The sequence below is a fragment of the Rhodamnia argentea genome, chromosome 3 (genome assembly GCF_020921035.1).
Source record: "Rhodamnia argentea isolate NSW1041297 chromosome 3, ASM2092103v1, whole genome shotgun sequence".
NCBI classification, from domain to species: Eukaryota; Viridiplantae; Streptophyta; class Magnoliopsida; order Myrtales; family Myrtaceae; genus Rhodamnia; species Rhodamnia argentea.
Genome location: NC_063152.1, coordinates 22,117,389 through 22,178,336, shown reverse-complemented (window position 1 = coordinate 22,178,336; position 60,948 = coordinate 22,117,389). Strand labels below are relative to the sequence as shown.

General features: G+C 40.7%; 3 protein-coding genes and 1 long non-coding RNA gene across 4 annotated transcripts; 3 read left to right on the top strand and 1 right to left on the bottom strand.

The window, feature by feature from the left end:
• Positions 1 to 8,324: 8,324 nt before the first annotated feature.
• On the top strand, positions 8,325 to 9,878 carry LOC115756702 (phenylacetaldehyde synthase-like). Its single transcript, XM_030696565.1, has one exon. It carries the CDS (start codon positions 8,325 to 8,327, stop codon positions 9,876 to 9,878), a length of 1,554 nt encoding a protein of 517 aa, XP_030552425.1.
• Positions 9,879 to 13,030: 3,152 nt separating this feature from the next.
• Positions 13,031 to 13,834, top strand: LOC115756696. Its single transcript, XR_004017249.2, has 2 exons — positions 13,031 to 13,067; positions 13,165 to 13,834. It is a non-coding gene; the product is annotated as an uncharacterized LOC115756696 (long non-coding RNA).
• Positions 13,835 to 20,687: 6,853 nt separating this feature from the next.
• On the top strand, positions 20,688 to 23,206 carry LOC115729722 (phenylacetaldehyde synthase-like). The gene is made up of 2 exons (XM_030660352.2): positions 20,688 to 22,301; positions 23,175 to 23,206. Exon 1 carries the CDS (start codon positions 20,688 to 20,690, stop codon positions 22,239 to 22,241), a length of 1,554 nt encoding a protein of 517 aa, XP_030516212.2. The 3' UTR covers positions 22,242 to 22,301; positions 23,175 to 23,206.
• A 1,150-nt stretch (positions 23,207 to 24,356) lies between these two features.
• LOC115729723 (pentatricopeptide repeat-containing protein At4g21065) lies at positions 24,357 to 26,479 on the bottom strand. The gene has a single exon (XM_030660353.2). It carries the CDS (start codon positions 26,286 to 26,288, stop codon positions 24,414 to 24,416), a length of 1,875 nt encoding a protein of 624 aa, XP_030516213.1. The 5' UTR covers positions 26,289 to 26,479; the 3' UTR covers positions 24,357 to 24,413.
• Between the last annotated feature and the right edge of the window lie 34,469 nt (positions 26,480 to 60,948).

Here is a 60,948-nt window from a genome sequence, read left to right as displayed (position 1 = left end):
GGGTTCATGGACTGGCCCAATATTGCTAAAATGTGTGTACTGTGAAGTCCTAAATCGAGATTGTGTATACGAAGTTCATGAAATCTTTGTATTTTGAGCGATTTGCTACATCTTTTGATCGTTCGAATTCGTTACGTTGCATGTGGTTTTGCTTCGTGAAAAGCAACAAAGTCAATGTTGTGTTAACTGTGGCGGCGGTGATGTGACTGTTTTTGGTAAATACAATCATATCAACATGTGGCTCGCTTATGCTTGAGTTTTATCGAACAATTTAGTTTTCAAGATCACTTTAATAAATCTCTATTACTATCAAATCTCTAATTCTGCATTTGTAATTATGCATATTCTGGAAATAAATGCACTAATTGATATTGAAATGATTGTTTAAAAGTAAAAGAAAAAGTTTCAGAATGATTGTTTATTTTCGGGAGCTTATAAATAAATGACTTATAAATGAGCTTTATCTGCTATTTATGTACATATGGTCACTGGTCTCCCTTCACCTAGTGGCACACGGAATTTGACAATGGGGGTGGACACACACGCGCGCGCGTAAAAATGGCACTTGGCTTTGGTACCAAGTTAGAATGTTCAGCCCAAAAGCTTAAGCAGTAGAAGGAGACACCATATGTATATGAAGAACATATAAATTCATTATCAAACTATGTGGGATATTTCAACACCCCGAGGTGTTCCACGTGAAAGTTGATTAAAGTAGTGAGATACCAATGCCAAAGGGGTAGGACCTAACTCTGATACTATTTTAGAAAGTTCAATAAAAAATTTAAATTAATAAGTGGAAATAAACTATATATTCTTTTTTTTTTGTCAATACGATTCGCAAATCCTACAAAAGTTGCAGGTGCTCAAGGGTTTTCCATTAGCACAACGAGATTTTGTTCTATGTGCTCAGGGCTTTGCTTTTCTCTTTGTCTCTAGGGTTATTCCTTTTCCTTATAAACTTCGATGGCTTTTCGGATGATAAGTTTAGCGAAGAAATTCTTTGATACAAACTCTTGAAAAACTATATGGACATTATACAAATTCACAGGTATAGTTGCTAGAATGGCAGCTACTACAAACCTTTTTTTACCCGAGCATTTAAAATCTGTTTTTTTCTTTATTTTTAAGAAAGTGAGAAATCACATAATTCTCTTCCTTAAAGCATATGCTACAATAGCCAAAATCCCATCTCCGGTAGGCTTTTGGTCTAATTTATCCCTTGCATCTGTTTGACATAATAAGAATACCCAAAAACTTTTGAGCATTACCTATAAGAGTAGCTTCACATAGGTGTGTTTGGTCGGCATTTGCAAGGAGCTTTACGCTTCCAAAGCCCCTTGAAGAGGCATTTGGATGATATCCTCATAATTTTACTGTCTTACGAATTAATGTGACCCCTTCAACTATCCTTTCACATGTAGTTGTTCACACTCGAGATTCACAATTGAACCAAGACTAACTGTAGCCTTAATAGATTATTCTTTTGGAGCCGATTCTGATTTTTCTTCTACTTGGATAGTCCAGCTTCTATAAAGTCTTTTCACTTTTTAAAAGCTCATTCAAGTGTTCTATCATCAATATGTACTGAAGCTTCTTCAGCAAGTCCTACGGATAGCCTACGATCTAGGGCTAATTTTCTAGTATCACTGCCGCTAAGGTTAGCCACTCTTTTTACGAGGATTTGAAATGAATGGTGCAACCTTTTCTATCCACATTTTTTGAACTTCAAATACTTGATTTGAAAGCATGTCTCTCATGCTTCTTTAAATTCTTCTCATTCTCAAATAACATCAAAGCCTTTCATTGGCCAGTTTTGGTTTGCGATCAACCATTTCTATTTGTTAGAATTGTCTAGTTTATTTTTTATAAGAAGGAAGAATGAATTAGGCTTTTCAAAGAAGCTACAACCATGATGGCATTCCTGTAAATACTTGAAGCTGTGAAGGGTAAAAAGGTCACAAAAAGAGTTTCCAGCGCAAGCCAACCGTTGGCCACATTTGTCCTCGGGAGTTTCTGATGAGGATAAAAGTACTTAGGGCTCATATTCCATTCGAGGCCCAGCTTCAAAGTAAGCCTAATTCATGAATTATTGTTACATCTTAGGAATATTGTGCAACTACACAGAGCCCACAAGGTATAAGGCCTGAAGGAGGATGGCCCAAATGAAGAGTTTAGCCCATTTATCCACACTATCAAATTATCAATGCAGGGTACAAACAAACTCCTTACCCATGTTTAGTCTAACAACCCTAGTCACGTCACCATTCTCTGTGTTGCGTCGACCCAAATGCTGTCGTCGGAGCTCGCTGTCGTCGGAGATCAAGTGAACATTTTGCACATCATCACTAACGTTGCCATACCAACTTCGCCATCCACTACGTGCACACTGTTCGGGTCGAATTTAGTATATTCATATTTGGTAGTCGTCTTTGATGGTGTTTGCCGGCAATGAGTTGGCATTGGAGTGCCGGTCGAGCCATAGACGGAAGGGAAAGCCATGGCTGAGGTCGAAGACGAGGTCAAACTATTTGTGTTTTGGGAATAACGCTATTTGAAATTAAAGGCACTGCGTAGACCACTTATCAGATTAGAAGACGAGTACCTCTCTTGAAGGCAAATATATATGAAGAACTCAATGAATGCTGAAATTGTCCATGGACATCAGTATTTTCCTTTAGGTATGTGGACCTCGAAAACATAAAGAAATAGAAGTCAGGGTTATACTCGATGTATTAAACTAGGGCTATGCTAATAATATAACGGTGACGGTGCATTCCTAGAAAATAATGGTGCATTCCGGACCACAAACACTTTTTCTCGAATGATGTGCAACCATTGTAATTAGCTTTCGATCATATATTGACTTTCATTTCCAAACATCTTTCACTAGTTTCACACGTACTACGAATGACATATTTGATCATTGCCTGAACTGAGGAATTTTTACTAGTGAGTCAAAAGAAAAATATAGAGTTCTTGCAATATGAAGAAAATTACATCCATGGTTATACCATAGTAAATTTTGTTTAATTGTGGAAAAAAAAAGGGAAAAAGCCACCAAAAATCCTAAACTATGCCCGTTGTGATACATTTACCTCAAACTTTTCTTTATGGCACAAAAAAACCCTAAACTTGTGCCCATGTGACACATTTATCCCAAATTTGTGCCCATGAGACATATTTACCCCAAACTTTTTATTGTGACACAAAAAATTCCAAACTTGTAGGCATATGACATATTTATCCCAAATTTTGAGGTAAATGTGTAACACAGATACAAGTTTAGGATTTTTGATATCCAAACATCTTTTACTAGTTTCACACATACTACCAATGACATATTTGATCCCTACCTGAACTTAGGACTTTTTACTAGTGAGTCAAAAGAAAAATATAGAGTTCTTGCGATATGAAGAAAATTACATCCACAGTAAAATTTGTTTAATTGTGTAAAAAAAAAATTGTGAAGTTTGGAAATTGATATTTTAGTCCCTGAATCTTTTTGTGCTTGTACGATTTTCTTTTATACGAACAACTTGTTTTCATCAAGCAAGGAACACTATCTTGCATATGATCAAACTAAGTAACTCTTGTCACATGATCAAAAAATTTGTTTGGGAACCCCAAAAGTAAAAAAAAATCACACCCGCGTCGCATGTCCGAAACTAATTCACCTCTGTGTATTTGCAATTTAAATGGCACAGACAATTGAAAAAATTAATAAAAGAAAGTCACAACATGATTTAAATAAACCACGACATGCTTGTATAACACAGGCAATCATCTTTGGAATTTGGTTGTGATGACTGTATTCAGTAACTTAGGCTTAATGAGTTCTATTAAAAATCAGAATTATTGTTCAAATAGTTCAATGCAGTCGAAAAAACACAGATTACTAGGTGGACTTAGATGATCAATGGTCAACTTTCATTTTCCTTTAAACTATCATTTTTCAGAAGTACAAACAGACCAAATGATGACACACCCATGCATATAGATGTTTCAAAAAAGAAATACAGAGTTTGACATAAGCATTAGACTCGTAAGCACGATGGGAACGTGGTTCTATATTCTATTCCAATGCTGTTTTTGTGGGCGTTATAGAGGTAATTAGGACCACATTTTTGCATGGCTCCTCACTTTTCATATCTCTCTCCTCTACTGTCATAAAATTTTTCTGGGGAAATTTACTGCTTGCCCCTTTGGGTCTTTTGAGATTCATGACACGCGATTTCACATAATGTGCCAGATTCAACTTGTCGAGGGCAACATCGTGCACCAACTTATTTTTTCACCCTCTCCGAAAGGGATCCTATCAATTGAATTGAAATTGAGCCAAAAAACAGCTCTAACCCTGAAATTGCAACATATCTCAACTGAATTGAAATTGAGCTAAGAACAGCTCTAACCCTAAAATCGCAACAAATTTGAACCAGATCACTCTTTCTACAAGGATTTGAATTGAATGGTGCTACCTTTTCTATCCACATTTTCTGAACTTCATCGATTTGAAGCTTGTCTCTCATACTTCTTTAAATTCTTCAAGCCTTTCATTGGCCAGTAAAAAATCATCACTCTTGCAATAACATCTTTCCCTTCTTTTGTGTCCACATTACCACCACGAGAGTGCATTTACTTCATTACATAACCCATCACAGGTATGAGAAGATATATCTGGTTTCCTATCAATCATTTATATTTACTAGAATTGTCTATTTTATTTTTTACTAAGAAGGAAGAATGAACTAGGCTTTTGAAAGAAGATGCTAAGCCGATGGTTAGGGGTGTCAATGGTTCAACTCGGTTTAATTTTTTGAAAAATCGAAATGAACTGAAGTACTAGGGTATAAGCTTGAACTGCACCACATCTCCTGCATGTTGCCCTGAATTGAAGATGAACTAAACCAAAAATCCAGTTTAGTTCGGTTCGTTTTAGTTCAATTTTCGATTTTTCTTATTTGCTTTTTTGGGGGGGATTGAGGGCCGTCGAACCGGTTAACTGAATCGAACTGACCCGAAATAACTAAATTGAAAAAAAAAGAATAGTTATTTTCAATTATTAGAATCGAAAATCGGATCGAGTTGAAATGAACGAAATTTTCAGTTCAGTTCGATTTGGTTTTGACACCCTTATTGATAGGGATAGCATTCCTGTAAACACTTGAGGCTCTGAAGGGTAAAAAGGTAATAGGTTTTTAACGCAAGCCAACGGTTGGCCACATTTGTCCCATTCGGCAAAAGTTGGTGTGTTTAGATTCAAAGTAAGTCTATTTCATAAAATTATTTGACCTTATGAAATTTGCGCATGGTGTAAGGCCTAAAGGAGGATGGCCCAAATGGAGAGTTAGCCCATTCGGCCACATTTAATGGTGACTCGCAAGTTTGATGATGACACGGTTAGCAACAATAATAAAGGGTAGCAAAGGTAGAAAAAAGTTTTGGACATTTAATGGTGACTCGCAATTTGAAGCAGTTGGCTAAAGACTCGAGAAAGTATAATTTTTTTTAACATATTGCATTGGTATCAATTCAATCCTAAATCTTTCAATTAAATCAATTAAATCTTAAATCTTTTTACGTTTTACCGATTGAGTCCATCGGGTCAATTTAGGTTGGTAATTGCTAACGTGGATGCTGATTATACTACATGGTAATAGCTGACGTTGACTTGAACTTTTTTTTTTAATGATATTTTAGCTTTTTTTGAAATTTTGATGATCTATTAGTTTTTTCTTCCTTTTTTGTTATTTTTCTTCCATTTTCTATCTTTTCTTTGTTTCCCATTGAGGTCCACTGAGCTCGCCGGTCACTAACAAGGGTCATGGCCCTCGCCCAAATGTGGGTGAGGTGCATGTGGCTGCAGGTAAAGGTAGCCTCATTTGTGACCGGCAAGGCTGCCTTAGCCCGTGGCCACCTGGTGAAGGTCCGGTCAAACCAAAGTGTCCTCTAAATCAAAAAGTTGCGCAAAATGTTTGAAAAAAAAAATGAATTGTGCAAAGCCTACACTCTGTGTAAGCAAATCGAAGGTTCCTCTAACTCTAAAAGCTGTGTCTATTAGCCAAGCATTGCAACTTCTACACATAGATCTATGCATATTTGAGTAAGCAGAAGCCAAGAGCCATTATGGTAAGAAATTTTGCTTGGTTATTGTAGGTACGATCGGTGACACCTAAATTTTCCATCCGAAGACCTCTCATACATTTCATGAAATTTAGGGATTCAATTTGCCGACAATGGAATTCGACTCTCAGACAAAAATATGGATATTGCATAATTTAGCATTCGCATTATTTATTGTTCTGTCGTGCATTTACAAATTAGCGACATTTTTCTGTTTCAAATTAGCATGTCCTTATCGAACAAAATATAGGTCAGGTTATGAATTCTATTTGAATTGGCCCTGATGATGACCCGGCTATAAATATAGGAGAAAGGAGCCTAAACTCATTAGAAATTTCAAGATTAAACCCTAAACTTCTTCTAATAAGTTCAGCCACACTCCCTTGGCCTAGAAGGAGTCCAAATGTGATTAGCATGTGCCATCCAACGTCGGCCAGCTGCCAAATAGGGCAAGAAAGGGTATCAGTCGAGAAAGGAAAGAAGTTTGATCCGACACCGTTTTAGGAAAGTGGCTTTCGGCTGGCACATGGAAATAGAAAGAAGATAAACGAAAAATCAGCAATGCGAGAGGAAAATATTTGGCCTGTGAGTTAAGAGGGAAATAAGCGTATTCATTTCTATTTATAGTAAAAAACTATGGGCTGGATCCTCAGTTGAAGCAAGTGGATGGTGTTGGGTTACACCTAACATGCATAGGCAAAAATAAATAAATAAATAACTGCAGCGAAAATAAAATCCATACATGTATCTGCAAAGCGACCATGTGTTTCAATCAAAAATCAAATTGAACAAAAGGGTTACACGAATTATCTCGTAACGTGCTTAAAACGATTTGGTTCCGATGTTCTTTAGTTATAGAATCCTACAAATGTTAGACCTCGAGTTTAGACACACCATCGGCACCAATTACGCACCAATCGCTCACCGAACCGAAGAAAGAACTCCAGTTAATTACCACTTTAATTATGCTAGCAATCTCATTGACCCGATACTTCGTGCTCTTGATATTTCGGTCACGGCACCAATAAAAGAGAGAGAAACCATTTTGTCTCTCATTCACACACAATGCTCGCGCGCACGTACACACACACACTCTCTATTTCAGCAACCGTTGTTGATCCCACTATTATTGCGTGATCAGCAACACTTGCTACTCACAAGTCATGCACATTGTGCCAATTGTGCGCACGATCAGCAAGCAGCTGATGCATAACCACCATATGGGCATTTAGGGCACATTAACATGCATAATATGCATGCGGCTCATCAACTTTTAATTTATTTGATATGGTCCCTAAATTTTTTATTTATTCAATATAGACCCTAGACTTTTGGTGCATGTTCAATTTACTTCCTAAACTATGTTAAAATGTTCAATTTTGTTCTTCTAGTAATTCCAATTCGGGAACAACACTGAATATTTTCATTTCATACAAAGACTAAATTGAATATGAATCAAAAGTTTAGGGACCACATTAAACAAATTAAAACTTCAGAGACCACATTGCACATTGGGCTAGTTCATGGACCGCACCGAATAGATAAAAGAATCCAGGGACCACACAGCAAATCTGGCCAAAGTTCGGGGACCATTGGCGTCATTTTTCAAAAACCAGAAAAGGAAGGCAATCAGAATGGGTTGCAGAAGCGAGGGAAGGAAACGCTCTCATACCATGACAAGAAATAAAGAAGAAATAGAGGAATTTGGAAATCTGTAAATGTATTGTATGTATAAGGCTTTATGTATAATACAATGTATGGACACAATAAAGAAAAAGATAAACATAAGATGCTTTCCTAATTGTACATGATTTAATTCACAACTAAATTGATTTACGCAATTCACTTCAGGAAAAGGAACCGTATTTCCAACAAAACATTTCTCTAACAGTAAGACTTGATTAAACCAATTGAATTGATTAAGACTAAAGACCCAATTTGCATTCTGTATTCTGTCCATAAGATTTAAACGACTTCACGTTTTGAAGAGTATTCCTGAACAATAATCATGTGAAAGAAAAAGTCAAGTGTTAATTCTGTTGTACAATTTAATGGTGGCCCCCATCAAGAAGATAGTAAGAGTGACCCACAAGGAACATAAGCAAATGTATCAACTACTCTTGACTCGTAATGGCTTCGGCAACCGGTACCACCCCTCTTGTTGCTCCATCCATATATAGGAAGCATCCAATCCGAATGTGATGAGCATCTCCTCAAAAAACAGAAGCAAGATCATGAATCTACTTGATCCTGATGAATTCAGGCGTCAGGGACACATGATCATAGACTTCCTAGCCGACTACTATGAAAATATTGAAAAGTACCCGGTCGTTAGCCGAGTTGAGCCAGGATATCTTTCCAAATGCCTCCCAGATTCCGCTCCATCCGATCAAGAATCTGTAGAAACCATACTTCATGATATAGATCAGTACATTGTGCCAGGTCTGACTCATTGGCAAAGTCCCAACTTCTTCGCCTACTTCCCAAGCAGTTTTAGCATCCCGGGAATGCTTGGCGAGATTCTTTGCAGTGGGTTTAATGTGGCAGGATTCAACTGGTTCTCGTCCCCCGCCGCGACCGAGCTGGAGAGCCTAGTCATGGAATGGCTAGGGAAATTGCTCGATTTGCCGACGTCATTCCTTTTCTCGGGACACGGTGGGGGGGTCATTCAAGGAAATACTTGCGAGGCCATTATTTGCACCCTGACTTCTGCAAGAGATAAGATCCTGAGAAGATTAGGACATGATTCTATCACAAAGCTCGTTGTCTATGGTTCGGACCAAACACATTGTTCGTTCCAGAAAGCAGCGCGGATCGTGGGAATCGACCCGCAGAACTTCCGAACCATAAAGACGACCTGGTCGACATCGTTTGGCCTGTCACCAGACTCGCTAAGGAACGTAATCTATTCAGATATTGACAGGGGACTAATTCCATTATACTTGTGCGCCACCGTCGGGACAACTGCGATCACAGCAGTGGATCCACTGACACCTCTATGCAAGATCGCTAACGAATTTGGCATGTGGGTTCATGTAGATGCTGCCTACGCAGGGGCATCTTGCATATGCCCAGAGTACAGGAAACTCATCAATGGGGTTGAGCTTGCTGACTCATTTAGCTTCAATGCGCACAAGTGGTTATTGACCCCTCTTGATTGTTGCTGTCTCTGGCTAAAAGATCCAAGTGCCCTAGTAAAGTCCCTATCAACAGACCCAGAGTACCTCAAGAATGAGGCAACCGATTCAAAACAAGTGGTGGACTACAAAGATTGGCAACTTTCTCTCAGCCGGAGGTTCAGGGCATTGAAGTTGTGGCTTGTACTAAGAAGCTATGGAGAACACAACCTGAGAAATCACATCAGGAACCACTGTGGATTGGCAAAGTTTTTCGGGGAGCTCGTGGAGGAAGATGGCCGATTCGAAATTGCTTTCCCAAGACATTTCGCAATGATCTGCTTCAGGATTCATCCTTCTGCAGTAATCGATAACATGGCAATTGGCCATGCGCTCGAAAAGGGACACGGTGAAGCGTGGAAGGCAGAAGAGGTGAACAGGCTTAATGCACAGTTGCTTGAAGCTGTTAATGCTTCAGGCCGGGCCTTCATGACTCATGCATTGGTCGGAGGCATCTATGCCATACGGTTCTGCGTCGGTGGCGCGCTGGTGACAGAGAGGCACGTAGCCATGGCGTGGAAGGTGGTGCAAGAACATGCGAACTCTGTGCTAGCTCTGGCGAGGCATGCGAAGGAATGAGATATATTGCCCAAACCCCATCCTTCCATTTTGCCTGTGATGTTTGCGTCTCGATTTAGCATTCTACGGTTTTTTTTTTTTTTTTGGGTAAGGATTTAGCATTCTATGTTGAAGTTTGTTTGAAAAGACAAACATAAGTGCTTTTTATTGTGTCACGTAGGAGAGATGGAAGATTGCAAGTCAGTTTATAAATTAGAATGCTATTGTAATATTTTTAAAAAAAGAGAAATGAGCAAGTGGGCTAGACCCCATCATACCTACCTGATTATTAGGTGCACTTATCAATTTATTTTTATTTTTTGAGATTATAATTAAAATAAATTGTCGATTCCTAATAAAAGAGTGTACGTAGGATTTGCAGTTATTTTATTAAATTTATTTTTCGAATTTTAATTATTGATTCCTAACAAAAGAGTGTAAGTAGGATTTGTAGTTATTTTATTAAATTTATTTTTTGAATTTTAATTAATTATTTATGTCCAAGAGTTGCAATCTTTTAGACGAGGCAATTTTCGAACAATGAAGAGTTGTGTCTGAATAAAGTGTTTTTTGGACAACGAAGAGTTGTGTCCGAATTAACTTCTTTTTAGACACGAAGTAGTGTGTCCGAAATTAACCGTTGTTTAGATACATATAGTTGCGATCAAATGACACTTTTCGGACATGAAAAGTTGTCTTCTTTCAACTATTATATATTGAGCGACTCTGTTCATTTTTAGAATCTTAACTTCTACTTTCGTTTTTCTTTTTTAAAAATACACAATTATTGTTTCTATTTGTTTCCCTTGAGAGATCTTGGAAAAATATCAAAATTGCTATATGCTATTCTCATTTAGAATTTGTTGTATCATGGAGAATATTTGCCAATAATCATTAGCAATGTCGTGGGGCAAATAAATCTTTAAATAGAGTGTTATTATACCTCAAAGTTTGATTCTAATATTCATCCCGTTCGATCATATTTTCTAGCGTTGTAACCAAGTCAATTGTACTTGGCAAGGGAAATACTTATCCACTATCTATGCTATTTTAGAAAAGTTGAGGCTTTCTTATGAAAACCAAGAAGATTTTTGAAGACTTACAATAACATTTCGGTTCCAAATTTAAGCCGTTAAATTTACGACCAAAGCAACGACCATGCGCAAAAGCTCCAATATCAAACAAGAAATAGAAACAAAATAAACCACTCTAGTTCCACTAAACATAAGTCACAAGTCATATGAATAAGATGTGCCAAATGAATGGGTCGGGGTTGGGTTGGGTTGGGTTGGGTTCATGCCTGGTCGAATATAGTTCGATTCGTATTGAACCATTCAACTTGTTTTGACCAATTTTCATATAATACAAATCGAATGACTCATACTGGACACAATCCAACTCATACCCGACCCAATCCATATTACTTAAATGCTTCTATATTTAACTAAACTATGAAATATTTATTTCTTATAATTTATTAAAAAATGTTATTGCTAAAACACTTTCATACAATGGATTTTTTTTAATTTTTTAATTTTAAATAAATTATTTTTTTAAAAATAATTTTTATCTATTTTTAAAAATAATTTCTTATTATTAAACAATTATTTTTTTAAAATAATTTTTTACTTTTAATTTTTTTCTATTTTCTCGGGTGACGCCGACCACTATTTCAGAACAGTTTTTCTTTTTTTCTTTCTTTGTTTTATTTATAAAAAAAAAATAAAAAAGCATATAAACTAATGTACTTGAATTGAGGCCCATTTACAAGTGGGTGCTCGAGAAGTTGCAGGCCACGGGCCGAAAATGAGTTGTGTTAAGACCAATTTTTTAACAAACTTTATAAGCCTAAACTAAATCCATATATGATTTTAGTGAATAAAAGCGAGTTAAAAAGTGGGTGAAAGATCCATATTAACACCTCTATGAGTAACCAACAAAATAAAACAATGAAAGGAACTCTGAGAAAGTTCAAGCCAAATATGACAAGTATCAATTGGACTAGGACGAAAAAGAGCTTGAATGTTTTAGTTGCACATTAACCGATCAAAAACTCAATCATGGAACGTATGCTGCTGGGTCAAGCGTCAATATATCAATTTAACATTGCTGGTACTACGGAAGCTATGTACCATCGTTTTTCTTTCAGATTTGCTGCTGTGTTTCATTACCACCACTTGTTAGAAGAGTAAAAAGGGAGAAAAGATAAAGCTAACTGCAACTTGCTTTTTGTCCATCACATTTATTTCATCAAGTGTTGGGCAAATAACTTTTGTTGTATATGTAAGACATATCCAAATAATGATTCCGAATATTACCAATACTCCTTACAAGAACAAGCGCCACACCTAAAATGATGAAATCGACTACGATCCCTCACAACAATCTCCCTATCGTAAATCTTCGAAATCAGTTAGATTGCCAAATGACAATCTGCACATATCCTCAAATTCTTCGTGACCCTAAGAGGAGTACCTGGTCCAGTGTTGATAAGCATGAATGCCACCGCAATCTTCTCACTGTGATAAGACAAAGCATTCTCCTTTTCCTCCTCCTCTATATCCACAAAGACGTTTAAGGTTTGAGGGACGTAACCTTCCAATTTTAGCAACCGTGTGATCTCCACTAGCTTCAAATATATTGCCTCACTCTGAGGATGAGATTTATCGCCCATAGTAAATTCATGAACCTTATTTCCCAACTCAACAAGGCTATGCCCGGGAGCTTTCCTGACTCCTTCGCTTGCCATTTCCTTCCTCACTTTTTGCACATCAGACCAACGACCCTCGAAAGCATAGAGATTTGAGAGCAGCACATAGTCCCCACTGTGTTTAGGCTCTAACTGCAAGATTTCACTTTTTTCCTCACTAGATGTTATCGCCTTGAAGCTTGAATAGAAGACATTTTACAGATGCACACACGAATGTACACATATTTTCTGCATGCCCTGTTGATGATTAAGTTCAGTTTCATTATAATGGACCTTTTGCTATGCATCTTGCTGAACAATTTGAAGAGTACAGTGAATTTGTAGTGGATTGCTGCATTTTTTGTATGACTTGATAATTCTCTCAAAGTGATGATTATTGTCCAACATGACAGGAATGGTCAGAAGAAATATACCCTCCATATGCGAACGGACCAGGATATGTCATTTCAAGTGATGCTGCCAGGTTTGTCGTTTCTCAACATAGAGTCCGAAGCCTCAGGGTGATTTTCCTGTGTGGTTTTCGTAAGAATATATATATCCTCCAAGCTTTTTTTTTTTTTTAATGGCTGAACTGTTATATGTTTTGCCTGTGGGTAGCTCTTCAAGATGGAGGATGTAAGCATGGGGATATGGGTGGAGCAATGCAACAGTTCTGTGCCGGTACAGTACTCACACAGCTGGAAATTTTGCCAATATGGTTGCATGGAAGACTATTACACTGCACATTACCAGTCTCCTAGGCAGATGATCTGCTTGTGGGACAAATTGGCTAGGGGTCAAGCCCAATGTTGCAACTTTAGATGACAGATTAAGAGACAAATCTCGTCTTTAAGATTCAGCCGTACATAGTCCTCTTCGGCTTCTTGTAATTAAGCCCGCATCTGGTTAGTTCCGCTATATCATGAAGTAGGTCAGGCTGGCAATCCCAGTAGAGAAAGTGATAAAGAAATTTTGACTGGGATATATTGTGCCATTGCACTGGCTATTTTGATCGAGCTGAGTAATTTCGGTTCGGTCATCTTGAATGGAACCCGTTTTGCGCTACCGGGAAAATGTCTCTGTGACAAAGGAGTAGGCTATTCATCGAAGCATCAACTGAATCGAACCAATGTTGATGAAATGGAAAAGATGGGTTCAGGTTGATGCCTTGAGTTTTGATCTCGTTTCTGTGTGACGTCTTAGCCTGCAAGCTGAATTTGTCTGAACTGGACCAAATGATGTTGTCTCCATGTTTTTCAATTTCGATGGCCAGATTGCTGTTCCGATCCAAACATCCAGCGCGTTCGATTAATGGAAATTTGCACTTTTACAAAACGGGCATCCTATCAAGCCCCACTCACCTCTGGGTTCATGGACTGGCCCAATATTGCTAAAATGTGTGTACTGTGACGTCCTAAATTGAGATTGTGTATATGAAGTTCCTGAAATCTTTGTATTTTGAGCGATTTGCTACATCTTTTGATCGTTCGAGTTCGTTACGTTGCATGTGGTTTTGCTTCGTGAAAAGCAACAAAGTCATTGTTGTGTTAACTGTGGTGGTGCTGCGGATGGTGGTAAGTGGTAACAATGTGCATCGATGGCAGCGGCGATATGACTGTTTTTGGTAAATACAATCATATCAACATGTGGCTCGCTTATGCTCGAGTTTTATCGAACAATTTAGTTTTCAAGATTACTTTAGTAAATCTCTATTACTATTAAATCGCTAATTCTGCATTTGTAATTATGCATATTCTGGAAATAAACGCACTAATTGATATTGTAATGATTGTTTAAAAGTAAAAGAAAAAGTTTCAGAATGATTGTTTATTTTCGAGAGTATATAAATAAATGAGTTATAAATGAGCTTTATATGCTATTTATGTACTTATGGTCAGCGGTCTCCCTTCACCTAGTGCACGCGGAATTTGACAATGGGGGTGGACACACATACACGTAAAAATGGCACTTGGCTTTGGTACCAAGTTAGAATGTTCAACCTAAAAGCTTAAGCAGTAGAAGGAGACACACATGTATGTGAAGAATATATAAATTCATTATCAAACTATGTGGGATATTTCAACATCCCGAGGTGTTGCACGTGAAAGTTGACTAAAGTGGTGAGATACTCACGCCAAAGGGGTAGGACCTAACTCTGATACAATTTTAGAAAGTTCAATAAAAAATTTAAATTAATAAGGGGAAATAAACTATATATTCTTTGTTTTTTTTGCCAAACGATGTGAAATGTTTCAATACGATTTGCAAATCCTATAAAAGTAGCAGGTGCTCTAGGGTTTTTCATTAGCACAACGAGCTTTTGTTCTATGTGCTCAGGGCTTTGATTTTCTCTTTGTCTCTAGGGTTAATCCTTTTCCTTATAAACTTCGATGGCTTCTCAGATGATAAGTTTAGCGAAGAAATTCTTTGATACAAACTCTTGAACAACTATATGGACATTATACAAATTCACAAGTATAGTTGCTAGAATGGCAGCTACCACAAACCTTTTTTCACCCGAGCATTTAAAAACTGTTTTTTTCTTTATTTTTAAGAAAGTGAGAAATCACATAATTCTCTTCCTAAAGCATATGCTACAATAGCCAAAATCCCATCTCCGGTAGGCTTTTGGTCTAATTTATCCCTTGCATCTGTTTGACATAATAAGAATACCCAAAAACTTTTGAGCATTACCTATAAGAGTAGCTTCACATAGGTGTGTTTGGTCGGCATTTGCAAGGAGCTTTACACATCCAAAGCACCTTGAAGAGGCATTTGGATGATATCCTCATAATTTTACTGTCTTACGAATTAATGTGACCCATTCAACTATCCTTCCACATGTAGTTGGCACTCGAGATTCACAATTGAACCAAGACTAACTGTAGCCTTAATAGATTATCCTTTTGGAACAGATTCTGATATTTCTTCTACTTGGGTAGTCCAGCTTCTATAAAGTCGTTTCACTTTTTAAAAGCTCGTTCAAGTGTTCCATCATCAATATGTACTGGAGCTTCTTCAGCAAGTCCTACGGATAGCCTACGATCTAGGGCTAATTTTCTAGTATCACTGCCACCAAGGTTAGCCACTCTTTTTACGAAGATTTAAAATGAATGGTGCAACCATTTTTTGAACTTCAAATGCTTGATTTGAAAGCATGTCTCTCATGCTTCTTTAAATTCTTCTCATTCTCAAATAACATCAAAGCCTTTCATTGGCCAATTTTGGTTTGCGATCAACCATTTCTATTCATTAGAATTGTCTAGTTTATTTTTTATAAGAAGGAAGAATGAATTAGGCTTTTCAAAGAAGCTACAACCCTGATGGCATTCCTGTAAATACTTGAAGCTGCGAAGGGTAAAAAGGTAACAAAAAGAGTTTCCAGTGCAAGCCAACCGTTGGCCACATTTGTCCTCGGAGTTTCTGATGAGGATAAAAGTACTTGGGGCTCATATTCCATTCGAGGCCCAGCTTCAAAGTAAGCCTAATTCATGAATTATTGTTATATCTTAGGAATATTGTGCAACTACACAGCGCCCACAAGGTATAAGGCCTAAAGGAGGATGGCCCAAATGAAGAGTTTAGCCCATTTATCCACACTATCAAATTATCAATGCAGGGTACAAACAAACTCCTTACCCATGTCTAGTCTAACAACCCTAGTCACGTCACCATTCTCTTTGTGTTGCGTCGACCCAAATGCTATCGTCGGAGCTCGCTGTCGTCGGAGATCAAGTGAACATTTTACGCATCATCACTAACGTTGCCATACCAACTTCGCCATCCACTACGTGCATATTGTTCGAGTCAAACTTAGTATATTCATATTTGATAGTCATCTCTGATGGTGTTTGCTGGCAATGAGATGGCATTGGAACGCTGGTCGAGCCATAGACGGAAGGGAAAGCCATGGCTGAGGTCGAAGACAAGGTCAAACTATTTGTGTTTTGGGAATAATGCTATTTGAAATTAAAGGCACTGCGTAGACCACTTATCAAATTAGAAGACGAGTACCTCTCTTGAAGGCAAATATATATGAAAAACTCAATGAATGCGGAAATTGTCCACGGACATCAGTATTTTCCTTTAGGTATGTGGACCTAGAAAAGATAAAGAAATAGAAGTCGGGGTTATACTCGATGTATTAAACTAGGGCTATGCTAATGTAACGGTAACGGTGCATTCCTAGAAAATAACGGTGCATTCCGGGCCACAAACACTTTTTTCCGAATGATGGGCAACCATTGTAATTAGCTTTCGATGATATATTGACTTTCATTTCCAAACATCTTTCACTAGTTTCACACATACTACGAATGACATATTTGATCACTACCTGTACTTAGGACTTTTTGATAGTGAGTCAAAAGAAAAATATAGAGTTCTTGCAATATGAAGAAAATTACATCCACGGTTATACCATAGTAAATTTTGGTCAATTGTGTAAAAAAAAATTGTGACATTTGGAAATTGATATTTTAGTCCCTGACTCTTTTTGTGCTTATATGATTTTCTTTTCTACGAACAACTTGTTTTCATCAAGCAAGGAACACTATCTTGCATATGATCAAACTAAGTAACTCTTGTCGCATGATCAAAAAATTTGTTTGGCACCCCCAAAAGTAAAAAAAAAATCGCACCCACGTCGCATGTCCGAAACTAATTCACCTCCGCGTATTTGCAATTTAAATGACATAGACAATTGAAAAAATTAATAAAAGAAAGCCACAACATGATTTAAATAAACCACGACATGCTTGTATAACACAGGCAATCATCTTTGGAATTTGGTTCTGATGACTGTATTCAGCAACTCGGGCTTAATAAGTTCTATTAAAAATCAGAATTATTGTTCAAATAGTTCAATGCGGTCGAAAAAAACTCAGATTACTAAGTGGACTTAGATGATCAATGGTCAACTTCTCATTTTCCTTTAAACTATCATTTTTCAGAAGTACAAACAGACCAAATGATGACACACCCATGCATATAGATGTTTCAAAAGGGAAATACAGAGTTCGACATAAGCATTAGACTCGCAAGCACGATGGGAACGTGGTTCTATATTCTATTCCAATGCTGTTTTTGTGGGCGTCGTAGAGGTAATTAGGACCACATTTTTGCATGGCTCCTCACTTTTCACCTCTCTCTCCTCAACTGTCATAAAATTTTTCTGGGGAAATTTACTGCTTGCCCCTTTGGATCTTTTGAGATTCACGGCACGCGATTTCACGTAACGTGCCGGATTCAACTTGTCGAGGGCAACATCGTGCACCAACTTATTTTTTCACCCTCTCCGAAAGGGATCCTATCAATTGAATTGAAATTGAGCCAAAAAACAGCTCTAACCCTGAAATTGCAACATATCTCAACTGAATTGAAATTGAGCTAAGAACAGCTCTAACCCTAAAATCGCAACAAATCTGAACCAGATCACTCTTTCTACAAGGATTTGAATTGAATGGTGCAACCCTTTCTATCCACATTTTCTGAACTTCAAAGAGTCGATTTGAAGCTTGTCTCTCATACTTCTTTAAATTCTTCAAGCCTTTCATTGGCCAGTAAAAAATCATCACTCTTGCAATAACATCTTTCCCTTCTTTTGTATCCACATTATCACCACGCGAGAGCATTTACTTCATTACATAATCCATCATAGGTGTGAGAAGATATATCTGGTTTCCTATCAATCATTTATATTTACTAGAATTGTCTATTTTATTTTTTACTAAGAAGGAAGAATGAACTAGGCTTTTCAAAGAAGATACTAAGTTGATGGTTAGGGGTGTCAATGGTTCAGCTCGATTTGATATTTTAAAAAATCGAAATGAACTCAAGTACTAGGGTATAAGCTTGAACTGCACCACATCTCCCACGTCTCGCCCTGAATTGAAGATGAGCTAAACCAAACATCCAGTTTGGTTCGGTTCGTTTCAATTCAATTTTTGGTTTTTCTTATTCGCTTTTTTTTGGGGAGGGGGAGGGGCTGAGGGCCGTCGAGCTGGTTAACCAAATCGAGCTGAACTGAAATAACCGAACTGAAAAAAAAAAAAGAATAGTTATTTTCAATTATCGGAACCGAAAATCAGATCAAACTGAAATGAATGAAATTTTCAGTTAAGTCTGATTTGGTTTTGACACCCTTATTGATAGAGATAGCATTCCTGTAAACACTTGAGGCTCTGAAGGGTAAAAAGGTAATAGGATTTTGACGCAAGCCAACAGTTGGCCACATTTGTCCCATTCAGCAAACGCACCAAGGGAGCCTAAACTCATAGAAATTTCAAGATTAAGCCCTAAACTTCTTCTAATAAGTTCAGCCACACTCCCTTGGCCTAGAAGGAGTCCAAATGTGATTAGCATGTGCCATTCTAAAGTAGGAAACAATACCAAAAAGGAAAGTGACCAAGAGAGCAACGTTGGCCGGCTGCCAAACAGGGCAAGAAAGGGGGTCAATCGAGAAAGGAAAGAAGTTTGATCCGACACCGTTTTAGGAAAGTGGCTTTCAGCTGGCACATGAAAATAGAAAGAAGATAAAAGAAAAATCAGCAGTGCGAGAGGAAAGTATTTGGCCTGTGAGTTAAGAGGGAAATAAGCGTATTCATTTCCATTTATAGGAAAAAACTATGGGCCGGATCCTTAGTTGAAGCAAGTGGATGGTGTTGGGTTATACCTAACATGCATAGGAAAAAAATAAATAAATAAAATAAAAAAAATAAAAAAATAACTGCAGCGAAAATAAAATTTATACATGTATCTGTAGAGGCGTCCATGTGTTTCAATAAAAAATCAAATTGAACAAAGGGTTACAAGAATTACCTCATAACATGCTTAAAACAATTTGGTTCCGATATTCCTTAATTCGAGTCCTACAAATGTTAGACCTCTAGTTTAGACATACCATCGGCACCAATTGCGCACCAATCGCATGCCAAACGGAAGAAAGAACTCCAGTTAATTACCACTTTAATTGTGCTAGCAATCTCGTAGACCCGTTACTCCGTGCTCTTGATATTTCGGTCATGGCACCAATAAAGAGAGAGAAACCATTTTGTCTCTCACTCACACACAATGCACGCACACACTCTCCATTTCGGCAATCGTTGCTGATCCCACTATTACTACGTGATCAGCAACAGTTGCTACTCACAAGTCATGCACGTTGCGCCCATTGTGCGCACGATCGGCAAGCAACTGATGCATAACCACCATGTGGGCATTTAGGGTACATTAATATGCATCATATGCATGCAAGCTCATGAACTTTTAATTTATTCGATATGATCCCTAAATTTTTATTTTATTCAATGTAGATCCCGAACTTTTGATGCATATTCAATTTACTCCCTAAACTATGTTAAAATGTTCAATTTTGTTCTTCTAGTAATTCCAATTCAGGAACGATACTAAACATTTTCATTTCATACAAAGGCTAAATTGAACATGAATCAAAAGTTTGGGGACCACATTGAACAAGTTAAGACTTTATAAACCACATTGCACATTGGGCTAGTTCGGGGACCGCACCGAACAGATAAAAAAATCCAGAGACCACACAGCAAATCTGGCCAAAGTTCGGGGACCATTGGTGTCATTTTTCAAAAACCAGAAAAGGAAGGCAATCAGAATGGGTTGCGGAAGCGAGGGAAGGAAACGCTCTCATACCATGACACGAAATAAAGAAGAAACAGAGGAATTCAGAAATCTGTAAGTGTATTGTATGTATAAGGCTTTATGTATAATACAATGTATGGACACAATAAAGAAAAAGATATACAGAAGATGCTTTCCTAATTGTACATGATTTAATTCACAACTAAATTGATTTACCAATTCACTTCAGGAAAAGGAACCGTATTTCCAACAAAACACATCTCCAACAGCAAGACTTGATTAAACCAATTGAATTGGTTAAGACTTAAGACCCAATTTGCTCTGAATAATAATCATGTGAAAGAAAAAGTCAAGTGTTAATTCTGTCGTACAATTTAACGGTGGCCCCCATCAAGAAGATAGTAAGAGTTACCCACAAGGAACATAAGCAAATTTATCAACTACTCTCGACTCATAATGGCTTCGGCAACCGGTACCACCCCTCTTGTTGCTCCATCCATATATAGGAAGCATCCAATCCGAATGTGATGAGCATCTCCTCAAAAAACAGAAGCAAGATCATGAATCTACTTGATCCTGATGAATTCAGGCGTCAGGGACACATGATCATAGACTTCCTAGCCGACTACTATGAAAATATTGAAAAGTACCCGGTCGTCAGCCGAGTTGAGCCAGGATATCTTTCCAAATGCCTCCCAGATTCCGCTCCATCCGATCAAGAATCTATAGAAACCATACTTCATGATATAGATCAGTACATTGTGCCAGGTCTGACTCATTGGCAAAGTCCCAACTTCTTCGCCTACTTCCAAACCGGTTTTAGCATCCCGGGGATGCTTGGCGAGATGCTTTGCAGTGGGTTTAATGTGGCAGGATTCAACTGGTTCTCGTCCCCCGCCGCGACCGAGCTGGAGAGCCTAGTCATGGACTGGCTAGGGAAATTGCTCGATTTGCCGACGTCATTCCTTTTCTCAGGACACGGTGGGGGGGTCATCCAAGGAAATACTTGCGAGGCCATTATTTGCACCCTGACTTCTGCAAGAGATAAGATCCTGAGAAGATTAGGACAGGATTCTATCACAAAGCTCGTCGTCTATGGTTCGGACCAAACACATTGTTCGTTCCAGAAAGCAGCTCGGATCGTGGGAATCGACCCGCAGAACTTCCGAACCATAAAGACGACCTGGTCGACATCGTTTGGCCTGTCACCAGACTCGCTAAGGAACGTAATCTATTCGGATATTGACAGGGGACTAATTCCATTATACTTGTGCGCCACCGTCGGGACGACAGCGATCACAGCGGTGGATCCACTGACACCTCTATGCAAGATCGCTAACGAATTTGGCATGTGGGTTCATGTAGATGCTGCCTACGCAGGGGCATCTTGCATATGCCCAGAGTACAGGAAACTCATCAATGGGGTTGAGCTTGCTGACTCATTTAGCTTCAATGCGCACAAGTGGTTATTGACCCCTCTTGATTGTTGCTGTCTCTGGCTAAAAGATCCAAGTGCCCTAGTAAAGTCCCTATCAACAGACCCAGAGTACCTCAAGAATGAGGCAACCGATTCAAAACAAGTGGTGGACTACAAAGATTGGCAACTTTCTCTCAGCCGGAGGTTCAGGGCATTGAAGTTGTGGCTTGTACTAAGAAGCTATGGAGAACACAACCTGAGAAATCACATCAGGAACCACTGTGGATTGGCAAAGTTTTTCGGGGAGCTCGTGGTGGAAGATGGCCGATTCGAAATTGCTTTCCCTAGACATTTCGCAATGATCTGCTTCAGGATTCATCCTTCTGCAGTAATCGATAACATGACAATTGGTCATGTGCTTGAAAACAGACACGGTGAAGCGTGGAAGGCAGAAGAGGTGAACAGGCTTAATGCACGGTTGCTTGAAGCTGTTAATGCTTCAGGCCGGGCCTTCATGACTCATGCATTGGTCGGAGGCATCTATGCCATACGGTTCTGTGTCGGTGGCGCGCTGGTGACAGAGAGGCACGTAGCCATGGCGTGGAAGGTGGTGCAAGAACATGCGAACTCTGTGCTAGCTTCGGCGAGGCATGCGAAGGAATGAGAAATATTGCCCAAACCCCATCCTTCCATTTTGCCTGTGATGTTTGCGTCTCGATTTAGCATTCTATGTTGAAGTTTGTTTGAAAAGGCAAACATAAGTGCTTTTTATTGTGTCCCATGTAGAAGAGATGGAAGATTGCAAGTCCGTTTATAAATTAGAATGCTATTGTAATACTTCAATAAAAAGAGAAATAGGTAAGTGGGCTAGACCCCACCATACCTACCTGATTATTAGGTGCACTTATCAATTTATTTTTATTTTTTTGAGATTATAATTAAAATAAATTGTTGATTCCTAACAAAAGAGTGTACGTAGGATTTGCAGTTATTTTATTAAATTTATTTTTTGAATTTTAATTATTGATTCCTAACAAAAGAGTGTATGTAGGATTTGCAGTTATTTTATTAAATTTATTTTTTGAATTTTAATTAATTATTTATGTCCAAGAGTTGCAATCTTTCAGACGAGGCGGTTTTCAAACAATGAAGAATTGTGTCCGAATAAAGTGTTTTTCGGACAACGAAGAGTTGTGTCCAAATTAACTTCTCTTTAGACACGAAATAGTGAGTCTTAAATTAACTGTTGTTTGGATACATGTAGTTGCGATCGAATGACACTTTTCGGACATGAAAAGTTGTCTTCTTTCAACTATTATATATTGAGCGACTCTGTTCATTTTCGGAATCTCAACTTCTACTTTCGTTTTTCTTTTTTAAAAATACACCGTCATTTTTTTTAATTATTTCCCTTGAGAGATCTTGGAAAAATATCAAAATTGCTATATGCTATTCTCCTTTAGAATTTGTTGTATCATGGAGAATATTTGCCAATAACCATTAGCAATGTCGTGGGGCAAATAAATCTTTAAATAGAGTGTTGTTATGCCTCAAAGTTGGATTCTGATATTCATCCCATTCGATCATATTTTCTAACATTGTAACCGAGTCAATTGTACTTGGCAAGGGAAATACCTATCCACTATCTATGCTATTTCAGAAAAGTCGAGGCTTTCCTATGAAAAACCAAGAAGATTTTTGAAGACTTACAATAACATTTCGGTTCTAAATTTAAGCTGTTAAATTTAAGACCAAAGCAACGACCATGCGCAAAAGCTCCAATATCAAACAAGAAATAGAAACAAAATAAACCACTCTAGTTCCACTAAACATAAGTCACAAGTCGTATGAATAAGAAGTGCCAAATGAATGGGTCGGGTCGGGTTGGGTTCAAACTTGGTCGAATATAGTTCGATTCGTATTGAACCATTCAACTCGTTTTGACCCATTTTCATATAATATAAATCGAACGACTCATACCGGACACAATCCAACCCATACCCGACCCAATCCATATTTCTTAAATGCTTCTATATTTAACTAAACTATGAAATATTTATTTTTTATAATTTATTAAAAAAATGTTATTGCTAAAACGCTTTCATACAATGGATTTTTTTTTTAAATTTTTTAATAAATTATTTTTAAAAAATAGATAAAAATAATTTTTTACTTTTAATTTTTCCGACCACTATTCTAGAACAATTTTTCTTTTTTTCTTTCTTTGTTTTATTTATAAAAAAAAATAAAGAAAGCGTATAAATTAATGTACTTGAATTGAAGCCCATTTACAAGTGGGTGCTCGAGAAGCTGCAGGCCACGGGCTGAAAATGAGTTGTGTTGAGACCAGTTTTTTAACAAACTTTATAAGCCTAAACTGAATCCATGTATAACCTAAGTGAATAAAAGCGAGTTAAAAAGTGGGTCAAAGACCCATATTAACACCTCTATGAAACCAACAAAATGAACCAATGAAAGGAACTCTGAGAAAGTTCAAGCCAAATATGACAAGTATCAATTGCACTAGGACGGAAAAGAGCTTGAATGTTTTAGTTGCACATTAACCAATCAAAAACTCAATCATGGAACGTATGCTGCTGGGTCAAGCGTCAATATATCAATTTAACATTGCTGGTACTACAGAAGCTATGTACCATCGTTTTTCTTTCAGATTTGCTGCTGTGTTTCATTACCACCACTAGTTAGACGAGTAAAAAGGGAGATAAGATAGAGCTAACTGCAACTTGCTTTTTGTCCGTCACATTTATTTCATCAAGTGTTGGGCAAATAACTTTTGTTGTATAGGTAAGACATATCCAAATAATGATTCCGAATATTACCAATACTCCTTACAAGAACAAGCGCCACCCCTAAAATGATGAAATCGACTACGATCCCTCACAACAATCTCCCTATCGTAAATCTTCGAAATCAGTTTGATTGCCAAATGACAATCTGCACATATCCTCAAATTCTTCATGACCGTAATAGGAGTACCTGGTCCAGTGTTGATGAGCATGAATGCCACCGCAATCTTCTCGCTGTGATAAGACAAAGCATTCTCCTTTTCCTCCTCCTCTATATCCACGAAGACGTTTAAGGTTTGAGGGACGTAACCTTCCAATTTTAGCAACTGTGTGATCTCCGCTAGCTTCAAATATATTGCCTCACTCTGAGGATGAGATTTATCGCCCATAGTAAATTCATGAACCTTATTTCCCAACTCAACAAGGCTATGCCCGGGAGCTTTCCTGACTCCTTCGCTTGCCATTTCCTTCCTCACTTTTTGCACATCAGACCAACGACGCTCCAAAGCATAGAGATTTGAGAGCAGCACATAGTCCCCACTGTGCTTAGGCTCTAACTGCAAGATTTCAGCTCTTGCAGCCTCTGCCAAAGCCAAATGCCCATGTATTGTGCATGCCGCCAATAAGATCCTCCAAATTACGGCATTGGGTTGCAACTCCATATCCTGTATGAATGTGCGTGCTCGCTCAACCAAACCTGCTCGACCCAATAAATCAACCATGCAACCATAGTGTTCAATCCTAGGCACAACATGGAATTCCTCTTTCATCCGCTTGAAGTATTCAAAACCCTTGTCAACCAACCCACAGTGGCTACAAGCATACAAGACTCCGACGAAAGTGATCTCCGTTGGCACCAATCCTTCTCTTTCCAATTCGCTGAAAAGCTCAAGTGCTTCTTTACCAAATCCATTAACTGCCAACCCAGCAATTAAACACGTCCATGATACCACATTCTTCTCATGCATCTCGTTGAACAATCTTTGCGCCTCCCTTATGCTGCCACATTTTGCATAGAGGTCCAAAAGGGTGTTATTAACATGCAAATTCTTAGTCAGACCCACCTTTGTCATATACACATGTATCCTCCGGCCCAATGCCAAAGCCCCAAGTTCAGCACAAGCAGTGATCAAGCTGACCATGGTAAACCCATCCGGCTCAATGAACTCCAACTCCATATCTCTGTAAAGTGTCAAAGCCTCATTAGGTCTCCCATTTAGAGCAAACCCTTTAATGACAGTATTCCAAGCCACAAGATCTCTTTCAGGCATTAATACAAACATCTTGTGCGCGCTCTCCGAATCACCACTCGAAGCATACATATGAACCAAAGCGTTCTGGACGTAGATCAACGACTCGAACCCATTTTTTATACAACCAGAATGTACCTGCTCACCTTCCTTCACGTCCGTTGACTTAGCAATGGCTTTCAGAAGAAACGGGTAAGTGTGCGTGTCTGGTTCGACACCAGACGCACGCATACTGCGGTACAACTGGGTCGCCGGCCTCGGATACTCGCTCTCAGCGAAGCCTCTGATCATGGTGTTCCAAGCGAAAATACTGGGGCATCGAATTTGATCAAACACCTGGTGGGCATAGCCCATGGGCCCAGAGAGACGCACGATCTTGAGGACGAGGTGCTTCCCGAGGTCTGGGTCGGCGAGCGGAGCACCGTGTCGAATGCAGAACGCGTGTATCTGCTTCACCTCGCATATGGAGGAGGCGCAGGATTGAAAGAGCGTGATGCATTGGTCGGTAATGGAAGGTTTGGGAGTCTCCGAACATGGCGGCGAGGTGGCAGTCAAGGAACAGTAAGACCTGGTTGTTGGGTGAGAACGTGAGGTTGGTGGTGAAGACAATGCAGAATAAAGGAGGCTCAGAGACGAGGGACGCTTAGAGCGCATGAGATCATGCTCGTCGCATCGGCTATAACTGAGCGATTTGCCACTGTACGCTCTCAGTTTCGGTTTGTTCTCGATCTTCCGTTTTGTTACAACTCCTTGACACGGGAAATTCTTGCCGGAATGCACGACCGCTCAAGCGATGCATCCTAACCGTTGATTATGTGAGAGTTCATATGAGCTTTCACGGCCGTGATCAATGATTATGATAAACATCATTCGCTCCACTCAAATCCAAATATATTGTTCAGGGTTGTTCTTCTTTCTATTATTCCAAAGTTTGCACGTAATCTCGAGTCCATTTCTAGTTAAAATATATTTTGTAGAGCATAAGATTTTATGTGTAATTTTAAATGAATATACTATTTTTATGTGTGCATACATACATACATACATACATACATACATTATAGGTGGGGAATAGTATTTGGGTGATGTGGCGCGCATGGCAACACTTCGGTTTTGGAAATCAACTTCTCGCCAAAAATTGATTTTTCTACTTCTGCTTTTAAGTAAAAGTTGATTCTTCTATTTTTGGAGAGAAGTATTTTTTTTTTTCTTACTTTTTCAAGTGGTTCCAAAACTACTTCTGAAGTACAAAAATGCTACAAAAGTAGAAAAATGAAGTTGTGTAATCAAATAGATTTATGTTCCAAAAATTACGTTATCAAACAGATTTATGTTCCAAAAGCACTTTTGGAGCAGAAATTCTGCTCTAGAAGTGTCATCATGTGCGTCCTTCCCAAATTTTTTTTCATGCTTTTCTCTTCTTCTTCTTTTCATTTTGGTGTAGAGCTAGTAGGTGAATTCTTTTTTTTAAATTTTTTTTTTATACTAGAGATGGTGAATGATTTTTCAAGATTGTGTTTTGTCAATTTTGGTCAAAAGATTTATCAAATAATTGATCGTGATTGGTTATGCAAAAGAACTTAAAAATTATTATTGTGTGGCACTATTGTGTGGCACTCTTAATTCTTAGTTGGATATCTATAAATATCACAACTTAGGGTGTATTTAATTTAACCAAAAATGACGCTATATGCATGGTAGGTGATTATAACACAAAAAAAAAAAAATCCTTCTTTTTAATCAACTTCGATTTTTCAAATTCAAAAAGAAAAGAAAAGCAATATACGCGAAAATCAATTTTGTAGTTGGAGAGACATTATAATTAATTCTTTAATTTCTCGTTTGTTGCCATGTCGCGTACATTGCCCCAGCTCTGTAACATCCTCATATTCGACCCTATTCAGGATGTAATGAAATGACGATTTTAATATATGCACTGTTGTTGACATCCGATTTTTAATCAATTTTTGCTTAATTTTATTTTCTAAAATTCACCAAAAATTCATAAAAAATCAAAAAATCAAAAAATCAAGTTTGGTAGCCTTGGCCAAGCATAAGGAACCAATTTTGAACAAAAAATAATTTTTGATATTTTTCACATTTTTTAATATTTTCGGAAAATAGAAAAATACTAGAAAATTTATAAAAAATACTTCTCGAGGTCACAAAAATACAGAAAAATGTCCAATATTTTTATTTTAATTCCCTCTCCTTATTGGCCTCAATAAAAATCAAAAATTGAATTCAATTTTAGGTGTTCCTTCATAACACTAAAGATTGAATTTGCATAGAAAATACAAATTGAGTCTTTTCATTTGCAATTTTTGCACATTTTAAGTCTAGACATTCAATTGCAGTCCTTTCAAGCTTTAATTTGATCAATTGCACCTTCGATTGCGCGAATTGCACGAATTGGGCAAGAACTTCCAAAATTTTTGCAATTTAGTCCCTCAACTTGCCAATTTTTGAAATTACTTTTAATTGAGGGACTTTTGTGGCAAAATTGGACTGTCACCCTAGGTTTTCATACATTCCAAATTGATTGGCAGGGGTGTCTTGGTCCAATTTAATCAATTAGGCGTCCAATTGAAGTTTTCCCCAAATTGGGAATTTAGAAAAATTTGGGGTTTTTGCAGAAATTGGTGAGAACTCTTGGGAAAAACCACATTTCTAAATAATATTGAGGCCCTTAAGTGCAATTTTGAAGTTTAATTGTGAAAATTCCCTACCAATTTTGATTAATTTTGAAAATACACTGCCTGAACCGGTTCAGCCGGGTCGGATCGGTCAAATCGGTCCAAATAGTGTCGTCTTCCCCAATTTATGCACACGAGTTGCAGGTTTGATAGGCGGATTTCATTGAACAAATTGAAGGCCAATTCAACCCTAATTGGATCAATTGACGTGGGGCTTTTGTTCCTCGGGTCAAGAGGAGTCGATTGCCACCGGTGGCACGGCCAATGGCCGGCGGAGCACGGCGAACGAAGCGGTCAAAGTCCCGGCGCTTGAAAAAGTCAACATTCACCAGATCGTGTCAAATTCGCGCTCGTTTGTGATTGATTGAGGGTCTAACGAACGTAGACGGAATCACAATCGATTCTGTCACCGTCCGGCGACCATTCAGCACATGCTAAGGCACGAGGAAGGCTCGGACAGCTCGGACCCGTGCGCGCGTAATTTCAAAATTGGGTATAAAAGGATAGGAAGATTCGAGAGCTAAAAGGAGAGGCTCATTGTGCTCGCTCAAGCAAATGAATAGAGAGAGAAAGAGAGAGAAAGCTAGAGAGAGAGAGATTCGCGCGACGCCCTAGCTCAAGTTTCGGACGAAGGTTACGCAACTTCGGTCCGGCCAATCTAAGCCAAATCAGGCCATCGGACCACCACCAGAAGCTTGCCCGCACTTCCGTAAGACGATCACAACAGCTCATTTGGCTTGAGACCTCCCGAAGCGGTGAGTCGAGTCTTCAATTTCTCTCTTGTGCTACCATGGCATCCTCATGTTCTGAGCATGATTATTGAAATTATCATGTGCCTTTTGATGCTTGAACTTCACCGACCACGATTGCATTCTATCCTTGCATCGATTTTCCCTAAATCGCTCGAGTCGAACCTCCAACATCGTTCGGTCCGGTCGAACATTGGTCGAGCTATTCAAGCCACTGTGAGCTCAATCAGAGCTTGAGGTAAGTCTCCTAAACCTCCTATTATGCTCGTGTATGTGTTAATTACTCCGATTTGCTCTGAATCTGCATGTTCAAACTCCAAGTTGATGCTCTGTGCGTAGTTCATAACTCACGATCTGCTCGGTGAAGTTGCTTGATTTTTGGATATGTTGGTCTAGAGGTCCGTGCAAGTCGATTGGCGCCGGTTTGAGGTCATTTCGGCGAGATCTCACCGTTAGATCTCGCCGGAGAAGCCTCGGCCGTCCATTGCATCGTCGCGAGGTTGAAGACGATGAGCCGAGGTGGCGGTCAATAAGTAAAAAATGCTTAGGTGTCGCGAGTTCATTGGTCCAGGGTGTCGCCCGGTCGGCTCGCCCGTTGGCGCGAGCGAGCCGATTCGGCCTTGATCCAACGGCTGAGGAAATTAGATAGGTTTGATTCTCAGCCGTTGGATCGTCTTTTTGTATTTTCAAAAATTAGTTTTATTATATAGAAAATATAATAATGCGAAAGTGACACCATTTCACTTAGTAGGCGTGTGTCGTCGTTTAGGGCAAACAGGGAATGAACGGCTCAGAACGAGTCTAGATTAGATCGTGGCCGTTCAAGGTTTTAATTGATGCGGCGCCGTTTTATGTAGTGAGGTCGAAGCACTGTCGTTTTAGTCTTAGGAGGAACGGATAGTCCAGATTAAGTCCAGAATCAATCGTGGCTGTTCGAAGTATTGGTTGATGCGGCGTCGTTTTAGTCATAGGCGAGCCAACGGTTGAGATTAGATTTAGGATTGAATCGTGACGTTTGTTCAAAGGCTTGATGCGGCGTCGTTTTGAATAGTTGGAACAGATGCGGCGTCGTTTTGGTTTAATGAGCACGGACGGCCGAGATTAATCCCAAAGTTGATCTCACTCGTCCATTCTTTTTGTATATATTCGAATATTAGGAAAATGAATTCTAAAATTCAAAAAAATCTAATAAATAGAAACGGTACCGTTTAATGCTCGAGCGACTTGCGAGTGGTCTGAACCAGGTTGACCGGTCGTTGACCGGTTTGACCTGGTCCAGAATATTAATAAAAAAATTAATAAAATTTCTAAAAAATAAAAATAAAAATTGCCAAAATTCATAGAAAATTCATAAAAATTCCCAGATTTTCCCAAAAAAATTTCTAAAAAATGTTTAGGTCGATTCGGGACTCTCATAGTCTGGATCGAGAATTTTCGAGGCTTCGAGGGTTGATTCATATCTATCCGGAAAATTCCCATTTTTTTAGAAAATAAATAAAAAATCCAAAAAAATTAGAAAAATTAGAAAAATTCTAAAAAATCACAAAAAATCACAAAAAATGGGAAATGGCCACATTCAACTGGTCAGACCCCAATTTTGTGATTTTCGGGTCCCAACCCCCAAAAAATGACCTTTCTACCCATCTAGGCCTTCCGCCTCAAATTTTCCCCAAACCATCCAGACACCCGAATAAGTCTTTCCATGGGCCGATAAGGCCATATTAGACATGATGTGCATATTTTGATGGATTGATTGATTTGTTTACTTTGATTGCGCATTAAATTTCATGATTGTGACCATTAGGGTAGAAAATTCCCTTTTGCATGATACCTTAGATCGTTAGAACCTACCTCACCCAAAAATTTCGTTTGCATGAATTATTAGGTTAGAAAATCACTCAACCTCGGTAACCGAAAGGGTGTCGATGTAAATCTTGGCGTAACTAAGTCCCCGGACCCAAATCTCCGGTTCTCGTAGAATCGAACGGTTTCTCCCGACCGCTTGGTAGGGTTCTCGATCATACCCTCCAATAATTGATCGGTGGCGACTCCATATGCATGTACACTATACACATGCCACCCGACCACACAAAGGTCGACCCCAATATTTGATAAAAATTTCCTCGACATCGTGATTCGAGTAATGGGTCTTGGGAGAGACCCGCGTTCCTAAAGATTCGCCGTCAACTGGATCTAAAAGGATCGGCTCGTTAACCCTCGCCCGAAGAAGGGTCGCGACAGACCGGCGACTCCGCTGGGGACGAATGGTTACCAAACCATTAAGAGGACTTAAGCCGATAAAAATGTTGAGTATTTTCTAACCTCGTTTTCTGCAGATGCTCTTGAAGGTGAGGTACGTCCACTAACGAAAAGTGTTAAATGTTGATGCGGATGGGAATTATAAGGGGTGACGTCTTTGTTAACCCTTTTAATGCAGATATGGTGTTTCGGGTTGTGTGTTTATTTATGCTCATATTGAAGCGGTGTTTGAATATAAACTGTTGTGCATATCTTGCATATTTTGAGGATCACGACACTGCATACACAAGCGCCTAAACCCGAGCTGCGAAATCACCCTTTAGGTCGCCTTAAATAGGGATTGGTATGCGAAGCTCTTGTGTTTGATTGCACTGGGGTTGACCATATTTAATCCCGCTCGCTATGCGAAATTGATGATCCTACCCACTTGTTGTTTGATTGCGTTTGTGGGCGGCTCATCGATTCGTATAGTGGGAACCTTTTTAGGTCTACACCCGAGCCTTTTTGATTTCTTTAGAGTTGAACCTCACTTGTCTCATGCGCATGTGAATGGAAGGTTGGTATACCTAAAACCAAAAATAAAAAAAAAGAGTAACATCGGTTGGTAAGGCTTTTTATCCTCTTTATTTTGAACTTGTAAATTTAATCCACGTATAACATGCATTCTCACGAGCATATCATGAAAATTGTAAGATCGTTTAAGTGATTGGGGTTGAAGGTCAATTTTCCCTTTTTTGGATATATGATGCCCCAAGGTTGTACTGGTGTCCCCGATGTGTTTACATGGGAGCGGAGATTGGCTATCCTCTATGAAGGGACTCACCATCTAAAACGCAGATCGGTTTTCATCTAGGAAGCAACTCACCGTCCGAAAGGGAGGTTCACCCTTGTAACAAAGCGGTTTCACCTATTTAAAAGAGATTGGCTATCCTCTATGAAGGGACTCACCATCTAAAACGCAGATCGGTTTTCATCTAGGAAGCTACTCACCGTCTGAAAGGGAGGTTCACCCTTGTACCAAAGGGGTTTCACCTATTTAAAAGAGATTGGCTATCCTCTATGCATGGACTCACCATCTAAAACGCAGATCGGTTTTCATCTAGGAAGCTACTCACCGTTCGAAAGGGAGGTTCACCCTTGTAACAAAGGGGTTTCACCTATTTAAAAGAAATTGGCTATCCTCTATGACGGGACTCACCATCTAAAACGCAGATCGGTTTTCATCTAGGAAGCTACTCACCGTTCGAAAGGGAGGTTCACCCTTGTAACAAAGGGGTTTCACCTATTTAAAAGAGATTGGCTATCTTCTATGAAGGGACTCACCATCTAAAACGCAGATCGGTTTTCATCTAGGAAGCTACTCACCGTCCGAAAGGGAGGTTCACCCTTGTAACAAAGGGGTTTCACCTATTTAAAAGAGATTGGCTATCCTCTATGCAGGGACTCACCATCTAAAACGCAGATCGGTTTTCATCTAGGAAGCTACTCACCGTCTGAAAGGGAGGTTCACCCTTGTAACAAAGAGGTTTCACCTATTTAAAAGAAATTGGCTATCCTCTATGAAGGAACTCACCATCTAAAACGCAGATCGGTTTTCATCTAGGAAGCTACTCACCGTCTGAAAGGGAGGTTCACCCTTGTAACAAAGGGGTTTCACCTATTTAAAAGAGATTGGCTATCCTCTATGAAGGGACTCACCATCTAAAACGCAGATCGGTTTTCATCTAGGAAGCTACTCATCGTTCGAAAGGGAGGTTCACCCTTGTAACAAAGGGGTTTCACCTATTTAAAAGAAATTGGCTATCCTCTATAAGGGACTCACCATCTAAAACGCAGATCGGTTTTCATCTAGGAAGCTACTCACCGTCTGAAAGGGAGGTTCACCCTTGTAACAAAGGGGTTTCACCTATTTAAAAGAGATTGGCTATCCTCTATGTAGGGATTCACCATCTAAAACGCAGATCGGTTTTCATCTAGGAAGCTACTCACCGTCTAAAAGGGAGGTTCACCCTTGTAACAAAGGGGTTTCACCTATTTAAAAGAAATTGGCTATCCTCTATGTAGGGACTCACCATCTAAAACGCAGATCGGTTTTCATCTAGGAAGCTACTCACCGTCTAAAAGGGAAGTTCACCCTTATAACAAAGGGGTTTCACCTATTTAAAAGAGATTGGCTATCCTCTATGAAGGGACTCACCATCTAAAACGCAGATCGATTTTCATCTAGGAAGCTACTCATCGTTCGAAAGGGAGGTTCACCCTTGTAACAAAGGGGTTTCACCTATTTAAAAGAGATTGGCTATCCTCTATGAAGGGACTCACCATCTAAAACGCAGATCGGTTTTCATCTAGGAAGCTACTCACCGTCTGAAAGGGAGGTTCACCCTTGTAAAAAAGGGGTTTCACCTATTTAAAAGAAATTGGCTATCCTCTATGAAGGGACTCACCATCTAAAACGCAGATCGGTTTTCATCTAGGAAGCTACTCACCGTCTGAAAGGGAGGTTCACCCTTGTAACAAAGGGGTTTCACCTATTTAAAAGAGATTGGCTATCCTCTATGTAGGGATTCACCATCTAAAACGCAGATCGGTTTTCATCTAGGAAGCTACTCACCGTCTAAAAGGGAGGTTCACCCTTGTGACAAAGGGGTTTCACCTATTTAAAAGAGAATGGCTATCCTCTATGTAGGGACTCATATCTAAAACGCAGATCGGTTTTCATCTAGGAAGCTACTCACCGTCCGAAAGGGAGGTTCACCCTTATAACAAAGGGGTTTCACCTATTTAAAAGAGATTGGCTATCCTCTATGAAGGGACTCACCATCTAAAACGCAGATCGGTTTTCATCTAGGAAACTACTCACCGTCTGAAAAGGAGGTTCACCCTTGTAACAAAGGGGTTTCACCTATTTAAAAGAGAATGGCTATCCTCTATGCATGGACTCACCATCTAAAACGCAGATCGGTTTTCATCTAGGAAGCTACTCACCGTCTGAAAGGGAGGTTCACCCTTGTAACAAAGGGGTTTCACCTATTTAAAAGAGATTGGCTATCCTCTATGAAGGGACTCACCATCTAAAATACAGATCGGTTTTCATCTAGGAAGCTACTCACCGTCTGAAAGGGAGGTTCACCCTTGTAACAAAAGGGTTTCACCTATGAGAGGGTGCCATCCGAGGACCTAGATTTACTAGTGTACCTACGTAAGCTCAAACCCTATTTTCAAATTTTCAAAGGAGAGGGTGCCATCCGAGGACCTAGGTTTACTAGTGTACCTACAGAAGCTCATACCCGATTTCAAATTTTCAAAGGAGAGGGGTGCCATCCGAGGACCTAGGTTTACTAGTGTGCCTACGTAAGCTCAAACCCAATTTCAAATTTTCAAAGGAGAGGGTGCTATCCGAGGACCTAGGTTTACTAGTGTCCCTACAGTAGCTCAAACCCTATTTCAAATTTTCAAGAAGAGGGTGCCATCTGAGGATCTAGGTTTACTAGTGTACCTACAGAAGCTCAAACCCTATTTCAAATTTTCAAAGAGGAGGGTGCCATTGTTGACACCTGATTTTTTAATCAATTTTCCTTTAGTTTTTATTTTCCAAAAATTCCCAAAAATTCACAAAAATCAAAAAATTAAAAAATCAACATTGGAAGGCTTGGCCAAGCATAAGGAACCAATTTGGAACCAAAAAATAATTTTTCGTATTTTTTACATTTTTTAATATTTTCGAAAGATAGGAAAATATTAGAAAATTCATAAAAAATACTTTTCGAGATCGCAAAAATACACACAAATGCCCAATATTTTTCTTTTAATTCCCTTTTAATATTGACCTCAAGAAAAATCAAAAATTGAGTTCAATTTTAGGTGTTTCTTCACAACGCCCAAGGTTGAATTTTCATAAAAAATACCAATTGAGTCTTTTTATTTGCAATTTTTGCACATTTAGAGTTTAGACATTCAATTGCAGTCCCTTTGAACTTCAATTTGATCAATTGCACCCTCAATTGCACGAATTGCACGAATTAGACAAGAATCCCCAAATTATTTGCAATTTAGTCCCTCAATTGGCCGCTTTTTGAAATTACTTTTAATTGAGGGACTATCTTGATAAAATTGGACTGTCCCCCTATGTTTTCATGCATTATAAATCGATTGGAATGGGTTTCGTGGTCCAATTTGATCGAATTGGTCTTCAATTGAACTTTTCCCCAAATTGGGAATTTTGAAAAATTTGGGGGTTTTGTATAAATTGATGGGAAATTTTGGGCAAAACCACTTTTTTAGATAATATTCAGGGTCCTAAGTCCAATTTTGAGGTTTAATTGCAAAAATTCCCGGTCAATTTGGATTAATTTTGAAAATTGTGCAAGAATTACTTTTGAACCGGTTCGGACCGGTTTGATCACCGGTCGGACCGGTCGAACCGGTCCGGAACGATGCTTCATCTTCTTCGCGAGGCCCGCGTATGTGAACAGTACGAGGGTGGTTTTTGATGAGCAAATTGATCGGGCAATCGGCGGTAATCGAACCGTTTAATCCGTGCGTTTTGTTCCTCGTGTGATTATGCGTCGATTGGATCCAATTTTGAAGAAAATGGCCGCCGGAGGAGCTCCGGCGAGCAGCTCAAAATCTCGGTGGCGCAAAAGTCAATGTTTCCAATTCGGTATGCAAATTGTGCTCGTTTAAGGCTCAATGGAGACTTGACGGCTTTGGACGGATTGTCAACCAACTCCGTCACCGTCCGGCGAGCCAAAAGCCACGTGACGGCACGTGAACAGGCTCGGCGAACTCCTCCCCGACGCGCGCATTTTCAAAATTGGTATAAAAGGGAGGAAGCTTCGCGAATTAAGGGAGAAGAGGTTCATTCGTGCTCGTCCGATGAATGAATAGAGAGAGAAAGCGAGAGAGTTAGAGAGAGACGCTCTCGGGCGACGTCTTCGCCGGAGTTCGGCTCAGAATCATGCGACTTCGGCCCGGCGAATCCAGGCCAAATAGACGCGGCGGATCATCACCGGAAGTCCACCCGAGCGAGGGAGAATCGATCGCATCAGCTTAATCGTCTTCAAGCTCCCTAGATTGGTGAGTCGAGCTTCCAACTTCTCCACTGTGCATCAATGGTATCGCACCGATTCACGCACGATTCTTGCAATTTTTGTGTGCGTTTTTGTCCTTGTGCATTGCTGACCACTATCGCACCTTCGTTTTGCATCGATTCCTCTCAAAACCCTCGAGTCGAACCTCCTACTCATCGCGGTCTGGTCGGACTTCGGCCGGACAAATCTGCAACGGCGGGTTCGATCCCGAACCCGAGGTAAGTGTTCTGAACTCACCTTGAATGATTCCGAAGCTTAGATTTAATTGTTATGCTCTGTGTGATGTGATTGAGTGCTGAGAAATCGATACTGTGAAAGCTTGATTAGTCGTGATTTAGTGGATGAAATGCTCTGATTCTTGGATATGCGAATCTAGGGTTTGAAACGAGTCGAATAGCGTTGGTTTCATGACATTCCGGCGAGATCTCGCCGGTGGAACGTCGGCCGTTCGTGTAGTCGTCATCGTGAGGAAGAAGATGATGACGTGGCTGGTCAGCGCGGTCAAAGGTCCGACGTGTCGAAGTCCGATTGGGCCGGCTCACGTCCTAGTCGGCTCGGCCGTTGGCGCGAGCGAGCCGACTCGGACTCGATCGGACGGCCGAGATAAATCAAGAAGTTTGATTCTCGGCCGTTGGATCATTGTTTTGTATTTTCGTTTATTAGCTTATATTAGATAGAAAATAGAATAATTCAAAAGCGGCGTCGTTTTAGGCTTTATATAGAATGAACGGCTCGGATTTAGTTTTAGGTTTAATCCCGGCCGTTCAGAGTACTAAGTGGAGCGGCGTCGTTTCACGCGTTAAATCCGAAGTGTCGTCGTTTCGTGCATTAGAGTAGTGAACGGCTCGGATCGAGCCCTAGTGTTTAATCTTGGCCGTCCGTTCAATGTCGGATGCGGCGTCGTTTTTGCAGGCGGAGCAGATGCGGCGTCGTTTAGGTTTTAATGATCTTGAACGGCCGAGATCAATCTCGAAGTTGATCTCACCCGTCCGTTCCTTTTTTGATATATTCGAATATTAGAATTTAGTTTAGGAATTCAAAAAAAATATAGAAAAATAGGGACGGCGTCGTTTTAGTGTTGAGCGAGTGGTTCGTGGGCGGTCGGACCGGGTTGACCCGGTCCGGTTTAATAATAAAAAAATAATAAAAAATAAAAAGAAATTTCCAAAAATCCAAAAAATTGCGAAAATAGTTAGAAAATTCATAAAAATTCCCAGATTTTCACAAAATTTTTTTTAAAAATTCCTCGATCGATTCGGGACTCATAAAGTCTGGATCGAAAATTTCGAGACTTCAAGGGTCGATTAATTTCGATTCGGAAAATTCCTAATATTTTTAGAAAAATAAATAAAATTCCAGAAAATAAAAAAAATTAGAAAAATTCCATAAAATCATAAAAAATAGGAAATGGCCACATTCAACTGGCCAACCCGAAATTTTGTGATTTTAGGGTCCCGAACCCCAAAAAATGACCATTCTACCCTTCCGGGCCTTTCGCCCCAAATTTTCACCAAATCACTCCGAAACCCGAATTTGATTTTTGTGTGGGCCGATAGGGCCATTTTAGACATATCAAACCTTGATTGATTTGATTTGATTGTGATTATATTGATTGCGCATTTAATTTTCATGATTGTGATTGTTAGGAATAGTAAAATCCTCATCCGCATGTACACTTGAAACTTTTAGAGCCTACCTCACCCGATATCGCATCTGCATGAACTCGTAGGTTAGAAATACACTCAACATCGGTAACCGAAAGGGCGTCGAATAAAATTTCGGCGTAACCAAGTCCCCGGACCCAATAATCTCTGGTTTTCGCGGAACCGAACAGTTTCTCCCGACCGCTCGGTAAGGTTTTCCGATCGTACCTTCCAATAAATCGATCGGTAGCGACTCCAAATTGCATGTACACCTCGTACATGCCACCCGACCACACAAGGTCAATTTCGATATTTTATAAACTTTATCCGACATCGCGATTCGAGTAATGGGTCTTGGGAGAGACTCGCGATCTTACATATATAAAAGGGATCGGCTCGTTAACCCTCTCACCACCGGAAAAGCATTTTCATGGAAAAATTTTTCCGGAGGGTCGCGACAGACCGGCGACTCCGCTGGGAAACTTTTAAGAGGACTTAGGCCGATAAAAATGTTGATTGTTTTCTAACCTCGCTTTTACGCAGATGCTCTTGAAGATGAGGTACGTCCATTAACAAAAAGTGTTAAATGTTGATGCAGATGGGAGTTATAAGGGGTGGCGTCTGTGCTAACCATTTTTTATGCGGATATGGAGTTTTGGATTGTGTGTTTATTTATGCAGATATTGAAGCGGTGTTTTGAATATAAACCGTTGTGCATGTTTTGCATATTCCGAGGATCACGACACTGCACACACAAGCGCCTAAACCCGAGCCGCGAATCACCTTATAGGTCGCCATAGATAGGGATCGGTATGCGAAGCTCTTGCGTTTGATTGCACTTGGGTTGACCATATTTGATCCCGCTCGCTATGCAAGATTGATGGTCCTACCCACTTGTTGTTTGATTGCGCTTGTGGGCGGCCCATCGATTTTTATAGCGGGAGCCTTTTAGGTCCATACCCGAGCCTTTTTTGATTTCTTTAGAGTTGAACCTCACTTGTCTCATGCGTATGTGAAATGGATGGTTGGTATACCTAAAACCAAAAACCAAAAAAAGAGTAACATCGGTTGGTAAGGCTTTCTACCCTTTTTACTTTGAACTTATAAATTTAAATTTTGCATATCATGCATTTCCACGACATATCATCACAATTTGTAAGATCGTTTAAGTGAGCGGGGTTGAAAGTCAAATTTTCCTTTTTAGGATAAATGGCGCCCAAAAGTCATGTTGATGTACCCGACGTATTCACATGGGAGCGGAGGACCGTTCGACGCAAGGACCGGGTACCCGCTACATTTCGAGTATTCGGGTTTGTCCATCGACGGGAGCTCAATGGACGGAACCGCATTCGTGGCGAGAGTTGCGATTATACCCGTTGTGGACGCCATTTGGAAATCAAGCGTGAAAAGGAGAGAATTTGGGAGTTGTACATGAAATTGGCGAAGAAGCCTCGTGCGACCAAGACGGCCCCAAAGCACTCCCCGATTAAGAAGAAGGAAATCATCACCATATCCTCCGATGATGAAGAAGATGTCAAGCTTCCCGAGATAGTGGAGATTTCATCCGATGAGGATACCATTCCGATTGTCTAGATTAGTACGACTTTGGGGCATTTTCTAGGTTTTATTATATTTTGAGTCGATTATGTACTTTCATCGACATTTATTGTCCGAACATCTTTGGATGCTATCATGTCCTATCCCTCTCGACTTTATTGTATTGGACTTGTAAATTCTATGAGTTGTCAAATTGTGAGCGACTTTTTACCCCGATTACGCTTAAACGATCCTAATCAAATTACATGCCATCTTTGGGTGAGATTAGGTCCATAACTACCCTATTTGGCTTATTTGGGTCAAATGGGAGTAGTTGACTCTCATGTTACCAAAAGATGACATGGAATTTGATTAGCACATTTGCATCACATTTCATGCATATGCATATTGAATCCGTGGTAATTGACTTTAGGATCATCATTTTTGCATTTTTAGATTATGGGGAATGGAGACATCAAGATCATTCCGGTACCACGCAAAGAACTTGCTATATGGTGGGATCGCCTCGACATCATCAACAAGGCTTATGTGGAAGGACGTTTGGGACGACTTGTAGATTTGATCAAAGTGGAATACCAACCGGCGCTCATTCAAACACTAGCCAAGACGTGGGACGCGCGTACAATGACATTTAAGTTCCGAGGATTAGAGTTGACCCCTACGCTCAAGGAGTATACCGCTATTATCGGGGCCAAATTTGAAGAACGAATAGCTCAACCCCCTTTGGACATGGACTCCACTCGTTCGTTATCGAGTTTTCTCCGTCTTAAAACTTCCGAGATTGAAAAAGTTTATAAATCCAATTCTAACAAATTCACCTTCTCATTCCTTTTCGACAATTATTCCTCTTTACCCACCGAAATCGGTCATAAATCGGGAAAGGTGTTCATCTTGGCTTTCTTTGCATTTGTCCTATTCCCAACTTCTAGAACTACCTTTGACCCTTCCATAACCCATATAGCCAGACAAGCATGTTGTCGCTGGGATTATTCGTACATGATTCTAGTTGAGACCTTTCTTTCACTAAATCGTTCTAAAATTTCGAAAAAGGCCATTTTCCAAGCGTCTAGTGGGCTACTCCACATGTGGTTCACCCTCTTAGATCCTTCCTCAAGTGTCAATCCCTTATACCCAAATACTCGTTTAAGAAGTGGGTTGAGCTATTAGAAGACTTGAAGCCCGAACATGTTAGATGGCGTTTGACTTGGCCCAAGATTGTGGAGGCTCGCATCGTCGGCGTTGAAGATAGCCCTATTCCCCTATTGGGATGTAATCGCGCTGTGGCATATTACCCCATCCGAGTGGTAAGGCAATTTGGAGTTTTACAAGAGATACCACCGGATGTTTGTCCCGGGATTTTCTCGTTCGACATGACACGGGGAAAGCTTACAAAAGAAGCAAAGAAGTTATATCGGGCTCGGATCAAGCTTATTCTTCACGCTTTGAAGAATTCCCCACTGCAACAAGTTGAATGGCCGGACTATTTGGACGACGAGATGAACATTCATAGAGCCTCCAAGGAGTATATTCAGAAGTTTAAGGAGTATCGCCAATCAACGGTTGAGCCATATGTACCCGAGTGCGTATCTCCTCGGATTGAAGAGGTGGAGTCCTATGAGCCAGAGTACATAGTACCGTACGTACCGGGGGTAGAGCCGTACATTCCCGAGGATCCGGAGCAGTGGATGTCGGAAGAAGGAGAAGACCCATACTTGTGGGATTCCGATGGATCAGAAGAACAAGAAGAGTCGAAGCGTCCCCGACTTGGATAGATTCATTCCCCCATTTAGATTTTCACATATTTGTTATCTTTTAGATATTTTTGAACAATCTGGTTTGTAATAGATATATATTATTTCTTTTATAAGCATTTCATGCATACATATAGAAAAAGTCAATTACCACGGATCAATGTCTCCAAATCTTTTAATATTTTCCATACTGATTCGATGTTCGAAAACAAAGTTAGTGATAAATACGAGGACTCGTAGCAAAACGCGCAAGTTAAGGATGGAACAAGAAGAGCTCGTACCTCGTGTGGGTAATCCGGAGAACCAAATGAATGTGATTGCCACAATGGTGGCGGAGATGAAGGCCATGCTGATCGCTAGTCAGGGGAGATACCCTATTGATCGTAATTCTCAAGCCCTTGCGGGGTCATCCGATGTAACAAACGCTAATCCGAAGAAGGATCCTCCTGTTGTGATAGATTTGGAAAAGAAGGAGAAACATGTCCTCAAAATGGAAGAGGAGATCAAAAGGCTTGCTAAGATTGAAGAATGTTTGGCGAGTCGGGGTTATGAACTTTTGAGGTTCGACAAAGTAGCACCATTTGAGAAGATAGAGGTTCTTGCTGACTACAAGGAACCGGACTTTGTAAGGAAATATAATGGGACCGGGTGTCCCAAGGCGCACTTGAAGTATTATTTGTGCCGAATGTCACAATTCTCGGATAATATTCCGCTTCGGGTTAACACCTTCCAGGAAAGCCTATCTCGGGCAGCCCCGGCATGGTTCATCGAATTGGAGCCAGAGAGGCTCGCCGATTAGGACAAGCTCGCGGACGAGTTCCTTCGGCGGTACAACTTTAACACTTTGACGCCCTCACTAGAGAGGACCTTCTGAGGACCGTGAAAGGAAAGAGCGAGGCCGTTCGCGCCTACGCCCGGAGATAGAGAGCATTGGCTGTGCGGGTAAAGCCGCCCGTCCCGGAAGAAGAACTAATAGACCTGTTTCTCAAGGCCCTTCCCTTTGAGTTTTTCGACAAGCCGAACACTTCTGGGTGTCGGACGTTTGCGCACCCGATCAAGGTGGCGTAACGCCACGTGTGGGCACTAAGAGTAAAGAAGATACCCGAGGCGCCTTTCAGACGCCAATACCCTTTGAGAATGGATAATAGTGAGCAAACCGGAGAAGTAGCCTTTGTTCCTAACTCGCCAAAGCCCAGAAATTTCTCACCTTCAATCCCTACCCAAGGAACGTCCTCCCGGACCGCTTCCAAACCATCGGAATTCAGAAAAAAGAACCAAATTGTTTTTACCCCACTACCCCGACCCTTATCCAAATTGTTACCCATGCTGTTGGAGAATCGCTTAGTTGCAAAAGAGCCACCTAGAGCTCACCCGCCAAGATTTCTTGGGTATGATGAGACCTAGACGTGCATATACCATATGGGAGAAAGGGGACATAATGTGGACAACTGTCTCGCTACGAAGTTCAAGGTGCAAGCATTAATCGATGGAAAAGTTCTAGAGTTTGATAAGGCTGAACCAAATGTGCAGCGGAACCCGTTACCCGAGCATCGCGAGGTGAATGCGATTTTTAGAGGCGAAGAGGAAGAGATTCTGGAGTTCATAGTGGACATGAGTAAAATGCGGGATGTCTTGACATTGGCCTCACAATACCCGGAAGGAGAGAGTATTTCCCGGGAGCAAAAGGAAGCTTGCTTAGAAAAGCCGATTAACTTGGGCGTCATAAGAAAAATGGAAGATGTCTCTTTCAAGGGGACCTACGTGACGGTGGACATGCTGTTTGAGGAATTTGCGATGAAACCTACGAGGGGAGCTGTTTTGAAAATACCCTTAGGATATTTGATAAGCATCAAAGATGGCCAAGAAATTGAAGAGATAGACGAATATGAAGTCCGTCCGGATAAAGCGCGCAAAGGTGATAGAAGATTTATGCAGAAAGCCCTAGAGAGGGGCGAGATAGTGGATAACCTCGGAGAAGATAGTGGTGGTTACAACTTTAAAGTGTTGTATTCGGCACCCCCAAACTTTTTCATCGATTACGGAGATGTAGTCCCCGATGGGTGGGGTGGAATGGATGACCCCGAAAGTGAAGAATTTGTGGGAACGGTCGATGAAGTTAAAGACCAAGCGGCTCCTCGGAATGAACAGGTGGATCAAAAGTCCAACGTGCGACTTTCTAATATGGAGACCCATATACGACATTTAACAACCATGGTAGCAGAATTATCGTAATCGATGGCTAAGAATAGCGCCACAAAAGTAGAAGAGAACATGCAAATTCTGGAGATACGGCGGGCCATAGAGACATAAAATCGAAAGATCGCCCTACTGCAAGAGCAAGGAGATGACGTGTCTAGAAAAATGGATGAGTTGAAAGAGCTGATTACGCCACTTACTCGGGCGAGAAATGTTCCGCCTCAGGGCGCGAACCCGAGAGTGGTCTTCCGCACGAAGTATAGTGGCGCTGGGTGTCCTCCGGCGCATATCTCATATTATCTTCGCCAAATGGTTGGCCACCACGAGGATGATGAAACATTGATTCGGAATTTCGGACGTAGTCTGGCGGGCCCCGCACCGGTGTGGTTCCAATCAATCGATCCCGGTCGGGTCCCGAGCCGGGAGGATTTATCGGAGCACTTTATACGACACTTTGAAGCTGGAATCAGAGGTTATTTCACTAAGGCTAATCTGTTGAACATCCCGAAAGGTGAAGATGAGAGTTTTGAACTCTTCGCCGGGAGGTGGAAGAAACATGCTATGATGGTGCAACCGCCACCGTCGGAAAGGGAAATGCTGGAGTTCGTGCCAAAGTCACTTCCGGCTGAATATTTTGACCGCATGTATGCGTACGCGTATTCGTCGTTCCAACATCTTGTGGAGATTGGTATGAGGATGGAAGGAATTATCCCGAGAGTCAGAAAGGAAAGGCGGAGGGATCTGGATGAAGAAAACGCCACGTTGGTAAGGCCGGGTCCAGAACATAACCCCGAAGATGTTCATGAGGACGAAATGATCGGGATGGTAGATACCCCGATTCGTTTTGTGATTGATTTGAACAAAATTGATAGCTGGGAGTTGGAAACTTCTAGTCCGGAAAAACCATCAACATCCGAATCACCACCGGAAAAGATCATACCGGTGAGGATTAAGTTACCGCCTATGGAAGAGTACAACTCAAAGGCAGTGCATTGGGACTACGGAACAAGCGAGATTGACGCCATAATGAGATCGGGAAGGTGTTATCCACCAAGAGAGGCGGACCACGAAAAGAAAGTTCCGACTGCGGAAGAGGTTGAGAAGTTGCAATCGGTCGTAAAGACCCGTGAATAGGAGGTCGTTGACCAACTGCGGAAAATGCCGGCACGCATTTCGCTAGGAGGTGGAAGAAACATGCTATGATGGTGCAACCGCCACTATCGGAAAGGGAAATGCTGGAGTTCGTATCGAAGTCACTTCCGGCTGAATATTTTGACCGCATGTATGCGTACGCGTATTCGTCGTTCCAACATCTGGTGGAGATTGGTATGAGGATGGAAGGAATTATCCCGAGAGTCGAAAGGAAAGGCAGAGGGATCTGGATGAAGAAAACGCCACGTTGGTAAGGCCAGGTCCAAAACATAACCCCGAAGATGTTCATGAGGACGAAATGATCGGGATGGTAGATACCCCGATTCGTTTTGTGATTGATTTGAACAAAATTGATAGCTGGGAGTTGGAAACTTCTAGTTCGGAAAAACCATCAACATCCGAATTACCACCGAAAAAGATCATACCGGTGAGGATTAAGTTACCGCTTGTGGAAGAGTACAACTCAAAGGCAGTGCATTGGGACTACGGAACAGGCGAGATTGACGCCATAATGAGATTAGGAAGGTGTTATCCACCAAGAGAGGCGGACCTCGAAAAGAAAGTCCCGATTGCGGAATAGGTTGAGAAGTTGCAATCGGTTGTAAGGACCGGTGAATAGGAGGTCGTTGACCAACTGCGGAAAATGCCGGCACAGATTTCGCCAGGAGGTGGAAGAAACATGCTATGATGGTGCAACCGCCACCGTCGGAAAGGGAAATGCTGGAGTTCGTACTAAAGTCACTTCCGGCTGAATATTTTGACCGCATGTATGCGTACGCGTATTCGTCGTTCCAACATCCGGTGGAAATTGGTATGAGGATGGAAGGAATTATCCCGAGAGTCAGAAAGGAAAGGCGGAGGGATCTGGATGAAGAAAACGCCACGTTGGTAAGGCCAGGTCCGAAACATAACCGTGAAGATGTTCATGAGGACGAAATGATCGGGATGGTAGATACCCCGATTCGTTTTGTGATTGATTTGAACAAAATTGATAGCTGGGAGTTGGAAACTTCTAGTTCGGAAAAACCATCAACATCCGAATCACCACCAGAAAAGATCATACCGGTGAGGATTAAGTTACCGCTTGTGGAAGAGTACAACTCAAAGGCAGTGCATTGGGACTACGGAACAGGCGAGATTGACGCCATAATGAGATCGGGAAGGTGTTATCCACCAAGAGAGGCGGACCCCGAAAAGAAAGTCCCGACTGCGGAAGAGGTTGAGAAGTTGCAATCGGTCGTAAGGACCGGTGAATAGGAGGTCGTTGACCAACTGCGGAAAATGCCGGCACAGATTTCGTTATTAGATCTCTTCAAGAATTCCGAAAAGCACAAGAATGCCCTTTTGAAAGTGCTGGATGATGTGCATGTTCCGGAAACAATTAACGAAGTTCAATTAGGGGACTTCGTAGGTGCTATCCTTTTGAAAGACCGGATATCCTTCTCGGATAAGGATTTCCCAAGAGAGGGGCGTGTCCACAACAAAGCCCTATATATTGCTGTGAGGTGCTACGGGAAGGAGGTTCCTTACGTCCCGATTGATAACGGTTCCGCTTTCAACCTATGTCCTTTGAGCACCCCGAGAAGCTTAGGGATCAATGAAGATTTCGTGAAGACATCCAAGGCTACCATCCGATCGTTCGATGGAGTGTCTAAAAATGTTGTAGGAGAGATTGAGCTGGACATCAACATTGGATCGGTAACTTTCTCTATACCGTTCCAAGTCTTGGACATTCCTAGCGCCTTCACCTTGCTCCCGGGAAGACCATGGATTCATGTGTCCGGAGCGGTACCTTCCTCCCCGCATCAAAAGTTAAAATTTGTGGTTAATGGTCAGTTGATCACCGTCCATGGCGAGACGGGACATTGAGCCGCTTTAAAAGGGATGGTTCCATATAGGGGCGGCCATTTGGGCCCGTGGGCCCGGAACCGGCTCGTTGACCGGCCCGAAACCGGCCCGTTGACCGGGCCCACGGTTCCGGAATCGTGGGAACCGGCCCGGAACCGACGGTTCCTGGCCGGTTCGGAACCGCGGAAAATAAACTTAAAAAAAAAAAAAAAAATTTGGGGGCCCGGGCCCCGGGCGAAGAGCCCAACGGCTCTTTGCCCCGCCCGGGCCCACCCCCTCCCCTCCCTCCCCTCCCCTCCCCTCCCCCCCTTTTCTCTCTTTGGGCCAAACGGCCCAAAGAGGCGTTGCTTTTTTACCTTAAAAAAAATATATATTAAAAATAATTCTTGCCTATAAATACATATGCTTCTCCTTTCATTTTTGTCACAAATTCTCTGAACAATCTCTCGAATTCTCTCCGAAATCCTCTCAAATCGCTCAAATTCTCCCAATTTTCTCAATCCCGACTCAATTCTCTCAATCGGATTTCCGATCAATTCTCTCAAAAATGGCAAGTGGAAGCGGAAATGCCGACAAGGGCAAGATGACTATGGGAGATTCCGAGTATCCCATTCCTGAATATGATCCTCGTGAGTATGCAAGTTGGGAAGACGACGACGATAATATCAACTATGTCCCGATTCCAAACGTCGAGCACATCCCAACACAAGAAAGTCTTCATCCTCCCACCGGTGTCGAAGAAACGTCAACGGCAAATGAGCCGGAACGGAAGGGCCGAGATAATACATCGGACTTGTGGCTACACTTCGACAAGGTACGTGATGAAGTCGAAGGTAAGTATAATGTAAAATGTAAATATTGTTCGCAAACATATAAATTTACGAAAGGAGACGGCTACGGAACATTCCGTCGGCATTTGACGAAAAAACATCCAACGCAAGCGGGGATCGACAATACGCAACAACAAATTTTCGGGTACGCCACTTCTAATCCTCATCCTATATTTCGTTTCACTGAAGCACTTTATAAACAAACATTAGGTGAATATGTTGCCCTTGATCATGCTCCGTTTAATACTGGTGAAAATTTTAATATGAAATATTTGATAAATACTGCGTTGGTTCCGCAAGCGCCAACTATTCCAAAAAATACTCTTAAACGCGAAGTTTTTCATCTTTATAAAAAAGGAAAAAAATCTTTAGCAAAATTTTTTGCGGAATTCAATGGACGTGTGCATATAGGTAGCGATATTTGGAGTGATCCTTGGCAAATTCATTCTTATATGGGTGTCACGTGTCATTGGATAGATGACAATTGGATGATTCAAAAAAGACTTATTGCATTCCGAGTTTTTGATGAAAGCCATTCGGCTCATAATATTTATAGAATAATTAGGCAAGTTTTAGAAGAATATAATTTAATAAATAAAGTATTTTCAATTGGTTTTGATAATGCCGCCGCAAATACCGCTTCTATTCCCGAATTAGAAAATATTTGCAAACCCACTTTTGGCGGACAATTTTTTCACATTAGATGTGCTTGTCATGTTTTAAATTTATGTGTACAAGATGGTTTACGAACTCTTGACACTTCTCTCGCCCCAATAAAAAGTGCAATTAAATTTTTATGGAGTCGTCCCCAATGTATGAAATCATGGGGAAAATTTTGTAAACAAAATGGGAAAAGGGCAAGAAGATTTCCAAAAGATATTCCGACTCGTTGGAATTCTACGTATGAGTTGCTTCGGCAAACTTTTGAATATAAAGATTTATTATGTATGTTTATTTCACAAAATATTCCCGAAATTACTTTACTTCCTTAACATTGGGACGTTTGCGGGAAAATTTTAGATATTTTGAAAATTTTTAATGATGCTACTAAGACTTTATCTGGTATTTATTATCCTACAACGCATTTATTTTTAATAGAGTGTGTTAATATTGGTAGTGTTTTTAGTGAATATGAAAATGATACCGAATTAGGTCGAACTATTTTAGTAATGCGAGAAAAATGGTTGCATTATTATTTGCAAATTCCTCTTGTCTATTTAGTTGGTATTGTTTTTGATCCATGTATTAAATTAGAAGGTTTACAAGATTATTTGAATGTGTATTATCATGATTGTTTACATTTGGAAGATTCAATAGATATTTCAAATATATTAGGACATGTTAAAGAATCTATAGTAGCATTATATGGAGAATTTTGTAGTAGATATGGTTTAAGTGATTACGGATCTTTACAATCTACTGCCTCACGTAACGAAGGTGGTAGTTCACTTAGTAGAGGGTATAATATGCTTAAGAGTAGGCAAAAAAAAAAAAAAGGGGCAACAGGTAGTATTTCCGAATTAGAAAAATATTTAACCATTCAATTTGAGTTTCGTGATGCGGAACATAGTACAGATTTCGAAATCCCGAAGTGGTGGAAGAGTCACCAAATCGAGTATCCAGTTCTCGCCCTCATCGCTCGTCAAATATTAGCAACCCCTTCTTCAACGGTTGCCGTTGAACAAGCATTTAGTGTTGGAGGATTAATTTTGGGCGCTCGCCGTTCAAGATTAAGCTCGGACTCTGTGGAAGCTCAAGCTTGTGTGGGCGATTGGACGAGGGCGAAATATCGACACCAAGAGTTAGATCGTGAATACGAATTTTTTAGCGATGATGTTGGAGATACCACCGGCACCGGTACCACAACGGGTAGCGACGATTGACGATGAGGTAAGTTGGGGTTCTCAAAGGTAAAAGAACTACATGGGCTTTGATTCTTCTATCTCCAAGAAGATATGTAGGCGCTTAATGATAATTCATTAAGTTCAAGCCCATTCCTTCTTTTTTTTTTTTTGCCCATATTTTATTACAATGTACAATTTAATTGTATTTTATAATTTATAATTTATTATATTTATTATATTATTTATTATTTTAAAAATTATTATTAAAAAGGATCGGAATGAACCGGCGGTTCCGAACCGGAACCGGAACCGGCCCGGAACCGGAACCGGAACCGGCGGTTCCACCGAACCGGCCATCCCTAGTTCCATACGTCGAGCCTTCAAAGGAGGAGGAGTTGAGTTATCATACCTTCGACATTGTATCTGTCATGCATGTATCGCGAGATGCAAAATTAGCTGCACCCGAGCTTTCTAGACCTGCGACTATGGCGGGAAGAGTGCTACTCTCGAACGGTTTTATTCCGGGTGCTGGATTAGGGAAACATGGTCAAGGAATCCGTAACCCTTTGAATTTGAGCTCAAATGACCACAAGGTTGGTCCGGGTTATAATGGAATAGTGAAGAATAACACAGGTCGAGGCCGAGGTCGAAACAAGTGTTATAGAGACCGTGGACGCCGTGGACACCAAGGTGGCCGTTTTATAGGCACCGACGCATGGAAAGCTAGAGGGAAAATGTTCCTAAACCCCTTATTCGAGGTATTCTCTAAAGAAGGCAAATGGCTGGAAGATGAGGACATCTCCGAGGATACAGAGCCGGACTTATTCAACCCGTTCCTGGATAATCGGGTGAACGTGATAATTGAGTGGCTGGAGGATGATTTCCCCACCCCCGAGTAAAAGGCTCTTTCTAAACTTTACCTTTTAATGCACTTTGATTACTGCATTTGTTCCGAAGCTTTTCGCTTTTTTTTTTAGCACCCTTTGGGTCGTATGCTGCGATCCAAGAAGTGCGATCTTGTATTACTCTTAGTTGCATTTATTAATGAAAATCATCACAAATTTGATTACAGACATGTGGAGCAACGGATTGGTCCGATGATGACAATTGATTACGCCATGAAACTTGAGGCCCGATCCGCCATTTGATCTTGGGTTTTAAATAGCTTTTGAGAAGTAGGATGTCCGGAAGATCGTGGACTAGTTCTCCTTTCTTTGTCTAAAAAATTAGAATTTGAAAAATGTTTTCATGATAAAAATCATGCATCCTTCAATTTTATCATCTTTGAATACTAACCTTTCATGGTGCATTTCGGGCATGTCATCCCACCCATACATAACAAGTTAATATGTGACTCAGATCAACTCGATGATTATGCATGCGAAGTTGATATAGACGAGGTTGATGTGAGCGATATCAAGAAAGAGTGGGATTGTTTTGAAGAATCTGAACCCCCTATCTCCGAAGAACCCATTACTATTAATTTGGGAGATTCTGATTGCGTCAAGGAAGTGAAAATAGGAGGACACCTGTCGGCAGCAGATGTTTTAAGAATGACAGCATTGCTCAAAGAATATCAAGATATCTTCGCCCGGTCATATGCTGACATGCCAGGTCTAGATCGTGAAATTGTGGAGCATGTTTTTCCCACAAATCCTTCTTGCACACCAGTAAATCAATCGCCCAGAAAAATGAATCCCGAATCGGCGGATAAGATCAAGGAAGAGGTGATGAAGCTCCTTAAAGTTGGATTTATCGAGGCTGTCCCATATGCTGATTGGGTCGCCAATATCGTACCGATTAAGAAGAAGGATGGAAGAATTAGAATATGTGTGGATTATCGGGACTTGAACAAAGCCAGTCCGAAAGACGATTTTCCTCTACCGCACATTGATGTACTTGTTGACGATACCACGGGCTTTGAATTGTTCTCCTTTATGGACGGATTGTCAAGATATAATCAGATCATGTTAAAGGAAGAAGATAAGATCAAGACCTCATTCACTACACAATGGGGAACTTTCTGTTACAAGGTAATGCCCTTTGGATTGAAAAATGCAGGGGCGACATATCAGAGGGCTATGGTGACCCTTTTTCATGACATGATACATAAGGAGATCGAGGTCTATGTGGACGATATGATTGCCAAGTCCAAGCCTGGAGAAGACCATGTTAAAGTGCTGAAGAAGTTATTTGATCGATTGAGAAAATACAAGCTCAAGCTAAATCCTGCAAAATGCGTATTTGGCGCAAGATCCGGAAAGCTGCTAGGATTTGTGGTGAGCAAATGTGGTATTGAAATTGACCCTTCCAAGATCAAAGCCATATGGGAAATAGGGACTCCTTCCACTGTCAAAGAAGTAAGGGGCCTACTTGGAAGATTGAATTATATATCCATATTCATATCTCAACTATCAGAAACGGCGAAACCCTTCTTCAAGCTGTTAAAGAAAGGTGCGAAGGTGAAATGGGATTCGGAGTGCCAACGAGCGTTTGAGAAGATCAAGGAATATTTGGTACAACCTCCAGTATTGGTACCTCCTATCCCTAACGTTCCTTTAACTCTATATCCGACGGTTAATGATGAGTCCTTGGGAGCTTTACTTGCCCAAACCAACCCCAAGGATCGTAAAGAGCGGGCCATATATTATTTGAGCAAAAAGTTCACAACATCCGAAGCCAAGTACCCAGAAGTGGAAAGGACTTGCGTAGCATTGGTCCGGGTCCTCCACAGATTGAGGCAGTACACGCTGCACTATCATACGTAATTGGTCACCGAGAATGACCCTATCAAATACCTTTTGGAGAAACCAACATTGTTAGGAAAGATGGCTAAATGGCAAATACTGCTTTCAGAGTTTGATATCAAAACCTCTCCCCAAAAGTCCGTCAAGGGAAGAGCAATTGCAGACATGCTAGCCGAGAATCCTCCTAAAGATGTTTCAGAGCAAAACAAGGGAGGTCAAATCCTGAACATATTTGAAGACAATTGGACAATGTACTTTGACGGCACAATGAACCTCACTGGATCGAATGCAGGGGCAGTTCTGATATCCCCCGAAGATCAACATTATCCAGTTTCAGCCAAGTTGGTATTCCCCCGCACCAACAACATTTTCGAATATGAAGCCTGCATACTAGGATTACAATTGGCCATCTCATTAAAAGTGAAGAAGCTACTCGTATATGGAGATTCCATGCTGATTATCTTACAAACCCAAGGGGAGTGGAAGACAAAGGATCCCAAGCTTATCCCTTACCATAAGTATCTTGAAGAGTTAATCCAATATTTTGAGGAGATCACTTTCGAGTATCTTCCAAGAACCCAGAATCATTTTGCTGATGCTTTGGCCACACTATCGGCCATGTTACAAGTGCAAGACGGCTTTGAGATAGAGCCGTTAAGGATTGACATCCTTGAGCAACCTGTGTACTACATGGTCATTGAAGAAGGACCCGATGAAGAACCGTGGTATCATGACATCAAGAACTACCTATTGAAGGGCGAATTCCCACAGGACAGTCAACTAGAAGATAAAAAGTATATCAGCAAGATGACATCTAAATTTTTCCTCGGCGGACGAATTCTATACAAGAGATCCTTTGACTCGGTCTTACCGAGGTGCGTGAATTCCAAAGAAGCAAATCTCATTATGAAGGAGATTCATGAAGGAGAGTGTGGACCGCATATGAATGGTCACCTCCTCGCCAAGAAGATCATGAGACTCGGGTATTATTGGATGACTATCGAGTCGGATTGCAACCAGCATGTTAGATCTTGTCATCAATGTCGGGTATACGGCGACAGGATAAATGCGCCACCAACTGAGCTACATCAAATGTCAGAACCCCGGCCATTCTGCATGTGGGGAATTGATATGATTGGCCCTATCAACCCAAAGGCCTCCAACGGACATCGTTTCATTCTCATGGCTATTGATTATTTCACCAAATGGATTGAAGCCAACTCATATGCCAATGTCACTGCGAATAGTGTGGCTAAATTCATTAAGAGGGATATCATCTCAAGATACGGAGTGCCAAGAGCCATCATTACGGATAATGGCTCCAATCCGAACAACAAGGTAGTCGATCACCTATTGGAACAATTTAAGGTACGACACCTTAATTCTTCACCTTATCGCCCGTAAATGAATGGAGCCGTGGAAGCGGCAAACAAGAACATCAAGAAGATATTGGCCAAAACTGCCGAGAAATATCGAGACCGGCACGAAAGATTGCCATATGCTCTCATGGCCTACCAAACTTCAATTCGTACTTCAACCGGAGCAACTCCCTACTCTTTGGTATGCGGTATGGAAGCAGTCCTACCAGTAGAGGTGGAAATCCCCTCTTTAAGGATTCTGTCTCAAGTTGAGCTCGCAGAAGATGAGTGGAACCGGCAGAGACATGAACAATTAAATTTGATTGATGAAAAACGATTGAAGGCTATTTGTTATGGTCAAAGCTACCGAAAGAAAGTGGCCGGAGCTTTTAACAAGAAGGTCAAACCTAGAAATTTTGAAGCGGGGATGCTGATTGTGAAGAAAATGCTCCCAAATGCACAACACCTAGGAGGCAAATTTATGCCAAATTATGAAGGCCCCTACGTGATTCAGAAGGTCTTATCCGGGGGAGCTCTTATACTTGTAAACATGGATGGAGAAGAGTTGGCGAGTCCAAGAAATGCGGACGCCGTGAAGAGATATTACCCTTGAAATAAAATTGAACTTCGGAGCGATTGATGAGCAGATCTGAGTCACATAAGATTTTGCATTCGCATGACATTTGCATACATTTGTATTTTGTAGGTGGACCGGGAGTCGCGAGGAACCCTACAGAGCAATGGATCAAACATGGAAGTTACCTTTGGAATTTAAAATTTTGAACATCTTTGAACTAATTGATTCCTTTTGTTTTTACAGGAAACAGGAGTCAACAACCGAAGGAGACAGGAGGAAGTCACTTCGGGATTTGAAATTTTGAATGTGATCTGAAATTTTGAACATCTTTGAACTAATTGATTCATTTTGTTTTTACAGGAAACAGGAGTCAACAACACACAGAGACAAGAAGAAATCGCTCCGGAATTTAAAATTTTGAATATTTTGAACTGATTGATTCCTTTTGTTTTTACAGGAGATGGGGGTCAACGTCCGAAGGAGACAAGAAGAAATCGCTTCGGAATTTAAAATTTTGAATATTTTGAACTGATTGATTCCTTTTGTTTTTACGGGAAACGGGAGTCGGTATGTGAAGAAGATGAGAAGAAATCACTTCGGGATTTGAAATTTTGAACATCTTTAACTGATTGATTCCTTTTGCTTTTACAGGGGACAGAAGCCAATATTTGAAGAAGACAGGTTTGAGGTTCTCCTCCTTTATAAAGTATTTTCATACACTATCGTGCTTAAAAATTAAAAAAATCTGGATTTGTAAGGACATAAGACTCTTTCAAAGAAGCATTCCTTCCCAAATTACAAAAACATCTTTTGAATACATCTTTTGATGAGAACTTTTTGTAAACGATGAATTTTGATGAAAACGTCCCGAGTTTCTATAAAAAGGGCATATTTTGAAAGTTTTTCAAAAGAATGATCCTTCAGATGAAAAGAGGTAGGCATTATCCTCAAACACGTCCCCGATACACTTGAGTGATGAGTGAGAGTGATAGAGCGAAAGAGCTTAATCTCGGGACGTAGGGATCATTCGCGGTGATTACATGGATTGAAATGATGAAAGGCATTTCCATTTCAAAATTATCCATACACATTTATATCCCTTGGCAACCAATCCGAGCCAAAAAGGGAGAATTTTATGAATATAACCCTGTCAAGAACCACCCCACATTGGGGCATATTTGGAGGTTCATTGGATGATCCCTTGGAGAAAAGATCGTGTAAGACTTTATTGTACTAACCTGCATTAATCTTTTTGTGATAACTTCAGGTGATTTACGCCAGAGACTTGGAACACCTTAAAGTGAAGAAAAGCATTTCATTTCTATATCTCTAAACACTTACCCTTTGAAGAGCCAATTTGAGCCATTGAATATTCATTTCTAAACCCTTGTTGGTGATCACCTCCCCACACTGGGGCAAACAAAGGAATTGCCAGCAATAAGTCAAAATGCATAATTTGGAAGAATTCTTGATACTGGTCTCAAAAGAGCCAATCAATGCGAAAAATGATGAAGAATGAAAGGGCTAGAAAAAGCAAAGTGCCTGGTAAAAGCAAGGCCAAAACCCATGAAAAGAGCACCCCGAAAAGGGGCAAATCCTCAAGAAAAATCATCAAGATGAAAAGAGGAAAATCCTCAAAATTAATTGAAGAAAGAATGATCATGAATCTACTGCAAAAGCAAATGAATGCTGGAAAAATGTCAAGGTGATCACCAAAGTTCACCCCTCTTTGAAAATATGGCCTTTTCTTAAAGAGCCCACCTTAAGCCAAGATACAACCCGTCACCAAAACTTTTCCGATCTAAGAGGTGTTTCAGGTCGATGCAAGAAATCATACAGGAAGCTACCACTTAAAGAGGTAAGTACAATCCTGTCTTATCATGACTTCGGGGTTCTTGACTTGTAGACCCGAAGAAGCTATTGTTGATCAAAATTCATTTCTAAACCTTAAATTGAATATCCTTTGATAAGCCTTTGACCCGGCCCGAATTACGGTCCCTTTTAAAATGCCTTCTCTGATTAGTCGGATTGTATGCATCTCGAATGATCCCAAAACCTCAAGGTTAGGTTTTACGTGAGCAGATTCGAATTTTAAGAAAAGCCTTCCCAAATGGTGAGAAACCCTCTTGGATGAAGGAAAACCCTTTTGAAAAACTTTTAAAACACCCCTTTTTGTAAAACACTCGGGATGTGTCATTCAAAATCCATCCCCGATGAAAATTTGAACTTGTGATTGGATACATTTCCCTCGCAATTATTCTTTGAAAATTTGTTTGGAATTCTTGAGTTTCTCTCCAGAACTTGAAATTGTCATTCTAATGATGTTTGATTGAACTCTCTGCGGGTTCCCCGGTGATCCTAAATCCTCGAAAAAGTTACATTTTAAAGATTTGATTAACTTGGATTTTCTGCGGGTCTTCCGGCATCCCCGGGCCTTCAAATCCCCAATTAGAAAATTTGAAATAGGGTTTGAGCTTTTGTAGGTACACTAGTCAACCTAGGTCCTCGGATGGCACCCTCTCGGACGGTGAGTAGCTTCCTAGATGAAAGCCGATCTGCTTTTTAGAAAATTTGAAATAGGGTTTGAGCTTCAGTAGGTACACTAGTCAACCTAGGTCCTTAGATGGCACCCTCTCGGACGGTGAGTAGCTTCTTAGATGAAAGCCGATCTGCATTTTAGAAAATTTGAAATAGGGTTTGAGCTTCAGTAGGTATACTAGTCAACCTAGGTCCTCAGATGGCACCCTTCCAGACGGTGAGTAGCTTCCTAGATGAAAGCCGATCTGCGTTTTAGATGGTGAGTCCCCGTATGGAGGATAACCAATCTCTTTTAAATAGGTGAAACCCCTTTGTTACAAGGGTGAACCTCCCTTCCAGACGGTGAGTAGCTTCCTAGATGAAAGCCGATCTGTGTTTTAGATGGTGAGTCCCCGCATAGAGGATAGCCAATCTCTTTTAAATAGGTGAAACCCCTTTGTTACAAGGGTGAACCTCCCTTCCAGACGGTGAGTAGCTTCCTAGATGAAAGCCGATCTGCGTTTTAGATGGTGAGTCCCCGCATGGAGGATAGCCAATCTCTTTTAAATAGGTGAAACCCCTTTGTTACAAGGGTGAACCTCCCTTCCAGACGGTGAGTAGCTTCCTAGATGAAAGCCGATCTGCCCCTTTTAAATGATGAATCCCCAGTGGATAGTCGAACCATTTTGAATAGGTGAAACCCCTTTGTTACAAGGGTGAACCTCTCTTTCAGACGGTGAGTAGCTTCCTAGATGAAAGCCGATCTGCCCCTTTTAAATGATGAATCCCCAATGGATAGTCAAACCCATTTAAAATAGGTGAAACCCCTTTGTTACAAGGGTGAACCTCACTTCCAAATCTTCAAACCACCGCTCGACACTAGACGGACACCGACCATTGCGGAATCGCGCCAAACCGTCCAAAGGTAATTCCGTACACTCAATTTCTCAACCTCGGATCAACAAATATCGGACTACGGACGGGTGAGCTACGGGTAAGTATCTCTCTCCTCTCATCTCTCTTTCACATGAAATGAGCATACATTGGAAATAATTCCCCACGAAGTCGAGCTTTAACAAAGAAAGGTAAGGCAATTGGATGTCAAGACTAGTTTTTTAGATTTTTCCCCAGCAGAGTCGATTAAGGATCCAGGTGTCACCTTGTCTTTGAAAGCAACCTCTAACCGAGATTACTTTCAAAGAGGGGCAAATGTTGACACCCGATTTTTTAATCAATTTTCCTTTAGTTTTTATTTTCCAAAAATTCTCAAAAATTCACAAAATTAAAAAATCAACATTGGAAGCCTTGGCCAAGCATAAGGAACCAATTTGGAACCAAAAAATAATTTTTCGTATTTTTCACATTTTTTAATATTTTCGGAAAATAGGAAAATATTAGAAAATTCATAAAAAATACTTTTCGAGATCGTAAAAATACACACAAATGCCCAATATTTTTCTTTTAATTCCCTTTTAATATTGACCTCAAGAAAAATCAAAAATTGAGTTCAATTTTAGGTGTTTCTTCACAACGCCTAAGGTTGAATTTTCATAAAAAATACCAATTGAGTCTTTTTATTTGCAATTTTTGCACATTTAGAGTTTAGACATTCAATTGCAGTCCCTTTGAACTTCAATTTGATCAATTGCACCCTCAATTGCACGAATTGCACGAATTAGACAAGAATCCCCAAATTATTTGCAATTTAGTCCCTCAATTGGCCAGTTTTTGAAATTACTTTTAATTGAGGGACTCTCTTGATAAAATTGGACTGTCCCCCTATGTTTTCATGCATTATAAATCGATTGGAATGGGTTTCGTGGTCCAATTTGATCGAATTGGTCTTCAATTGAACTTTTCCCCAAATTGGGAATTTTGAAAAATTTGGGGGTTTTGTATAAATTGATGGGAAATTTTGGGCAAAACCCTTTTTTAGATAATATTCAGGGTCCTAAGTCCAATTTTGAGGTTTAATTGCAAAAATTCCCAATCAATTTGGATTAATTTTGAAAATTGTGCAAGAATTACTGTCTCAACCGGTTCGGACCGGTCTGACCGCCGGTCGGACCGGTCGAACCGGTCCCGTAATGATGCTTCATCTTCTTCGCGACGCCCGCGTATGTGAACAGTACCAGGGTGGTTTTTGATGAGCAAATTGACTGGGCAATCGGCGGTAATCGGACCGATTAATGTGTGCGTTTTGTTCCTCGTGTGATTATGCGTCGATTGGATCCAATTTTGAAGAAAATGGCCGCCGGAGGAGCTCCGGCGAGCCAGTCAAAATCTCGGTGGCGCAAAAGTCAATGTTTCCAATTCGGTATGCAAATTGTGCTCGTTTAAGGCTCAACGGAGACTTGACGGCTTTGGACGGATTGTCAACCAACTCCGTCACCGTCCGGCGAGCCAAAAGCCACGTGACGGCACGTGAACGTGCTCCGGCGAACTCCTCCCCGACGCGCGCATTTTCAAAATTGGTATAAAAGGGAGGAAGCTTCGCGAATTAAGGGAGAAGAGGTTCATTCGTGCTCGTCCAGAATCTGAATAGAGAGAGAAAGCGAGAGAGTTAGAGAGAAACGCTCTCGGGCGACGTCTTCGTCGGAGTTCGGCTCGGGCTAATGCGACTTCGGCCCGGCGAATCCAGGCCAAATAGACGCGGCGGATCATCACCGGAAGTCCACCCGAGCGAGGGAGAATCGATCGCACCAGCTTAATCATCTTCAAGCTCCCTAGATTGGTGAGTCGAGCTTCCAACTTCTCCACCGTGCATCAATGGTATCGCACCGATTCACGCACGATTCTTGCAATTTTTGTGTGCGTTTTTGTCCTTGTGCATTGCTGACCACTATCGCACCTTCGTTTTGCATCGATTCCTCTCAAAACCCTCGAGTCGAACCTCCTACTCATCGCTGTCCGGTCGGACTTCGGCCAGACAAATCTGGCAACGGCGGGTTCGATCCGAACCCGAGGTAAGTGTTCTGAACTCACCTTGAATGATTCCGAAGCTTAGATTTAATTGTTATGCTCTGTGTGATGTGATTGAGTGCTGAGAAATCGATACCGTGAAAGCTTGATTAGTCGTGATTTAGTGGATGAAATGCTCTGATTCTTGGATATGCCAATCTAGGGTTTGAAACGAGTCGAATAGCGTTGGTTTCATGACATTCCGGCGAGATCTCACCGTTGGATCTCGCCGGTGGAACGTCACCCATTCGTGTAGTCGTCGTCGTGAGGAAGAAGATGATGACGTGGCCGGTCGGCGCGGTCAAAGGTCCGACGTGTCAAAGTCCGATTGGGCCAGCTCACGTCCGAGTCGGCTCGGCCGTTGGCGCAAGCGAGCCGACTCGGACTCAATCGGACGGCCGAGATAAATCAAGAAGTTTGATTCTCGGCCGTTGGATCATTGTTTTGTATTTTCGTTTATTAGCTTATATTAGATAGAAAATAGAATAATTCAAAAGCGGCGTCGTTTTAGGCTTTATATAGAACGAACGGCTCAGATTTAGTTTTAGGTTTAATCCTGGCCGTTCAGAGTACTAAGTGGAGCGGCGTCGTTTCACGCGTTAAATCCGCAGCGTCGTCGTTTCGTGCATTAGAGTAGTGAACGGCTCAGATCGAGCCCCAATGCTTAATCTTGGCCGTCCGTTCAATGTCGGATGCGGCGTCGTTTTTGCAGGCGGAGCGGATGCAGCGTCGTTTAGGTTTTAATGATCTCGAACGGCCGAGATCAATCTCGAAGTTGATCTCACCCGTCCGTTCCTTTTTTGATATATTCGAATATTAGAATTTAGTTTAGGAATTCAAAAAAAATATAGAAAAATAGGGACGGCGTCGTTTTAGTGTTGAGCGAGTGGTCTGCGGGCGGTCGGACCGGGTTGACTGGCCGTTGACCGGGTTGACCCGGTCCGGTTTAATAATAAAAAAATAATAAAAAATAAAAAGAAATTTCCAAAAATCCAAAAAATTACGAAAATACTTAGAAAATTCATAAAAATTCTCAGATTTTCACAAATTTTTTTTTAAAATTTCCTAAATCGATTCGGGACTCATAAAGTCTGGATCAAAAATTTCGAGACTTCAAGGGTCGATTAATTTCGATCCGGAAAATTCCTAATATTTTTAGAAAAATAAATAAAATTCCAGAAAAATAAAAAAATTATAAAAATTCCATAAAATCATAAAAAATAGGAAATGGCCACATTCAACTGGCCAACCCGAAATTTTGTGATTTTCGGGTCCCGAACCCCAAAAAATGACCATTCTACCCTTCCGGGCCTTCCGCCCCAAATTTTCACCAAATCACTCCGAAACCGTAATTTGATTTTTGTGTGGGCCGATAGGGCCATTTTAGACATATCAAACCTTGATTGATTTGATTTGATTGATTGTGATTATATTGATTGCATATTTAATTTTCATGATTGTGATTGTTAGGAATAGTAAAATCCTCATCCGCATGTACACTTGAAACTTTTAGAGCCTACCTCGCCCGATATCGCA

Excerpts from the sequence above, each read along its gene's own strand:
- LOC115729723 (XM_030660353.2), bottom strand. The coding sequence starts at position 26,288 with ATGCGCTCTAAGCGTCCCTCGTCTCTGAGCCTCCTTTATTCTGCATTG.
- LOC115729722 (XM_030660352.2), top strand. The coding sequence starts at position 20,688 with ATGAGCATCTCCTCAAAAAACAGAAGCAAGATCATGAATCTACTTGAT.
- LOC115756702 (XM_030696565.1), top strand. The coding sequence starts at position 8,325 with ATGAGCATCTCCTCAAAAAACAGAAGCAAGATCATGAATCTACTTGAT.